General features: G+C 40.3%; 3 protein-coding genes, 2 long non-coding RNA genes and 1 pseudogene across 5 annotated transcripts in view; 1 reads left to right on the top strand and 5 right to left on the bottom strand.

Annotated features, from left to right (window-relative positions):
• Nucleotides 1-1,335, bottom strand: part of LOC116318359 (endoplasmic reticulum chaperone BiP-like) — a 6,110-nt gene extending 4,775 nt beyond the window's left edge. Inside the window, exon 1 of the mRNA XM_039609009.1 lies at nucleotides 1,324-1,335. Within this exon, the coding sequence (XP_039464943.1) occupies nucleotides 1,324-1,335 (12 nt within the window). The remainder of the gene's footprint in view (nucleotides 1-1,323) is intronic.
• A 5,824-nt stretch (nucleotides 1,336-7,159) lies between these two features.
• On the top strand, nucleotides 7,160-11,046 carry LOC116318358 (endoplasmic reticulum chaperone BiP-like). The gene is made up of 9 exons (XM_031737345.2): nucleotides 7,160-7,285; nucleotides 7,864-8,004; nucleotides 8,094-8,325; nucleotides 8,422-8,559; nucleotides 8,740-8,852; nucleotides 8,953-9,343; nucleotides 9,438-9,672; nucleotides 9,762-9,929; nucleotides 10,090-11,046. Exons 2-9 carry the CDS (start codon nucleotides 7,886-7,888, stop codon nucleotides 10,599-10,601), a joined length of 1,908 nt encoding a protein of 635 aa, XP_031593205.2. The 5' UTR covers nucleotides 7,160-7,285; nucleotides 7,864-7,885; the 3' UTR covers nucleotides 10,602-11,046.
• Nucleotides 11,047-13,322: 2,276 nt separating this feature from the next.
• On the bottom strand, nucleotides 13,323-20,497 carry LOC120434889 (annotated as a pseudogene).
• Nucleotides 20,498-41,631: 21,134 nt separating this feature from the next.
• LOC120438693 lies at nucleotides 41,632-42,743 on the bottom strand. Its single transcript, XR_005612050.1, has 2 exons — nucleotides 42,642-42,743; nucleotides 41,632-42,358 (listed from the first exon to the last, which is right to left on the bottom strand). It is a non-coding gene; the product is annotated as an uncharacterized LOC120438693 (long non-coding RNA).
• Nucleotides 42,744-46,529: 3,786 nt separating this feature from the next.
• On the bottom strand, nucleotides 46,530-47,313 carry LOC120438727. Its single transcript, XR_005612086.1, has 2 exons — nucleotides 47,074-47,313; nucleotides 46,530-46,918 (listed from the first exon to the last, which is right to left on the bottom strand). It is a non-coding gene; the product is annotated as an uncharacterized LOC120438727 (long non-coding RNA).
• Nucleotides 47,314-57,256: 9,943 nt separating this feature from the next.
• Nucleotides 57,257-64,412, bottom strand: LOC120438607 (E3 ubiquitin-protein ligase TRIM21-like). Its single transcript, XM_039609016.1, has 2 exons — nucleotides 64,270-64,412; nucleotides 57,257-60,120 (listed from the first exon to the last, which is right to left on the bottom strand). Exon 2 carries the CDS (start codon nucleotides 60,109-60,111, stop codon nucleotides 58,405-58,407), a length of 1,707 nt encoding a protein of 568 aa, XP_039464950.1. The 5' UTR covers nucleotides 60,112-60,120; nucleotides 64,270-64,412; the 3' UTR covers nucleotides 57,257-58,404.
• Nucleotides 64,413-72,089: the final 7,677 nt, after the last annotated feature.

Here is a 72,089-nt window from a genome sequence, read left to right as displayed (position 1 = left end):
GATTTTATGTTGTTGGTTGTAAAGATCTGAATTTAATTGCGTTCTTTATTTTTTTTTTATTCTCTTTTTCAGGTTATATTTTTCAAAACTTGGTGAGAGAGTTACTCCATAACACCTTACGAATGTGAGTTTAATTGAAGGCTTTGACCTCCGGAGTTTCCACCTTTCACGTGACTGAGAATTTTCCACTGACGGGAATCCTGCAGGGATGCATGCCAGGCAGATACGTCAGAGCAAGGCATACCTGAGGCGTTGTAGCAGGAAGTTCTGGGTAAGAGACAGACTGATCACAGTAATTAGTTTACCTGACTTCGGCTTTGAATTCTGTTTTAAAGATACACAGTTGAAAAAAAAGTAAAGACTGTTCCTTCAAACCATCACTTTAGCTGATATCTCAGCTAAAGCGATGGGTTTGTAAGACCAGCCTTTACTTTGAATCAGTACAGTAATTTAAGCTTCTTACTGTGGAGATTAACGTGGTATAAGGTACATGTCTGTGCCTCTTACAATTATCGGCTTGCAATTTTATCTGTGAATGGAGGGGTGAATGAAGACAGAGTGTTATCACATGAATTTATAATTTATAACCTGGTGTAGCTGCTAAAAAGATGACCCAATATGTTCTTTTGCCTGAACTGTCTGTATTTTGAGTGGTTGCAGGGCTCTGAGACAGAACCTGCCACTGTGTGCATGGATGAAGTTTTTATGTGTAATGGTTTAGTCTCTCACACCTTACCCTTTTCTCCACATTATAACAGTAGTGCAATTCCAAAAATATTGCTCAATAAACAAACAAAGGCTCTAAAGTCAGAACAGAAATATAAATATTAATGTCTGTTTTTTTATGATGTGTACTAAACTACCCTCTTTTTCTCTGTCTTGGTGTGTGTGTGTGTGTGTGTGTGTGTGTGTGTGTGTGTGTGTGTGTGTACCTTAGACAAAGGTCAAACTAGGAAGTTGCATTTCCTGTGAAAATGCAGTGTGAATGCCGTGTAATGGAATCTGCTAAAAAACAGATGAAGAAACAGGAATATCGGCTGAAAAGAGGTGTAGAAGCTGAAGTGTTTGCTTAAGACAGCTTTATTTGAAAGGGTACACTTAAGAGTAAAACTGGATTATAGATAGCAGATAGTTGGTTTCGTAAACCAACAACACTAACTGTCTGTCATCTATAATCCAGTTTTGAGATCCTTTCCGGACGCCTTGACGCCCACTCACATCCTGGGCCATCTGACCTTAGGAAATCACATGATAGGGTGGGGCCAGGTTTCACAATGAGCTCACCCAAAACCCTGGCTTATTGCGACCTACACCCATTTTCACACCTTGGCTCATGTGATGAGGTAGAGGATCATTAGGGGGTGTATTGTCCATCTCAGTGGGTTACTCCCACAGAGCTTAAATCTGGGACTCTCCACCATTTGATCTTTAGAACTGAAGAAGCTTCTCAGATGAGAGGTGAAACGTCTTCAAGCAACTTAAAGAAGTCCAGACCCTTTTCTTTCCAAGCTCTTTAGACTGTTGGATCTGTATGTGATGTGATTTAATATTGTGAAATGACTTGCAAAACAAAGTAAGGTACACTTATTTCATGTTCTTTCAATAATACATGAAAATCCACGGTAAAAAACGCTTCAGAAAGTCCTTCCTACTGTTCTCTACATATCTGGATGATGACTCTTGTCCCAAATTCTTTGATGTTGGGCTGAGAACAAACAACCAATACTCAGAGCAGGTCCAGTCAACAACAGTTATTTATTAAGCACATATATGTGGGAGATCCACACAACACCACCCAAAGCGCAGTTTTATATGTCAGGGTTCATGCCCCTTCATGTGTTGGCAGATACCAATGTTATTCTGTTCCCTCCCAGACCGTGCAATATTACCTAAGAGTACCTATCCATCATACGCTGCTACTCCCTTTATTCTATTGCACAATACTTTGTCACTTTCTAGAATCGCCTGCACTGATAGTTATTTATTCACCAGGATATAGTTATGTATATTACTTCGTTAGAGTTATCCGATACTATGTCTTGCACTATCCTACTGTATATTACTGTACACTACTATTCTTATTGTATATATTGTATATCTTACATCTTATTCATCTGCTCCTCTGTCTCTCCTGCTGCTTTGAGCATGTACATGACAAAAGAATTTCCATTGGGATAAATAAAGTTATTCTTATTCTTATTCTTATAACATAACATGCATCAGTTACAGTTAGTGACAACTAGATACGATTCCTTTTTTGGTGATCTTCTACAAGTGTAGCGGGTGTATTAAAAAATAATTTATATTTCACCAAAGATCCATCCTGCAGTGTTATTTTGGATTGTCAGTATTGGTTATGTATATGTGTTTATTTATATATATGTTTATTTTCTGTATTTATATTTTGGGAGCTTTTATTTTGTTTGTGTGACCTTTGACTTCCCACGAAGTCACTTCCTGTAGCTGCGCGCTATTTTCCTCAGTTGCCTAGAGGTCCCGCTGAGGAGAGGTGAGCGTACGCTAGTGTTCTCAGTTACACAGTGAATAAACACAGTTAAAGTAACTAAAAGTAATTCAAACGCTGCTTGTTCCCTTTGTACAGGGAGTGCAGAATTATTAGGCAAATGAGTATTTTGTCCACATCATCCTCTTCATGCATGTTGTCTTACTCCAAGCTGTATAGGCTCGAAAGCCTACTACCAATTAAGCATTTTAGGTGATGTGCATCTCTGTAATGAGAAGGGGTGTGGTCTATTGACATCAACACCCTATATCAGGTGTGCATAATTATTAGGCAACTTCCTTTCCTTTGGCAAAATGGGTCAAAAGAAGGACTTGACAGGCTCAGAAAAGTCAAAAATAGTGAGATATCTTGCAGAGGATGCAGCAGTCTTAAAATTGCAAAGCTTCTGAAGCGTGATCATCGAACAATCAAGCGTTTCATTCAAAATAGTCAACAGGGTCGCAAGAAGCGTGTGGAAAACCAAGGCGCAAAATAACTGCCCATGAACTGAGAAAAGTCAAGCGTGCAGCTGCCAAGATGCCACTTGCCACCAGTTTGGCCATATTTCAGAGCTGCAACATCACTGGAGTGCCCAAAAGCACAAGGTGTGCAATACTCAGAGACATGGCCAAGGTAAGAAAGGCTGAAAGACGACCTCCACTGAACAAGACACACAAGCTGAAACGTCAAGACTGGGCCAAGAAATATCTCAAGACTGATTTTTCTAAGGTTTTATGGACTGATGAAATGAGAGTGAGTCTTGATGGGCCAGATGGATGGGCCCGTGGCTGGATTGGTAAAGGGCAGAGAGCTCCAGTCCGACTCAGACGCCAGCAAGGTGGAGGTGGAGTACTGGTTTGGGCTGGTATCATCAAAGATGAGCTTGTGGGGCCTTTTTCGGGTTGAGGATGGAGTCAAGCTCAACTCCCAGTCCTACTGCCAGTTTCTGGAAGACACCTTCTTCAAGCAGTGGTACAGGAAGAAGTCTGCATCCTTCAAGAAAAACGTGATTTTCATGCAGGACAATGCTCCATCACACGCGTCCAAGTACTCCACAGCGTGGCTGGCAAGAAAGGGTATAAAAGAAGAAAAACTAATGACATGGCCTCCTTGTTCACCTGATCTGAACCCCATTGAGAACCTGTGGTCCATCATCAAATGTGAGATTTACAAGGAAGGAAAACAGTACACCTCTCTGAACAGTGTCTGGGAGGCTGTGGTTGCTGCTGCACGCAATGTTGATGGTGAACAGATCAAAACACTGACAGAATCCATGGATGGCAGGCTTTTGAGTGTCCTTGCAAAGAAAGGTGGCTATATTGGTCGCTGATTTGTTTTTGTTTTGTTTTTGAATGTCAGAAATGTATATTTGTGAATGTGGAGATGTTATATTGGTTTCACTGGTAAAAATAAATAATTGAAATGGGTATATATTTGTTTTTGTTACGTTGCCTAATAATTATGCACAGTAATAGTCACCTGCACACACAGATATCCCCCTAAAATAGCTAAAACTAAAACAAACTAAAACTACTTCCAAAAACATTCAGCTTTGATATTAATGAGTTTTTTGGGTTCATTGAGAACATGGTTGTTGTTCAATAATAAAATTATTCCTCAAAAATACAACTTGCCTAATAATTCTGCACTCCCTGTACATTTTGTCTCACAGTTTTGTTAGATGTTTCAGTGTGAATTATTGTTTATTGTAACATGCTAGTTAGCCATTTTCAGATGAGAGCATAGGAGCATGCAGGTGACTTCTCATGTGGTCCGCTATCCTTCTCTCTCCCTTGAAGGTGTTCATGCAGAAGTCCAGTAAAGTGAAGTCGCTGTACTGTTTTATTTTTATTTTAAACAGGTATGTGAGCTCCCTCTTTTATTTTTGTGTCATGTGTACTGTTTATATTTTTTGTTTGTGATTCATGTTCACTGTTTCAACTTACTGTTAGATATATGTAACTAAAAAAATATGTAAAATTGCCACTGGTAAATGAAGTCTCCCTAAACTATAATTTTGTTGTTGAGGTAATTGTCACTATATGGTCACGATGCAGTGCATTTTCATTTGTTATATATGATTATAAATACATTTTAGCAGTATTATTTGTTAATTAGAGTTTATTGTGATGTTGCACCTCAGTTGCCTAGAGGTCCCGCTGAGGAGAGGTGTTCATGCAGAAGTCCAGTAAAGTGAAGTCGCTGTACTGTTTTATTTTTATTTTAAACAGTTGCCTAGAGGTCCCGCTGAGGAGAGTTCTGGGAGAATAAATCTGCCCCAGCTGGCAAAGAGAGAGCTGAATCCTCTGGTTATTTACACAACACAACGCAGAGAACTAACGGCAAACAGAATTTAAGGCCAGACCGGCTACACAAGTACTTAGAAATCTATCTTAACTGCTTCTCGCCCCGCTGTTTCCTGTTAAGCAGCATAAAAATAGGCGACGTTCTCTCCAACTCTGCACAAAGCTTCCTGTTCTGCACAGTTTTCAGTCTTGCTAAACAATCTAATGACCTCTTGATGCATTCTCAATCATCCAGGAAAGTAAATCTCCAAAAGTTGAATCTGTTCATCTGGACGTAGCGTTTTGTGGGAGAAACGTTTCGTCACTCATCCAAGTGACTTCTTCAGTCTCAGCTGACTGCAGGTTTCCCCAAACCTTATAAACAGTACATTTGCATAATGACTGAAATCAGCCAAAAAATACGGTAAGCTGAACACAACTTCAACTGTCTGTTTGTTGAAAAATAGTAACGGACCGCATTTTCTTGTTAATAACTGTAACGGCGTTGTAATGATAGGAATAGTAATTAGTTCGATTACTCATTACTGAAAAAAGTAACGCTGTTAGTAACGCCGTTACTTGTAACGCCGTTATTCCCATCACTGTTTGTTACACAGGCTTTATTACACAGGGTGCCCATGTTTAACAAACCATCTGTTGGGGTTCATGGATTTGACACGTTAGCATTGTGAAAGCAGGGATACACACTCCTGTTTGAGCATAAGATTTCTGCTTTTAACTTCAAATTTCAGTTCTAAATGAAATTCAAAATTCTAAGGTACACACACACACACACACACACACCAAGACAGAGAAAAAGAGCATAGTTTACTACACATCATAAAAACACAATCATTATTGATCCTACTGTATCTTTCTTTTCTGACTTTAGAGTCTTTGTTTGTTTATTAAGCCGTACCTTGCAAAATAACACTACTGTGATAGTGCAAAAAACAAACTTCATCCATGCACAGAGTGCCAGGTTCTGTCTCAGAGCCCTGCAACCAGTCAAAAGAGAGATAAATAAGGCAAAAGAACATATTGAGTCATCTTTTTAGCAGCTAAAGCAGGTTATAAATTATAAATTCATGTGATAACAATCTCTCTTCATTCACCCCTCTGTTCACAGATGAAAATGCAAGCTGGTAATTGTAAGACATGTACCTTATACCATATTACTCTCTACAGTAAGAAGCTTAAATTACTAATTCATTTAAGTCAGCTAAAGCGACTGTTTGTGAGACCAGTCTATGTCTTTTTTTTCAACTGTGTTTTTTTTATTAAACAGAATTCAAAGCAGAAAGCAGGTAAAGTAACCACTGTGATCAATCTGTCTCTATACAGCCATTTGTGCTTTGACTGGAGATTCTGATGCATCATTGATCTGCTATATTACATAGAACTTCCTGCTAAAGGTCTCAGGTATGCCTTGCTCTGATGTACCGCCTGGCATGCATCCCTGCAGGATTCCCGTCAGTGGGAGAGTTTCAGTCACGTGACAGGTGGAAACTCCTGAGTTCAAAGCCTTCAGTCAAACTCACATTCTAAGTGACACAAGGTGTTACTCTCTCACCAAGTCTTGAAAAAGAAAAACCTGAAAAAGAGAATAAAGAGAATAAAATAAAATTCATATCTTTACAACCAACAGCATAAAATCTTAATTGCTATATCCACATTTGTTTATAATGGACTTCTCAAGATCAGCAAATTCCTCTTTCTTTTATGTAACGAAAGTGAAAGAACTTTACAAACATCGCTGTGATTACATCAGTATGTGAAATGAGGAACCTGCTGATCACAGAGTGGAAAGCTGGGTGGGGCGTGTCAGGTCTGACAGACACATGTCCTCCAGTCAGCTCTATGCAGCAGACAGGCTCACAGAGAGAAACACTTCTCTATCAGACTGAAACTGTTAGAAGAACACTGCCCTAGTCTCCCACTGACTATACAAATATAGATGTATTTCTTAGTTGTTAATTATTATTAGTCCTTTATTTATTCAGGTAAAAATCTCATTGAGATTTAAAATCTCATTTCCAAGAGAGACCTGGCATCATGGCAACAAAAGTCACATACCACATAGGTATATAACATTTAAAACAAATACAATATCCCATACCAACATGTGTAAAATATACAATAACAGATCAAATTAAGAGTACATTAAAAACAATCACACTGAGTAAAAGAGCTGTTCTCTCGTTCCTTTAAGACAGACTTAAACTCTCCCAAGGTAACCAATTCTGATAATTTCAGAATTGGTTACCTTATCTCACAAGTCACTGTGATTTTGACGACATAGATTTGCAGTTTCATTTTGCTTGGTCCTGCCTACTAACACACCTGACACTGGTTCTCTCCCGAGCGCTGGCACAAACAGAGAATGAAGAGAAAGAGCGAACAAGAAGTCGGGATTTCTTCTAGAGGTTATCGCTGCTTATACTATTTTATTTTCTAAAAGAAACACTTTCAAGACCTCAAGAACAAAGTTGATCAGGTGAGACTTGAACTGGCACCGGTGGTCTTAATTTGGGGTTTAGGTTGGTGAGTATTAACATAGTGAGCTAAACTGGCAAAGTCAGAAACAGTGTCACAGAGGTATATGAGGGTTAAAACATCTATCATCAGCATGATAATTATTTACATTTTCTACAACACTTTTTATCAGGAAGTAGTCGGTGTTTAAAGATGATATTTGAAAATGTTGAGTGACATTTAAATGTGACATTTAAGTGTTTTATCAGGGTTTTTTTTTTTTTTCAATTGCCATTGTGTATAAAACGTTTTCTTTTTAAGAGTAGCTGGCCAAGATGTTGGTAAAAATTGCAACAAATATTACATCACAGTTTCGTCAACATATTTTAAGTTGCCAAAAGAGAACTGGACTGATTATACTCAAGGTACAATAACACAGTCATAATAAATTTATAGTACTTATTCTCTAAGACCAACTTCAAGTCTGCTATGGTTTTGGGACTCACCAAATCACATCTGTACCATTAGCTGCTAGCTTCTTGAACTTGGGGAATTTATGTTGATTTACATTGTATTTCTTTTCTGCATTTCTCTTTGTAGATTGGAGAGCTAAAAAACTAAGATGAAGCTATTGTGGGATGTGATGCTGTTAGTCGGCACAATGTTTCGTGCTGCCGATGATAACAGGAAGGAGAACATTGGGACTGTGATTGGGATTGATCTGGGGACCACATACTCATGGTAAGTCACTACAGAATCTTTAAATAAGTACACGATACCACAGAGGAATAAAATGGGATTCAGACTGAATTCAGACTGTTTTCTTGCAGTGTTGGAGTGTTCAAGAATGGGCGTGTGGAGATTATTCCCAATGACCAGGGAAACCGAATCACCCCCTCCTACGTGGCCTTCACCAGTGAAGGTGAGCGTCTGATTGGTGATGCTGCCAAGAATCAGCTGACCTCTAACCCTGAGAACACCATTTTTGATGCCAAGAGGCTGATTGGTCGCACATGGGATGACTGGTCTGTGCAGCAGGACATCAAGTACCTGCCCTTCAAGGTGAGCTTGTAAACTGAAAGTAAAACTTGTTGGTTCTTTGGGTGACGCTTGAGTGAAAGTCTTGTTAAATTAATATTGATGTGTATGCCCATGAAGGTTACTGAGAAGAAGAGCAAGCCCCATATCCAGGTTGACATTGGTGGTGGCCAGGTTAAGACCTTTGCTCCTGAGGAGGTCTGTGCGATGGTGCTGACTAAGATGAAGGAGACAGCTGAGGCTTACCTGGGCAAGAAGGTACAAAAATTCTAATGGCCTGGTAAATGCCCTGTATTTGTATCGCGTTTTACTAGTCCCTAAGGACCCGAAAGCGCTTTACAAATTCAGTCATCCACCCATTCACACACTGGTGATGGCAAGCTACATTGTCAAATTTAATGGTGTATCATCAAATCTAACTTTATCCTTTTTCCTCAGGTCACACATGCTGTGGTCACTGTCCCAACCTACTTCAATGATGCCCAGCGTCAGGCCACTAAGGATGCTGGTACCATTGCTGGTCTGAATGTCATGCGAATCATCAATGAGGCGTAAGCATCCAGTCAAAAATGAATTTGATCATCTGCAATTTGAAACTGCAAAATGTCCCTGCCCTCCCTCTAAAAAATAAAGTCTCACTGTATTCTTTAGAACTGCTGCTGGTATTGCTTATGGCCTGGACAAGAAGGATAGAGTGAAGAACATTGTTGTCTTCGATCTGGGTGGTGGCAGCTTTGATGTTTCTATTCTGACCATTGACAATGGTGTGTTTGAAGTGGTGGCCACCAATGGTGACACTCATCTGGGAGGTGAGGACTTTGACCAGCGTATCATGGAGCACTTCATCGAGCTGTATAAGAAGAAGACTGGCAAAGATGTGAGCAAAAACCACCGTGCTGTGCAGAAGCTGCGTCGCGAGGCTGAGAAGGCCAAGAGAACGCTATCTACCCAATACCAAGCGCACGTTGAGATCGAGTCCTTCTTTAAGGGACAAGACTTCTCTGAGACCCTGACTCGTGCCAAGTTTGAGGAGCTGAACATGGTAAGATATTAATCTGATTAATTATTTGCATATCAAACCCAACAGGAAAAGCGGTTGAACAATCTTTCTAACTTGTGTATTCTTTAAAACCCAGGACCTGTTCCGGTCCACCCTGAAGCCTGTACAGAAAGTTTTGGAAGATGCTAAGTTAATGAAGTCTGAAATTGATGAGATTGTCCTGGTTGGAGGCTCCACTCGTATCCCCAAAATTCAGCAGTTGGTGAAGGAGTTCTTTAATGGCAAAGAGCCATGTAGAGGCATCAACCCTGATGAGGCTGTGGCATACGGAACTGCTGTGCAGGCTGGTGTGCTTTCTAGAGAGGACACTGGTGAGTCATGACTCTTAGAAATATTTTGTTTAATAGGGTTGAGTTTTCAAATGTGATGCTGTTTACTAAGCCTTTTCCTTCACTTGCAGGTGATGTGGTTCTTCTGGATGTGTGCCCCATGACCCTTGGTATTGAGACTGTTGGAGGAGTAATGAATAAGCTGATCCATAAGAACACCGTGGTGTCCACCAAAAAAGCCCAGATGTTTACTACAGCCTCTGATAACCAGCATACTGTCACCATCAAAGTCTATGAAGGTAAGAGTTTCGATGTTGTTCTTTAAAGTTGCCAAATAGTGTTTTATAAAAAGATCCCAATGACAAGAAACATATGACAGTGAATTAAATGTTCCACAAGTCTAATTATGACTGGGTTTTTTTTGTTTTCATTTTGTTTGTTTGTTTGGTTTTTTTTTAGGTGAGCATCCTTCGACCAAAGACAACCGTCTCCTGGCTACCTTTGACCTGACTGGCATCCCCCCTGCTCCTCATGGTGTACCGCGGATTGAAGTCACCTTTGAGATTGATGTCAATGGCATTTTGTGTGTCACTGCTGAGGACAAGGCCACAGGCAACAAGAACAAGATCACAACTGACCAGAAGTGGCTAACATCTGAGGACATCAAACGCATGGTGGATGACGCCAAGCACTTTGCTGAGAAAGACAAGAAGTTGAAGGAGAGGATCAATGCTCACAATGAGCTGGAGGGCTACGCATACTCCCTGAAAAACCAGATTGAATCCATTGAGAAGGCAGTTGAGGAGAAAATTGAGTGGTTGGAGTCCCACCAAGATGCTGACCTGGACAACTTACAGACCAAGAAGAAGGAGCTTGAGGAGGTGGTTCAGTCCATTATCATCAAGCTCTATGATAGTGCAGGTGGTCCACCACCCGAGGGCAGTGAGCAAAATGAGAAGGATGAGTTGTAGGCAGGTCTGACGTCTTAACACTCCTTGGCCCTCTGGCATGTTGGTGTACATATTGGACTGATGGGACTCAAATTGTGAGAGGAGTGGTGGCGAAGGGGCTGACAATAACAAGTGACCATACTAAATTTTCTGAGAGACTTTAAAATACGTTTCAGTGTGTGACTCTACTCAGGTGGTAGAGCAGGTCATCTACCAACCAGAAGGTTGGTGGTTCGATCGCAGTCTGCTCCAGTCTGCATGCCAAATATATTTGGGCAAGATACTAACCCCATGCTGGTGATGATGCATCTATGTGTAAACGCTAGATAGTAAGAGCTAGAGATGGACCAATCGGATAATACATATCGGTATCGGTCCGATACTGACCTAAATTACTGGATCGGATATCGACGAGAAATAAAAAATGTAATCCGATCCATTAAATATAAAAAAAAACTTCACAAAACTTGCGACAGGCGTAACTCGGCTCATAACCGTAGCACGTCGGAGCAGTGTGCGTCACGTGATAGAGCAGCTGTGTAGACCAGCATTTCATCTCCGAGAAAGTTATCCCAGAGAGAAGTAAAGCAAGCGTGTAAGTTCATCTCTGAATGTTTGTAAAGCGTTCCCACGTTAAGCTTAACAACCGATATATGGAGCGACTGCTTCTTCTCTCTCCCTCTCCTGCTGCTACTTTGATCATGAAACTGCTTAATGATCAGCTGATCGGCTTTTCTGTCGCGAGTCCGTCTCTCTTGTTTGTTTTTGGCCCACTTTGCACCAGAAAGAGGAAACCAGCGGCGGAACAACAGCAGCACGTTTAAGCTTGATAAGCTGTTGTTAGAATTTATTTAATATTACTTTCTACACCAGGATCCTTTTCTACGTACCTGATGGCTGGTAACTGTGCAGGGGTGGATCTAGCAAAGTGTAGCCAGGGGGGCTGATAGGGCATGAACAGGGAAAATGGGGCACAAAGACATACTTTTCTTTCTTATTCTCATTTCAAATGTCTAGCTTTTAATAAATAATTATCTGAATCTTACACCCAAAGTTTTAATCTGATGGAAAATGTATAGAAGTCCATTACTGTATATAGTAACTCTTAAGTCTAATATACCCTAGTAAGCTATAGTACTTTTTCCTTTGGGAAGATAAGATAAGATAAGATAAGATAAGATAAGATGGCCTTTATTAGTCCCACAGGTGGGAAATTTGTTTTGTTACAGCAAAAGTGCAAAGTTATGTAGCAGAAATTAGAAAACACTGGAATGCAATAAAATACAATAAAATAAAATAAAATAATATATACAATAGAATAAAATAGAATAGAATAATATATACAATAGAATAAAATAGAATAGAATAATATATACAATAGAATAAAATAGAAATACAAATACTATATACAACTGAGTAGGAAAATACAAACACAACTTCGTCAGAAGAAGAATTGCACATATAGCAGTCTTATTGCACATGTGTGGGTTTGTGTGTTTGATCAGCTGCAAAAGTCTTTATTGTAGAGTCTGACAGCAGTGGGGAGGAAAGACCTGCGAAATCTCTCCGTCCCACACCGTGAAAATACCATCTGTGAATTCTGCAATTCTGTTGAAGAAAGATGTTGAATCTATTTAATTATTCTTGAAAAATAATTTATTTCTGTGCATTTTTTTTTCACCCTGCATCAAATTAAAGTTGATTACGTCGATTAAGCATCATGAGGTGAAGGGTGGGGGGTGGTCCCCTATTTTTTTTTTGCTGGGAGTTTGCAACCCTATTAGTTAGGTTGCTTAATATTTCTGCTAAGTACTCTTTAAAATACCAGAATAGGGAGGATGGAGTAGGTTTAAGTTTATTAGATTGATCAGTGTTGCTGAACTATGAAATAGTTTGGGCTCAGTGTATTTTTTACATACAGGTATAACAGAATAGCTTTAGTGTTGTTGTTTATTTAAACTTGAGTATGAACTTATACAAAATGCAGCAAGATATTAAAAAAACAGTTTTATTGATTAAAAAACACTATATCGGATTCATATCGGTATCGGCAGATATCCAAATTTATGATATCGGTATCGGACATAAAAAAGTGGTATCGTGCCATCTCTAGTAAGAACTTAGATACAGCTTAGAAAGAAACTGCTTGGATAAAAGTACAAGTTGTGCAAAGTGCTTTGAGTGCTCACATATATACAAGCGCTCAATAAGAACCAGTCCATTTACCAATACAAATAACAGGTTTGTTGCCTTAGAGGGTGTCGGTCTGTTGGCTTTCTCCTCCTCTGGATTTCCCTCATCACACACTGTCCAGACAAATATGCACATAGATGTTTTGGTTTTGGCTGCTTTGAATTCCAGAAAACAGAAAATATTAAAAAAAAAAAAAATCATACTAAGATGTATGTAAAGAACTAAAATACTACATTTATATAGGGTTCACAAAACATAAATAATGACTGGCTTAAAATCAGCGTATCTGTACATTTGTTCCATCTGCTGTCATCCCTCCAAACATGTAAATGTTCTTACCCAGCACGACGACTGAGTGGGCAGCTACTCCTGGTGGAATATCTGCTTTAGCCTGCACTGTCTGTAATTGAGATTTTCAAAATGAAAATATATATTCTTATATGTTTCTTTCATGTTAGACTATTGACACATGCTATGGAAAGTTTATATGCTTATATAACAATCATTTTTTCAATCAATCACTTCCGTGTAAATCTGTTGCAGTGTCTTCTACTTGGTCACAACCTGAAACACAATCACATTATTTTAGCAGCGGATTCAAAGATCTACATTCATGGGAGCATGGCTGGAGACAGATTCCACAATGATATGTACTCTCTTGATTCAAGTAACATTCTCAACATCTGTGACTCAGAGATTAAACACTTTCAACACTTATGCTGCATGTGTGTTGAAATACAGAGTATCACTGCTTTGTACTGGGATGATATAAAAATATCTGTTAAATTATCTTTAAAGGGAGCGTGAAGTGGGAGGTGTCTAACAGTGAATGAATTATGAGTGCATACACAAACTTAATTGTTTGTGGGTAACATAGATAAGTAATGTCTGTTATGTGTGTTTTTTGACAGTGTATAATGTCAATATTGAAGTTCTGTCATATGAACATCTAAAACTCCACAAGTGATGGAAACCAAAGAATTATTATTATAAATTACAAAGACATTTTTGAAGCAGTACCAGGTTTTCCATTATTTACTCACATGATTCAGTGAAAATGAAATTTGACCTAAAAGCCATCCCTGGCTGTGTTATTTGACCATATGGAGTCAAGTCTAAGTTACAGCTAATTAAATAGGCCTCCAGTCAAAATGTTACAAAAATAAACTCAAACTTTAGTAAACGTTAGTCACTAAATTCGAAAAAATTACACTTACAATTGTTTGGTGGCTCTAGCGTTACTGAACCTCTACTGCATCAAACGTTTTAACTGAAAATAACTAACATACATACTGGAATTATTCTCACGTGGCCAATGTTTTGAATCCATTCTGGTGGAACTGGGCTGAATGAGAAATGCATCATTTATGAAAGTCAACAATCAAAGTTCAAATGTAATGATATTATCTCTGTTTGATCTTGTGACTTTCACTCTGATTTCACATTTGATCTTGCTAGAGTAGAATTTTTTTTTTCTGCCTGTCCCATTTGGTTCTTTAGCCGTCAGAATTGTTGTCTGAAGACCAACAAGGATACCCAATGGATTTACTTTGCCAAATAGATCATCACGGCCTTGCCGTATTGGTACTTTTGATCAACCTTTGTTGTTATTAGTCATTTTATTTTATTTTCAGTTGTTACAGACGGGACAGACATGACTGAGGGATAGGAAAGGGAGAAAAAAAGATGAAGGAAAAGAAAAACAGAAGGGAAGAGGGACAGTGAGAAAGGGCACTTACAAAGAGAAAAAAAAATCTCTTGGATCACCTGTTGAGAGAAAAAGAAGAGAAAACAAGCAAAAAAACAAAAAAACAAAAAACAGAGCAACATACCAAACGCAACACCATCACGTTAATCTAGCTAAGTGTAAACAGCAGTAACACATATACAAATACTCAGCACTCACCCAACGTAAGGATAGACATACATGGACACAATCACACTCCCCAAACAAACTCTATACCCCAGGTCCAGGTACCCTCGCCCCTGGAGGGGGAAACGGCACCTAGACCCAGGAGATGTTACCCTTTCCCCCGGGGTGGAGGCAAGCAGACCGCCCCAGGCTCCGCAGCAGCAGGGAGGCCCTGCATCCCAGATCCCAATCGGATGGCCAACACCTCCTCCCAGCCCCCTCGCCCCGATGGCCGGCAGAGAGCAGGGGTGTGTGAAGACCCCAAACCTCCCTCCTCTCGCTCATGTGTAGTGTTGCTGCGTGTTGTTCTAAGGTGCATTTAAAACACGGGAGGGCATGGTGCTGCTGCCAGAGAGCAGCAGGTGTTAGCACGGCCCCTCCCGAGAGCCCTCAATGTCTACATGGATTTAAAATTGAGAGGTGGGCACCGGCGCCAGAGGTAGGGTTGAATACACAGACCGTCCACTGGACGCCGTTAACGTGCCCACCCTCAAGGCCCTATATGTATGTGTAATGAGAGTGTGAGTAATGTGGATGTCTAAGTTGTGGAATAAAATTGAGGCACAGGTGGCCAGAAGGGGACGGGGGGGCTCCCCTGCACCCTGGTGACACACCCACACCCCAAGGCCCTACCTGTGTGGGTGGGTGTGGTGGAGCGGGAAGAGGGAGGCAGCCGGGGATGGGGAGGAAAAGAAGGGAGGAGCAAGATGCCCCTCCCTGGGGCCAGCTCCCCCGCTGACCCCAGTAGGCACCCTCGTCCTTCGGCACCCACTAAGGCAAGGGAGCCCAGGGATAACGTCCCTAGCGATCCTCCAGATGCCCTAAGCCTGTCCCTACCTCCACATCAACCACGGGACCAAACCACGACCCCCCACCCCCGCTAGGTGATGGAGCCGATCAAAGGAGCCCAGAGGGATTGATCTAATGTGGTGGCAGAGGCTATATCGAGACTAATGTGATCTATTAGATGGTTTCTGTATTGGCTAGAATTAAGATTATTTTTATTTTTCCAGTTCATGAGGACCGTTTTCTTGGCGATGCATAGGGCAGTAAAAACCATGTGGACTGTATTAGTTTCTGTAGTGACATCATCCAATTTGCCCAACAAGCACACTAAAGGGGAGGTTGGAATTTTACATTTCAGACACTTTGATAAGTCTTCACATGTAATGCTGTAAATTAAACATAAAAATTTTTGAAGCATATGAAAAAAAATCCCACGTTATTTTTAAATGTCTTTTACATATTAATTATTTTACACGTTATTTTAAACCGCTGTTGAATACAAACTTTGCATTTAATTTATTGGTGCCCTACAATGTTAAATTATATAACAGTTGCGGAGAGATCCGCAGATTGATATGTAGCCTAATGATGAAAGCAATTAATCTACATGTGCTAATATTCTTGGTGTTTTATTTTATTTTCACTTGCTACATATGGGACAGATATGACTGGGGGAAAGAAAAGGGAGAAAAAAAGAGAGGCAGGGAAATAAAAACAGTGGGGAAGAGGAACGGTGATAAAGGGCAAACAACAAAAACCAACGAAACAAACCAACAAATAATACATATACCAGGCACCTGGATCACCTGTTGAGAAAGAAAAAAAGAGAAAACAAGCAAAAAAAGAGAGCAATATAATAAACAACATCATTGCCATAATCTATGTGAATAGGGGAGACCGGGGATAGTTGTAACATTTTTGACATTTCTGTCTGTAAATTGGAGCTCTTTTAAGGTAGTGGAATCAAACTGTAATGCAAAGTATTTACATGTCTCTGCTATTAAATAGTGCAGCTATTTTCTCTGCAGCACAATTACCCATTGCATGGTATGGTCTCAAACACAAAGAGTGAAATGTTACAATTAACCCCATAGCCTGGGTTAGTTGTAACATATCCTGGGGTGAAATGTAACACAATGAAATAAGGGTACTGACAAAACATTAACATGTAATCTTTGTTTATTCAACACATGAATGCACTTAGAGCCATTTATGTAGCTATGTGTGTGTGACAGAATGCAGAAATCTACCTTTTGAACATATTCCAACCCCCCAAAAAAGACAAATGATGGAATTTTCTGCAACTGAATATTTCATTAATTTTGGTTGGTCTTCCTTGAGTTTAGCCTCATTGGCTCAGTGGGCATTATAACCTACAACTCTTGCACCAACTTTTGAACATAACAATGAAGCTGAAAAAAATGTAGTTGTTCACCAGCATCGCAATTCCATTACTTTTTATCATGGCTTACCTTGGTGTGGTTTGCAAAGTGCTTCAGAAAGATGAGGAAATCTGTTTCTTGCACCCATCCTGATTTATTTCCACTACCAATACTTCCTACTGGTCCATCTCTGACACAGTGGTCTGCATAATGTATGTGTGGGAACACACACAGTGGACGAATTGTGTTGTGTAGGATTGTAGAAATTATTTTACTGTTACTGTTCATAACCATCATCTTTATCGTTGCATTAATTATCATTTCATCAAAGCATTTATTGAAGCTGCTGGCATTATGTTATAATTTGTATTACAGGGGTTATCATAATCAAATATTAACATGTTTATTACAGGTGCAGTTATAACCACTTTAAATCATTGAGTTAAATCTATAATCTTAAAAGCTTATATGCTGAGTATATTGTTACAGTAAAATAGTAGCTGAGCAAAGGCCTGAGTGTATTCAGCAACAGGTTGCACTAGAGTTTACTTGACAACAGGTGACAGAAGGAGGACAAGTCCATGGGGACCTCAAAGGCCTGAGATCTTCACCATATTTGGAAGAGGATGCCAGAAAGGGGAACTTCTGTGTCTGCATTTATCTCTTAAGATTGATCATTGTCTGTAAAAGAGGCAAATACTGTTCTTAAGGTGCCAATTATGTGCTTGTAAACGCAAGAGGGGGTGTCATAATACCCTGATGTTATAAAAGCAATCTGAAGTGTATTTTTGGGCGGAGATTTACAACTGATGTTTTGCAGTGTACATCTCCCCACGCTGCGTGTATTCATTAAAATCAATTGTTTGATCAAGCTCTTCTGGACCACCGTTGTTTTACTCTCGTCCTCAATTTCGGACCCTTAACATTTGGTGCATTGGCCGGTGGTTGAGGGGGGAGAGTTGGAGGTTAAGACCGAGAGGGTCCGAGGCGCTCGAACAGGCAGACACGAGTCAGTGGTCGAAGTGAGTGGACATAAGCCGGCTTATTCAAAGGTAAGGCACTACCTGTTGAATTATTCCAAATTGTGCCAAATTGGACATTGAAAATTTAAGTTTACTCACTGAAATTACTGGTAAATGTCTGTTTTGATTTTGGTGAAAACCTCATGAGAATTGAAGTTGAAGTAATGATAATGGAAGTTATAAGTGACAGTAATGAGTAAAGACAAAGCAGTTGGACTGCTAACAGAATTTAGTATAATAGGTAATTGGTCATGTTTAAGGGATAGAGTCCCGATTGGCAAGACGGTTGGACCGGCTTCGGTCATATACTTCATGTGAAGTTGTGATGGTTGTTTTAAATTAAGGTAAATTTTTGTAGAACGGCAGTTGGACTGCTTAGAAGTGCATTGTCTACAGTAGGGCTTACTTCCTGTCCGTTTTTTAACCAGCTCACGCTGATCTCTTTGGGGTAAAAGTTATAGACGCTGCAGGCCAATATGGCAGGACGAAGATCAACAGGGGGTATGGAGTGAAGTCTGACTGATGGTTTCACTGGAACATGAAAATGACTTTTTTTGGTCAATTTTGTAATAATTTAAAGCAGGACTCCACAAACCACAGACACTCCAGTGTGACGTCAAATAGGCCAAAGCTTTAATGTTGAGCAGAACTCCAGAGATCATGTAGCTTTAATGAATGTGTCACACTAAACCTTCAGCAGTGTAACTGTAAACTGTGCAGAGAGTCCAGTCAGGAGTTGTGTTGATGATGACATCAGTGTGATGATGTTTATATGATGATCCGATGATGTCACAGAAACACTGACTCACCTGCTTTTGTCAGAACACTTCGGTACCAGAGGTCAACATTTTGTTGGCAGTACGTCTCCTTCTGAGCTCTAATTTCAGCAACGTATGCCTGATCCTTGATTGGTCTGCCTCCTTCACACCGTACTCAGTGTATCCAACAAACTTCCCCACACTGCTGTCAAACCTGACATACTCTATCTTGTTGTAATAGTAAGATCTGATGTAGTCTATGTCCCGCAGCTCAGAGGAGTTAAACAGGCAGCGGGATGAAGTGTAATACTCGTATCCATCTGAAACACAAAGAGCAGAGAATCACTCAGGCTGAACTGCTCCTCCCACACACACATCACACATCTCTACTGTCAGGAGTTACACACAGCTACTGTTGGAGCACCATAACAGTAACATCATCACCATCCAGTCCTAACTGGTCCCTCGAGACTTTCCAAGTAATATCTTCCCCTGAAACCTGCAGTCTGGGCTTGTAAAACCATCCCAGGTTAATAAGTGCCACGATCTAGTTGGGCTGTTATAACAGGTGTGACTGATGGGAACTGACCTAAAAGACCACTCAGATTTTTTTCATATCTTTCTCTAAAAAGAAACATTAATGTGTTGGGGGAGTAATTACTGAAGTTAACTCAGAAAGATGTTTTTAGAAAATATTTTCTGTTTCTTCACGTGACTTGGAGATTTTTCCACAATCAGTTCTGACATGTTCATGTTTTTTTTAAAGAAGTCACTAAAACTCACAGCATTTACTAACTCAACAAATTAGTGATGAAAACATTTCTGCCTGGATAAACATCAGCTCATTTGAAAATGAACACCTGAGAAACCAGAGCAGCTCCGTGACTTTGGAAGAATGAGCCAACATTAAACAAACAGGGTTGGATTAGATCCTGAAAACCAAACAGCTCCTCTGTGAATTGAATGTCCTGCAGTAGTTTGACTAAATGTTTAATTCACTACTCCTCACTGATCTAACCTGTCAGCCTGGATCTCCATGATTCATCTGCCATAAAGCTTTTTTTTTTAAAATCTCTATGAGTGAAATGTTTCCAGTATTTACTCCCACACTGTGTGTGTATTTCTGTTCTTTACATGTGGACTGTGTGGTTGATGATTTGTGTTTACCGCATTGTTTGGGGAAGTCCTTCATAGCCATACGAGCCATCTTCAGGTTTTGTCTGCAGATCTGTTGATTGGCCACAGCTTCTTCATACTTTCCTTCAAAGCTTGGATGATCTGCAAAGGCTGGCAGAGAATCGACTCCTTTCTGTTTGTTGAAGTCTGTGTACCAGACCACCTCATCATCCAGGATCAGCACATCCTCTCCATCAGTGTCTGAACAGCCGCTGACGGAGTTCATCTCATACAGACCTGAAGAGATCAGAGGGTTGATTCAGTGTCTGTTATTCAGTCCTGACTCTCAGCAAATGTGAGTCACACAGGAACCATCAGCCTGATGCTTTAATCCTTAAATATAGAGTTCATTAAAATCTCTCTTTTTTAACTATTAGTCAAACAAAATAGATATTTTATATATGTGTTTAATATTTGTGTTTTCTCTGATTTTTTGTCAGACTGGGGAAGACTGTTTGTGCTGTGGACAAGCTCATATTTAGACAAACAGTGTCCCAGTAATCAGCTGGTGAAGTTTAACGATCACTCGTGTTCATGCTCCTCTCTTCTGTTTCTGACTTCTGACAGAGTTTATTTGCTCACTAGTATTTTTAACAGGTTAATTAAAATACAAGAGTTAATTAGAGTGATTTAGAGACTCACCATCAGCAGAGACACAGAGGATGAGGAGCAGCACCCGCACCTTCATCTTCATCAGCAGGAGCTCTGTGAGTCTTCACACTCTCTGGATGTCTGCCAAACATCAGTGAGTCCACGAGGAGTTTTGGGGGGATGAAGGTGGGGTTCCTCCTGTGAAGGGTGGGGCAGCTGTGATGGCTTCATCCTTCTGCTGTGACCTTGTTCGGACCATCATCAGACTCTGAGAGGCTGAACCAGCTTTAGTCTTGCTCTGTCTCCAAACTACAAACTACTGAACCCTGAGAGGACTTTCAAAAAAACCCTCCCTCTGCCATATAAGAAAAATAAGTAAATAATGTCACACTGCAGGCCTGCTTACACCCTCCACACATCCTTCATCATGGTGCAGAGGCCAGTAAGTCACTGCATTGATGTCTGACAGGCTTCAGTGACAGTTTCTTGTAGGAACAACAAGCAGATTAAGCTCAGATTCAGCTCTCTAACAGACTTTGATGAGGTTCTTTAAACCTACGTTCAGGTGCAGTGATGTGAAACAGTGTTTGTCCCTGATTTTCCCTTCTTTGTATGTTTGTCACATTTAAAAGTTTCACATCATCAAACTAATTAAAAAATGAGACCAAGGTAACACAAAGTGCAGCTTCTAAATGAAGGTGGCTATTATCAAGGGGAAAAAATAGCACCTCAGTTATTGTCAGTGTTCATGACTCCACTGTAAGAAAGAGTAGCAGCATGGCCGGGATGGCAGAATTCCAAGATTAAACTAAAGGCTCATCTCAGATGTGCCAAAAACATCTTGATGATCCCAGAGACTTTGGGGAAAAGCTGAGATTGAATTAATGTTGATTTTTCATCCAGCTCATCATTAAATTTCAAGAAGATTTCAGTAAGTATTAAACATGTATGATGCAACATTATTTTGTAATTTTTCACACATTTGGGTTTAATATATATGTAATGACTTTATTGTTAATTGCCTCACTTTTTTGCAAAGTAACCTTGGTTCCTACCTCGTGTTTACGGAGGGAGTGTTTATGGTGTGACGGCCCCTGACCATATGCATTGAGGAGTCAACAAAGTAAAAGTTGAGTGCACACTGTCCTGTAATGTTGGTGTTTATTATGGAAAAGCATTTTTAAGATAAAATGTAGTCTGAAGTACAGCCACAGCCAAAAGAAACCGGGTAAGACCACAACAACCAGAAACCAAGGTTACATACTTATAGTTGACCAGGCGACATCAAACATGTTCAAAAGTCATGGATTTATAGCTGACGTTGAAAATAAACCCATCATCGGTTGGGCTGTTCTATAACAGCTGTCTGAAAGTGGTACATCCGGACTGTCCACCATTGAAAGTCTGTGATCTGGTTGACTGGGAACTTCTAGTGAAATGAGGTGACCCAGAAATTCAGCTATAAAACTGTTTATTTAAATTTGGAAAAATAGGATTGCTATTTGAGTGGAGAAAAAGAGAAAACCACCGCTCAGCAAAAACAACACAATGGCTCATCTCACATCTGCCAAAAACATCTGGATGATTCTCCTCAGAAACTCTTCTGTGGATTGAAGACAAAAGATGAACTTTATGGAAGGTTTGAGTCCTGTTACATCAGACATCAGACTAACAGCATTTGATAAAAAGAACATCACAGCAGCAGTCAGATGTGGTGTGATGGTCTGGGCTGCTCTGCTGCTTCAGGATGACATGAATTCTGCTCTCAGAAATCCTGAAGGAGGATGTCCAAACATCAGCTTATGTCCTGAAACTCAAGAGCACTGAGGTTACTCAGGGAGACCAGCAAGTCCAACTGTGAATGGTTCAAATAAACAAAATGAAGGTTTTGGATACAACGGTGTGATACAAAGATTTACAGCACATGAAGCAGAAACATTCAAACCATCACCATATCTGAAGTAAATCAAAACAAATATCCTGCTACAGTTTAATAATGAACCAATCCAGCAACAATGAAGGAAGAAACCAAGATGTTCCTGACTCTGGTAAAGGAGAGGAAATGAAACACAGACTGCTCTCTGCACATATCTAACCTGCAGGTAATAATCTGTTGGTCATTTTTCTCCCATTTCAAACCCAGAGGCTGTAAACACTGAGCAGAAACACAGAGTTCACCCCAGAAAATCTGCATGTGCAGCTAAGAAGTGACTTTAGGTTTAAACTTTAGTGTTTTAAACAAATAAAATTAAATGTCTCATTTTCCCTCTGACTGACCCACTCGTGCTGCCCTCCTGTGGTCATGGCTGCAGACATGTCACAGTCTTCAGTCCTTCCCCCTGAAGCCCACCTCTCATAGCACACTACATAATCAGTGACCCAAAGCCACAAACGTGCAGCGCAGCCGTAGCGCAGTCCCAGCCACACAAAAGGAGTCGAGGCGTTTTTGGCTCTTTCCTGGACCCATCCCTGCTCCTCAGGGTTGCTGATTGAAACCAGGTCATTGTGTTTCTGTCTGCAGTAATTCAAGGCTTCCTCCCAGGTTTTGTTTTCTCTGATCAGAATCAGTTTATCTGCCATAAAAATCAGAGAAAACATTAAATCAGTTAAATCTGGACTTCAAGTCTCTGGATGTTTGGTCCAGTTTCACTGGAAGAACCAAAGAAAACATTTCAGTGATTCTTCAGACGAATCAGTCGCTCTACAGAGAAATCTCTGTTCCAACCATCAGCTAAACATCTTCACCTCTGACAGAAGTTCAACATACATGCAGAAATAAATCCTCTCAGTGATTCCAGCAGTTCATCTGTTGGACAAACAGCTGAGATAAATCTGTGTAAACTCACCATCATAGCAGAAGAAAGGCTTTCTTTGGTTACATCCAGCAGAGCTCCATCTTCCTGATCTCTCTAACAGAGTCGTAGCACATGTCCTGTTGTTTACTCCATCATTAAATACGTCCATGTCCCAGTATCTGAAAGAGAAGTTACTCCCATCTGACCACCTCCAGCTGTCTCTGAACAGGCCGATCCACAAGTATTTAGAGGTCTGGAGCTTCTTAAACTCTTCACTGTATATCTGATCGAGTCCACTGGCCAGGTCGGTGTGATGCTGTCTGCAGTAGTTCTGAGCCTGAGTCCAGGTCACAGACGTCTCAATCAAATGAAAGGTTTTATTGACTTTCATTGTTTCTGTCGAATCAACAGAAAAACACAAAAACATCTTTATCAACTAATTTGTCTCATTCTTCAAAATGTCTCTTTCAGGAACTAATTATATAACACAGATTATAACATTATTAAATATTGTATCATCATATTACTGTCCACATATTCTCACTGTCATAACAGATGAACTGAGATTTGTGAATACATGGGTAATCAGCCCATTTGTCTTCTATCATCACACAGTTCTCAGGGGTGCCATGATAATCATTTGGCTGTCCAGCTCCCCAACAGGTCTTATTTTCAGTGTATTCCTCCCCCGGCAGAGACCAGTGCCACCTCCTGTTGTCTCCTCCTGGCTCGCTGTACAGTCCAATCCAGGCTTCTGTTTGATTCTGTGCAGAGTCTTGAAGTCTTCTCATGTCTGTCAGGTCAAACACTTTGGCCAGGTCTGTGTAGTTCTCTCTGCAGTATGCCCGTGCTTCATCCCAGCTCATCTGTTCTTGAATAAAGTGGTACTCATACAGGTGACATGTGATGAAGACACACTGACCTAAAACAGAAGAAATACTGTTGAATATCTGCTGATACAAGCAGGAAACTCATGTTCCCATCAAACTGTCCAGTTTACAGGTGAATCCTTGATTTTCTCAGTCAGAGTTCATTTGTTTAATGAGTCCTGATCAAACTAAAGGATTTTAGGTGGAAACAATCAGGAGCCCTGGTAAAATGATCACTCACCCATCAGAAGAAGCAGAAACAGACTCCACTGCATCGTCGCTCTGTCACATGAAAATGACTTTTCTTTCATTTGGAGGAAACAATGAATCCAGCAGCTCTTCAGTGTTTGATGGACACGCAGCACTTTATATTAAACACAGATATCTAGTTTATCACACACTGCTGTAAGAAATATATGATTATTATTAATAAATGATCATCTGTTTAAAATTGTCCATGAAGACAAAGCAACAGTTCAAATGTGGTCCACACAGCACCTCTGTACACAGACATGAAATGAGCCTGCAGGTTTGAATCTGGTTCTTCTCTGGTGTTCATGCAGACAGCTCTGCAGTGAATAACCATCTGTACTAACACACACACTGTACTCAGTATTTGAATATGAACAAATAGTCTTTACCACTGACTCAAAGACACACTGTTAATATGAGTTATATACAGACTCATTTACATTTTGCTATGGAAAGAAGAAAGAAGAAACACTGGACTGTCCAACAAGCAAAAAGAGGAAGTTTCATTCTAATATCCAAACATGACAGCAGAGGTACACATGGACAAGCCTCCACTCTGTGACAGAAACATGAACATGAGTCTGTTGATTTTTGAAAATATAAACATAACACTGCCTGTACTGATCAATATCGCTGGATCGCTCTGACGCTGACAGGAACTTATAAACCTGTCAAAGACTTTTGTGTGCACTGATGCAGCAGTCACATGTCTTCAAGCTCACCCTCCAAATTCACTCATCATCAGGTTGTCATCCATCGTTGAGTTTGTAGAGCTCGACGATGGATGACTGTCAGTGCTGATTATTTAAACTGTGCTTAAAACGTCACTCAGTCGTTGTCAAAAATATGTGGATATGCAATTGTTTTTAATATGGCATCTTTTATATTTCACAAACTGCAGATGATGAAATCCACTTTATTTTGCTCATAATTACTGAGCTACATCTTTAATATGTCAGTAAACTATTTGAACAAGAACACTATTGTAGATGTAAAGATGCATCTTAATGGAAGCAAAGGCAAAAGTCTGGAAAAAATTTGATGTGACTGTTCATATAAAATACAACAAAGTGTGTGTTTGTGTGTGTGTCTAACCCAGTCATAAATTACATATTGTTATAATTACACAAAATGTGTTCTTCATACCTGACTATAGGACCTTCAAGCCTGTAGTTATGTTCATTATCAGAGGCCCTCCTCATTGTTCTTCTTCTTTGGTGCAACGCTATAATAACAGTGTACCCCTTTGGCCTCTTCCCTTTTCTATAATTCCCCTGTGGGAGAGGTTGGTGTCATTTCTTTCCAGACACTGTACAACACACATATAATGTATATTTAGCCACCCTGATATTTCTGAGTCTTTAGTTCAGTTATTGTCATCATTGTGCCAGTTTTTGTTATATGCTATAAATGTGTAGTATGTGTGTGCCACAAATGTGTTTTAGGCGCCGTTAATGCTAGCATGAATATATAATTCTGGCTAGCTTGGGAGTTGTGGTGGGTTGAGCTAACCCTCTCCGCCACTGTTTGTATTTGGTTGTAGGAGCTGGAGTGAGCAAGTTATTTACTTGGAGGTCTTTCATACTTTTACCTTTCTTTGTCAGACACAACGCAGAAACACACTGGTTACACGTGTGTGTGTGTGCGTGTGTGTGTGTGTGTGCATGCATGCTCGCAGAAGGACTGTCTCGACAGGAGCCTTTTTAAATGCATCCAATCAACTTTTTTTTTTAACAAGAGGTGTAGATCATACATTGTAATAAAAGTCTTCTTTTTCATATTTTATAAATATGAAGCTCACAAGATTTTGAGTCCATGCTCATTGTGAAAGAATATAAATCTGTCACAATGAGTTCTATAAAAACATGTTGTTTATGGGGACAATATTAGAAATCTTTCATGGTCCCTATGAATGATCTATGGTAATAGAAGAGAAAGAAGAGGAAGCTTGAACCCAGATTCTGTCCATATTCATAACAAGTGACCGCACAGACATCTGTTAATGAGAGAACATGTTTTTCATCATGAAGACTGTGATGTGAAGCATCAGCAGTACGTTAAAGTGTTCAACAGTCTGAACCCTGAGACATAATAAAAACAGACTTGCCAAAGTAAAAGCAGAGCCCCCTGTGTGCTCTTTTAACAGCTGGTAGTACAAAACACAGTGACAACGTGTGTATTATATACCCTCAGTCCAAAAGCAGAAAACATAAAAAGCAGAATTCACAAGAATGTCATCCTAAATAAATGGCATCCTGGGGGTTGTTATAGGGAAATACAAAAAGAAAAAGCTGCAAAATATATATCAGAAAGTGTTGAATTTAGAAAAACAAAGGAGTACAGGGGTCAACAGTGAGTATTCTTTGAATATGGATGTTGCTGTTTTGAAAAGAGTCATCAAGAATCTGCTGTCCACTATACGTAGAGCCAAAGCAACTGCACATGTATGAAAAGAAGTTCTTTGCATGGACTTTGAATATATCAATACTATAACGCTCATTTTCTTTGCAAAAGAACAGCACACAGTGGCAGGTTTTGCAACCCGTCAAAATACAGACAGTTGAGGCAAAATAAGATAAGATAAGATAAGATAACCTTTATTAGTCCCACATGTGGGAAATTTGTTTTGTCACAGCAGGAAGTGGACAGTGCAAAAGTTATGAAGCAAAAATTAGAATACAATAAGAATAAATACAGTATACAACTGTACAAAATAGAATAAAATAAAATACTATATACAGTAGAATAAAATAGAATAAAATATACAATAAGATAAAAATAGAATACAAATGCTATATACAACTGAGTAAAAATACAACGATGCCAGAAAAGATTATTGCACTTAGTGTTATTGCACATGTGTGGATGTGTGTGTTTGATCAGTTAAAGTCTTTGTTGTAGAGTCTGACAGCAGTGGGGAGGAAAGACCTGCCAAATCTCTCCGTCCCACACCGTGGGTGCCGCAGCCTGCCACTGAAGGAGCTGCTTAGTGCTGTCACAGTCTCTTGCATGGGGTGGGAGATGTTGTCCAACAGTGATGACAGCTTAGCCACCATTCTCCTGTCACTCACCACCTCCACTGGGTCCAGAGGGCGTCCTAGAACAGAGCTGGCCCTTCGGATCAGCCTGTTCAGTCTCTTCCTGTCCCCGGCGGAGATGCTGCCACCCCAGCAGACCACACCATAGAAGATGGCTGAGGCCACCACAGAGTCATAGAAGGTCTTCAGGAGTGGGCCCTCCACTCCAAACGACCTGAGTCTCCGCAGCAGGTTCAGCCTGCCCTGCCCTTTCCTGTAGAGGGCGTCTGAATTATGAGTCCAGTCCAGTTTGTTGTTCAGATGAACACCAAGGTACCTGTAGCTGTCCACAGCCTCGATGTCCATACCTTGGATGTTCAGTGGTTGCAGTGGAGGATGCTTGTGCCTGCGGAAGTCTACCACCAGCTCCTTTGTTTTACTGGCATTGATCTGGAGGTAGTTCAGCTGGCACCAGTCCACAAAGTCTTGGGTCAGTTCTCTGTACTCCTTGTCATCCCCATCAATGATGAGGCCGACTATTGCAGAGTCATCAGAGAACTTCTGCAGGAAGCACTGGGTGGAGTTGTGGGAGAAGTCTGCAGTGTAGATGGTGAAGAGGAACGGAGCCAGAACCGTTCCCTGTGGGGCCCCCGTACTGCAGACGACCCTGTCCGACACACAGCCCTGAGTCCTCACATACTGTGGTCGGTCGGTGAGGTAGTCCAGAATCCAGGTAGTGAGGTGATGGTCCACTCCAGAGTTCTCCAGCTTGTCCTTCAGAACCGAGGGAAGAATAGTGTTGAAGGCACTGGAGAAATCAAAGAACATGATTCTCACAGTGCTCCCAGCGGTCTCCAGGTGAGCGAGGGAACGATGTAGGAGGTGGATGACGGCATCATCCGCTCCAATGCCAGGCTGGTAGGCAAACTGAAGTGGGTCCAGTGATGAGCTCACAAGGCGCCGAAGCTGAGCCAGGACCAACCGCTCCAGGGTCTTCATCAGGTGGGATGTCAGAGCCACCGGCCTGTAGCTGTTGAGGTCCTTGGGGCGTGAAGTCTTTGGCACTGGTACAACACAGGAGGTTTTCCAGAGCTGTGGGACTCTTCCCAGCCTCAGGCTCAGGTTGAAGAGGTGCTCCATCACCCCACACAGTTGGTCCGCGCAGGACCTGACGACCCTCGAGCTGATGCCATCTGGGCCCGCTGCCTTCTTGCCATTAATCCTCCTCAGTTCCCTCCTAACCTGGGTGGTTGAGAGAGACAGGCTGGAGCCTTGTGTTGAGTGTGTATTGCATGTTGTTGGGGGTGGGGAGGAGTGAGCAGGGTGAATAGAGGAGGTGTGAAGTGTCTGAGGTGTCAGAGGTGGAACAGCAGCAGTGGGGGTGGGTGAGTCTGCAGCCGATGTTGGAGACTGCCTCATGGCTGAATCAAATCTGTTGAAGAAATGATTCAGTTCATTTGCCCACCTCACATCCCTCCCAGGCAGACAGTTCTGATGTTTGTGGCCTGAGATCGTTCTGAGGCCTCTCCAGACTTCACCAACATTGTTTTGCTGAAGCTGGTTCTCCATCTTCTGCCTGTAGCTGTCCTTCCCATTCCTTATCAGTCCCCTCAGCTCTCTCTGCACCCTTTTCAACTCCTCTTTGTCTCTGGATTTGAAGGCCCTCCTCTTCTGCTTGAGGACAGCTTTAATTTCTGAAGTAATCCAGGGTTTGTTGTTGGAGAAACACCGTACAGTCCTGGTAGGTACGGTGTTATCCACACAGAAATTAATATAGTCAGTAATGCATGTAGTAAGGCTGTCGATGTCCTCTCCGTGGTCGTCACAGATCACCTCCCACACAGTGGACTCAAAACAATCCTTAAGAGCCTCCTCGCTCTCCTCCGACCATCTCTGTACTGTGCGGGTGGCTGGTGGCTCCCTGCGCACTAAGGGCTCATACACAGGGACAAGGTGCACAAGGTTGTGATCAGATCTGCCCAGGGGAGGGAGAGGTGATGAACTGTATGCCTCTTCAGCATTGGCATACAGTAAGTCCAGTGTTTTATTGTCTCTGGTTGGGCAGGTCACATACTGGGTGAAGGTGGGCAGTGTGGAGTCCAGTGAGGCATGATTAAAGTCCCCTGATATTATGAGAAGGGCTCTCAGAGATTGTGTTTCCAGTCTGCTGACCACTGAGTGGAGAGAGTCACAGGCTGCATCCGCATTGGCTGAGGGGGGGACATACGCTGTTATCGCGATAACATGCGAGAATTCCCGGGGCAGGTAGTACGGACGCATGCTAACGGCTAACAGCTCAATGTCTCTGCTGCAGAGTTGTTCTTTTACAGTGATGTGTCCAGGGTTACACCATCTGTCATTCACAAACACTGCCAGTCCCCCTCCTTTCCTCTTACCGCTCTCTCTCGTCCTGTCCGCTCGCAGCATCTGGAATCCCGGTAGTGTCACGCTCGTGTCCGGAGTTAGCGATGTTAGCCACGACTCCGTTAGCATCATGATGCTACATTGCCGGTACTCCCTCTGTGACCAGGTTAGCGACGTGAGCTCATCCATCTTGTTGGGCAAAGATCTTACGTTTCCAATAATTACAGAAGGAAGAGATGGTCGATAACGTCTCCTTCTCGGGCGACGGCGCTCCTTCCCAGCACGACACCCCCGTCTTTTCTTCCTCAGCTCGCTGGGAATGTCGAGTCTATCCGCCGGCAGTACCGCTGCGGGACGCAGCGCTAACAGCTGATCCTTACTGTAAACAAAGGATCCCTGCTCTGGATCCCCAGACACGGGTGAAAAAAGTAGAAAAAAACTAAGAAAAACGACCAGAACTAACACAAAACGGTAGAACGTGGTTGCAGAGTCTAATTACTAATACGTTAGTTATAAAAATTACGAGAAGAAAAAAGATAAGAAAGAAAGAAACTCAGAATGAGCAGAGCTGCTGTAACAGGCTGCCGCACACGGGGGGCGCTGGAAGTAGTAAAGATATGATATATAAAAAATGATATAATATATAATATATTATATATAATATAATATAATCAATCGTCCATTATGTCCCTAAACTTGAAAGAAGCAGTCCTTTTAAAAGATTTTTCTGATTAATTACTTTCTCTTTCTGTGAATTAACAAAACGACATGCTGACAATATCTACTTTATCCTTTCTAAGTGTGGGATAAATGTTCAAAAAGGTTTGGCTATGTGTCTTTGTAAAAGGGTAGGCTAATAAACTGGATTTATCTAATTTATCTCTTTGAGGTTATGATTAATAACCAATAAAATGGGCTTCAAAGAGTACAAGTAGCTCTGGGCTACTAAAAAGAAAGCACACATATGTTTGACAGGTTTTAGATCCCAAAGCTTTCAAGCATTTGAGTCTCTACTTTTAGGTTTTTAATTGTTTTTTAAATGTTCTTGCTTTCATACTTTTGCTTATTAATTCATTTAGTTATTACATTAATAAAGTATCAACAGTGTACATGGTATCTTTTCTTGACTTGGCTTCTATTATATCTGTAACACTACAAACTGAGTCAGAGAATTCATTCAAATTCATTGTAACTGAAAGAAAGCAAATATAGGCATATTAAAATGTTTCTTTAATACTCTTACTGTATTTATCCTGATCTATTCTAAACTGTTTAGAAAGTTTGTCCAACGGTATGTGAGGAATAACAACAATTTTTGTTCCTTTTCATGATGTTCCCCCTGAATCCAGGCAACATTCAAGCAACCAAAGAGCAATGGCACAACCTACTGAGCAAATGATGAAATGCACTCTCGATATTTTGCTCTTTATGAACAAACTAGAAGTAAAATCACTGATGGAAAAAGAAGAATTTTTTTTTTAAAAGTGAAATATTACCATATTTAAAATACACCCATTTTATCTGAATTATTTGCTTAATTCAGATAATGTAATATAAATTCACAGGCCAGTTCATAAGGTACACCTAGCTAGTGTAGACCTACCTTAATTCTTCATATCTCTTTCTAGATTCAACACATTGCGGAAATATTCACACATGCTGATCCGAACTGACATAACTTCATCACACAGTTGCTGCAGATTTGTTAGCTGCACGTCCATAAGGCAAATCTCCCATTCCACCACATGCAAAAGGTACTTTATTGGAGTAACATCTGGTGACTGTGGAGGCCATTTGAGTGCAACAACTTCATTATCACGCTCAAGGAACCAGTTTGAAATCATCTGAGCTTTGTGGCGCATCACATTAACCTGTGCTTAAAACTCACAATGAGAACCATATAAAAATAAACACTGGGACTTGTCAGTCTAAGGAGCTTGGAAAGAAAAGCATCTGGAGCAGGGGCGGATCTAGAGAAATTTTCTTAGGGTGGTGTGAGGGTGGCAAAGAAATCAAATAGGGTGGCAAAATCAAAGCCTTTTATTTTTCCAAAGACATATGCAGGTGGTTACATATGGTTAAAATGATTCAAATGCAGTAAGTACACACGCTTTTCATATAAATATAGTCTGTAACTTAATTATTGTCTGTAGCCCACATAATTACACACTTTAGTTACATAAAACATGAGTTTTGATGTTATGTACTGTAGCCTGTATAATAAATAAATATGTAGCCCAATAAGTATAAAATCCAGAAAGCTACATGGGGCGGTTCGTTTACAAACACAAAGTCTAACATAAGTTTCACTGTTTTTGTTAGAAAACAATCACATTGTTACATTTTTAAATTACACAAAATGTCAGAAATCTGCACTGTCATGAACAAAAATTTAAACCTAATTTTTCATGATTTGTTGGATTAACCCACTGAGGTCTGAAATACAACCGCCATTTTTGACTCCTTTTGAGTTTACGTTTGTATTTCACCCTCAGATTGTTTCATTTTATTTTTTCCCCTTGCCTTGTTTGGTATCATTCTTTTTAGCTCAACTGAATTTAGTTGTTTTTTTCACTGACATACTGGATTAGTATTACTGATCTGAAATCACACAAAGAACTTAAAATCCTAGAATTAATTTTTTTTTACAGTAAAAAAACCCCCACAGGCATGTTGAGTAAATGTTTATAACTTGAAATGCAAATATAAAATGTACATTTTGTAAACATATTCAACTATTAATTAATGATGCGCGAATCATGAACGAATCGTTCAATACTCGAGAATCACTTTACTGACTCATGAATCATGATTCACAAGTCCAACTGACTCACTGACTCATCCCTGTTGCTGTTAGCAGCAATATATCTAGCTTATAATTACAATTGTGGAGAAAAACACAACATCCAGTATCTTAAAAACATTTCTGCTCTGAACTGGAAGAAAAAACCCTGAGTAGAAGCTCACATCAATACAATAGCTCCTCGGTTCACAGTAGCATCGCTCTGCTAACATGCTAACAGCACATTTGAGCTACTCACCCCCTCCTTTCCTATGCTGAATCATAGGGTTAGCAAATCACTCAGGACTCGCTCACCCCCTCCCTCCTGTGCTGAATCGTAGGGTTAGCAAATCACTCAGGACTCACTAACCCCCTCCCTCCTGTGCTGAATCATAGAGCGAACGAATCACTCACTCACTCACCCCCTCCCTCCTGGCTCACAGCTTCTTCTTCTTCTTGGTTGGCAACCAATGTTATATGATTACCGCCCCTGGCTCACAGCTCATTGGACATTTAGATGAGAAAACATATATTTGACACATTTAAGGAAAATACTAATAAAATAAAAATAAACAAAACAAATGTTCCCTTTAGAAATTTTTTTGCTCTTTTTTGCTCTATAAAATAATTGTTTTCTTTTAGAATCACTCATCTTAGCAGTAGGATATACATGAAAAGAGAAAAGAAATTAAGTTTGATTGAAAATGTACATTTTTTGCACTCTCTGGTCAACTGACTCAGTGAATCAAATGACTCAAAAAACCCGATTCACTTTGGTGAGTGACTCATTAAAACTCGATTCAGTAAAAATAATCAAATTTACCATCACTACTATTTATCTAAAAATGCAGCCAATACACCGGGGCTGTTTTTTTCATTTTGTACAACCATTTAAAAATATTACTAAAACTAAAATTAGAGAACAATCAGGTGTCGCAATAAGATGCCCCACAAATGATTTGTGCCGCCCGTAAAAAAAAGTTTGTGGATGATTGAGCATGCATCAAGACATTTGTGGCTCTAATTGCTGAAATGTAACATCTCCAATGTTGAATACAGACTTTAATTGGCTAGTTGTGCATGTGGGAGAGGTGATTGCAGGAGAATTGTGTTTGAATCCCCCACAACCTCTGAGACAGATTCTGTTGGGTTTATATTTTATTATTGTCATTTGTATTCAGAAACATGTAATCATTTGTGTTTAGAAGTATATAGTTGATGGCATATTGAAAGAATGTCTCATCCTAGGAGGTCTGTAACAACTCTGTGTAGCATGAAGAGGGGAGTGTGTTCACTCCTCTTCAGAGTGTTCTTGCATAGATCACACACCTCCTAGGAGAGGTCGTATCTTCTCTTGCTGATATATGGTATAACAAACACACGTATATCTGGTTAAGTATAAGAGCCTTTTGTTTAGATGGACCGCTAGACTCCTGGCACCAGCTTCGGGGAGTCTTCACGGGGTCACATCTTGACCCCACACGTATACACACACACACACACACACACACACACACACACACACACACACATGTCTGGTTTGCTATCCTTGTGGGGACATCCCATTGACATAATGGTTTCCCTAGCCCCTTACCCTAACCCTAACCATTAAAAATGAATGCCTAACCCTAACCCTTACCCTAAACCTAACCATAACCTAATTGTAACCCTGACACTAAAACCACATTTTCAGTGTGAAAATTGCTTTCAACCCCGAGGGGACCTGGATTTTGGTCCCCACGGTGCAGAAAGTCCCCACCAGTATAGTAAATGTCAGATTTTGGTCCCCACCAGGATAGTACGAACCCGTACACACACACACACACACACACACAGGGTATTCTTTGTTCACATGTATACCTATGTAAGATGTTATATGTTAATGAACCTATGCATATTCATGTAACCACAATAAAAGGAGTGCTATGGGGAACCTGGCTGAGAGTCTGACGGAGGTCAAGTGGGTGGAACGACACTTGGCTCCAGGCAGGTCTCCCTCATGCATGAGTACTACAAAGAACGTTGCCTACTTGTTTCTTGTTTTTGCTGTGTAGCAAATTGTCCTGAACGTTCCAGCGAATAGGTTTATGCTATAAACCTATCAGATTCACATCTTGAGATTCAAAGACAGTAAAATCGTCAAACACAAAAATAGATCAACACCCACATGAAGATAAAACAGGCAGTGGCATCAGGAATCAGGAAGAGGTTTTACTTCACGACTTTTGCTATGACTGACAGCATTAGTCGATTAATGCCAGTAAACAGAGTTGATCTTCTGATCCTTGTTCATACTCATGTCCAAATAACACTGAGCTTTTCTGAAACTGGGTTGTGAGACAGGCACAGAGTGGTACAGTCTGGAGGGGCTGCTTTGCATCCTCAGGACTTCCTGTTTGGGATATGCTCCAGTTTGCACATATCTGACTTATTGACTTTATTCTAAAGACAATACTATACTATTCTACAGAGATAAACATTCAACAGACCCATGATTCTGTCTTTCAGCAGCACATTTAGCAAGTGCTTTGCAGTAGATATAATCACCCACTAGATGGCGACAAAATGTGACACACAGTGAGCTGAGGCTTCCACACACAAACACATATATGTAAACAGAGCACTCATTTTATAACTTAAGATTATCCTTAATAATAATGATTTACTGGATATCCAACACACAGTAACTGTGCACCCTTTAAACAGAGTAGTTTAGAGTGCAAAAACCTGCTGATGTCTCAATTCTGTGTTTGTGGAGTTGACTAAACGTATAACGCTGTCGGTATATTATGTGAGAAAGAAAGAAATTACTTAATCCTTAGGTTTAAAAAGTGATACTATGACTCCCAAAATGCCTAGACTGTGTAGAAAGTGAGCCGGAACTTTTATGTTCCAGGCAGATAAAATATTCTGTTATCCTGAGAATAGAAACGAGAAAGAGCTATCAATCTGTCAATCCTTTTCCTGTCCGGGCTGGGTGAGGTTTCCCGTGTTGAGTCAAATGGGTTAGAAATGGGTTAGGGCCACATTACTATGTCAAATATACCATTCAACATTTTATGCTTTTACGGGTGTTTAAGAGGGAAAATGCTCCTACATTTTTTAACGCAGAGCCTTATTCTGGTTGGTAGTGAAGTATTTACATTAACCTCTTAAAATATTTTATCTTGTCCCTTATGTCTTACTTCTCTCTATCACCTTTTCTATCTCTTTGAAGAAATGAGGCTCCATAAATGTTAAAGAGGTAAGTAATATTTTTCAGTTGCAGTGAATAGAAGAAGCAATAACAATACAACATAAACCAGTGACACACTCCGGGGGCCTGATCCACCCTGGAGGGGCCGAAACACCTGATGAATCCATGGTCGATGGACGATGTGTCCCAAATTTTATTTTGATAATCCTGATCAAATCTCTAATCCCTAAACCTAACCAAGGAAAAATGGCAGCTTGGGTAAAAGACTGAAAGTTGAGGCACACAATGATGTGTGCTGCTGGTAATGTTTCTGGGCTGCCCTTCCTCAAAACAGCCATTTCTCAAGATTTTCTCCCTTTAAACCAATGCATTATCAGGGATTGTAACATCTAGTCCTTTTACTGAATGTTTTTCTTTAACTTTAATACTATAATTCAAGTATGTGGGATAGAAAGTGGGACCAAGGAGGAATTATGTGAAATACATGTAAAGCCATCATAGTGTCCTCTTACCACCCAGAAGGACAGGTTGGCAGAGAGGAACTTCTTCTCCTGCTCAAAATGTGGACTGACAGCACTCATTGTGTTTCCAACACAGTTACTTACAAGAACTGCTTCGCTAAGTGTTTCACACTATATAAAGGGATCTGTTTGTATACATTCTGGCAACATTTCGTAAGGAAATGTAGGTATGTGTGGTTTTTCGGAGATACTCATAGTACAGTCAGTGTTAGTCATTAATTTCTGACCATAGCTCATAGTGCATACATCATAGAGGCCACTAGTGCTGTTTTTACAGTTTCAATTAATTGTTTTTCACTATTAATTTTTTTTTTTCAGTTTCATTACAAGATTTTTTAGTACATTTATTTCAGGTACAATATTTTTTTCGGTTTCAATATTTTTTCATTTCAAGGTGGCATCGTTCTGATCCCATACCCCCAGAGCCTTTGGGTGTTTGGGGGTGACAGCAGACTGGAAATCACAACTGTATCCAAAATGTACCTTTAAAGTATGCATGCATGGTACTGAATTTAAATCAATCACACAGTCTGTCACGGTCGCAGTGGCTGACCGTATGGAGAGTGAGTGGAGGACTCAGGCGGAGACACAGGCGAAGACATGAAACTTTGAATGAAATGCGAGCCTTTATTTTGGCTGAAGACATGGGGTTCAAACAAGGCAGAATCACAGTGATGAGAACTAAACTTTAACTAAACTGGGGAACTAATACTATTATAAATTATGAAGACACGGAAAGCTATGGCTAAGAATACAAAAGACTGGGCGTGAAAACATAGAGGGTGGAAACACAGACGACGCGACACAGACTGCATGAAACACAGAGGCTGTATCCCAATTCAGGGTCTGCAGCCTTAAAGGCCGCATTTTAAGGCCGATTACGTCACAGCGACGCGACGAAGGCTGTCCCAATTCAAAGGCTGCTCAAGATGCGGTCTTCAAATGCGTCCTTCATTTCCCTGAATTTTAAGGCTGTGGCGGTGTAGACTTCATGGCCCAACATATCCCAGACTTCATAGCGCGGCGGTGGGTGTGGATAATTTTGCTGAAAAAAATGTTGGAAGCAGAGCGGCCAAAGAGTAAACTCTTAAAAGTAAGTACTGAATATTATGTAACTTATTTATGTGCAAATGTTTAATAATGAAAAACATAAAAATATTACTGTTGGCCACATGTCGGCAAAGTTATGTGACAGCAGTGACGACGATCGTGGCTCAAGAGTTGGCAGTTCATCTTGTATTTGGAAGGTTGCCGGTTCGAGCCCCGGCTCGGACAGTCTCGGTCATTGTGTCCCTGGGCAAGACTCTTCACCTACCACCTACTCGTGATGGCCAGAGGGGGTCGACGGTGCGATATGGCAGCCTCGTTTCTGTCAGTCTGTCCCAGGGCAGCTGTGGCTACAACTGTAGCTGCCTCCACCAGTGTGTGAATGAATAGTGGAATTGTAAAGCGCTTTGAGGGTCTCGAAAAGTGTGTTATAAATGCAATCCATTATTATAAATGTTTGTACTAACTTGGTTTTAAAGCCTTTACTTTAAAATAAACGCCGTTCAATAATTGACCTTAATCTTACAGAGAATGTGATGATTTTATGGATAATTAAAGTCAGTCATATATCCACAAACACAACAAGCTGAAAGTCAGTGATGCTGCTCGGTTTGCAGTCCTGAATATGACGGCACAAGCAGGATTCACTGCACTGTTAATGTTAGCTATGTTATATTGCTGCCTCTGTTCGGTGGTGTCGAGCCAAACGGACTTTAACGTGTGTTTGAACGAGCTGACGGTTCACTCGTTAAGCTGAAAGAAAGATGCTTTAATCACAGGAGTCACACATGTGTCCACTGGACCATCTGGGAACTCTTCTTGTTTAGCACTCGTAATAACACAAACACTAAATCTATGGCATTATTTTTGTGCCACTATTCTGAGCGAAAAACAAAAACCATTTGCAGGTGCAAGTGTTGCATTTTGAGGAGAAATTTCTTTTGAGCGAAGAAAAGCTAAATTTGAGTGAACAAAATTCATTGCTGCGTGCAAAAATGTATTTCAGTGTTTGCTGTTATCCATACATACACACAATAGCAGCCCCTCTCACTCAGTTTTTGCATTTACGCTTGCTCGCAATGTGTTGCTCACGCTCTCAACATTTCTGCCCGTGCGTGCTCAGCTCTTTCCGTTCACCATCATATTTGCGCCACAAAACCAGCCAATCAGAGACTTGGATTCAAAAAAATTTGATTGGTTGTTTTGGTCTCCAATCAGCTCGAAATGACGGAATGCAATATCCCAGAATCCATTTTGTCCAAAACTCAAACGAGGCAGTGGCGGAGGAGCACAGAGTGGCGGAGTATATAATATAATAAATATTAAACACACAAACCCACACATGTGCAATAAGACTGCTATATGTGCAATTCTTGTGCAATTCTTCTTCTGACGAAGTTGTGTTTTTGTATTTTCCTACTCAGTTGTATATAGTATTTGTATTTGTATTTTATTCTATTGTATATATTATTTTATTTTACTTTATTGTATTTTATTGCCTTCCAGTGTTTTCTAATTTCTGCTACATAACTTTGCACTTTTGCTGTAACAAAACAAATTTCCCACCTGTGGGACTAATAAAGGTCATCTTATCTTATTACTCTTTCTGGGTCACAAAATAAACTTTTAAGATATTTTCATGCGAGAATGGTGCTGTGGAAACTTCAAATATCTGCTCGATTTATCAAGACATCACATATTTGGATAAGTGCTTTAATGTTTTTGGACATCACTTTTCAACCTCACACTGGATACGAATGAAATTCCTTCAGTATGGAAATCAGCTTTTGTTGTCCCTCTATTAAAAGGGGGCGACCCAGCAGTGTTAACTAATTACAGACCAATATCTAATCTATCTGTGCTGGCCAAAGTTCTTGAAGCTCTTTTGTTTGAGCAGTTAAAGGAGTTTTAGAGACCGATGCCATTTTATCTGAATATCAATCAGGCTTTAGGAAGAATCACAGTACTATCACAGCTGCTGGTGGTAAATGACATTACTATTGCACTTGATAAAAAAGGAAACACTGTGCATCCCTTTTTATTGATTTGTCAAACACATTCTACACTGTTGATCATTGTATTTTAAGAAGTAGACTCCACCAGCCATGACTCTCTGAGAGAGCAGTGGCATGGTTCTCAAACTACCTCAGTAGCAGGTCTCCGTGCATACAATCTGACGGTTTATGTTCTAACTTTGTTACAGTGCATAACCATAGGGTTCTGTATTAGGTCCACTTCTATTTATCATTTACATAAACAATCGTGGTCTAAATGTGCCAGATGCAAACTTGCACGTCTATGCTGATGATGCAGTTATTTACAGCTGTGCTTTAACTCTTTTCCAAACCATTGTCTCCTTGAAGAAAGCCTTTATTGCTGTCCAGCACTCATTACTTCAGCTTAAATTTGTTTTCAACACAGTCAAAACGAAGCTCACGTTGTTTTTTAAATCAAGGAAATGGGCCCAAACAATCCCATCAGTAACCACTCTTGAAGGTAAATATCTGGTAATCTTAATTGATGACTCGCTCACCTTCAAATCACATGTAGAGAATCTTGTGAAAAAGCTGAAGTTAAAACTGAGATTTTATTTTCAAAATAAGTTGTGTTTCTCTTTTAATACAAAAAAGCAGCTTGTTGCTGCAACATTCTTGCCTGTGCTGGATTATGGTGATATTCTATATATGAATGCTTCTGCTCAATGTCTTCGAATGGTTGATTCTGTGTATCATGCCTCTCTGAGGTTCATCACTAACCGTAAATCACCACTGTGAGTTATACTCTCAGGTAGGATGGCCTGCTTTAGAAAGTCGAAGAAACTCCCATTTATACAGTTTTATATATAAGGCGATATTTGGGTTGCTGCCTTCTTATATATGTTCCCTGCTTGCAATGAAACATGCTGGTCCGTATTCTCTTTGTCCGCCTGGTTACTTGTTGCTTTCTGTTCCATCCCGAACTGAACTTGGTAAAAGAGCTCTTTGTCCATTTATCACCCTCGGCTTGGAACAAACTGCAGAATGAATAGAAAATGACTGAATTCATTTCATTAAGTGCTTTTAAATCTAAACTATGAATCCTTGATGATGGTCAATCGTGGGGAAGTGAGGAAGGAGGACCCAGGCGTGGAGCTCTGTGTATAAGCAGTGCGTTTATTCACAGTGAATGGAAAAACATGACAATAAATCCCTGTGATCTCCCGACTCCCGTGACATGACCTCTTCCCAGTGCTAGTGTTCCTGTCTCCGCTTCTCCGTGATGAGCACCACGTTCAAAACTTTTTGATTGTCATTTTAACTGATTTTTTATTTTTATTTGAACTTTTTACTGAATTTTACTGAAATATATATTGAATTTTATTTTATTGTATTTTTATTTTTCATTTATTTTTGCATATGTTTTGTTGCTGCCTGTGTTTAATTGAATAATTTCTGTAACTGTGAGACACTTGCTGCTGCCTATCTTGGCCAGGTCTCCCTTGAAAAGAGGTTTCTCTAATCTTCCTGGTTAAATAAAGGTTAATAAAATAATAAATAAAATAAATATATTGACTTTGAAAAGTCATGGATTTATAATTGACTGTGAACTTTAAGCTATTATCAGTTAGACTGTTTCTATTAAATCCAGTCTGTCCACCACTGAAAAGTCTGTGATCTATGGTTGACTGGGAAATTACAGTGAAATGAGGTTAACCCAGAAATTTGGCTAAAAAGCCATTTGTTTACAGTTGGAAAATTAGGATTTATCTTTGAGTGGAGAAAAGGAGAAAACCACTGCTCAGCAAAAACAACACAAAAGCTCATCTCACATCTGCCAAGAACATCTGGATGATCCTTGCGGGAAACTCTTCTTTCAATTGAAGAGAGTAAAGTTGAAATATAAGGAAGGCTTGAGATCCGTTACATGAGACATCAAACTGCTCTCTGAAATCCTGAAGGAAACATCAGTTTATGTCCTGAAACTACAGAGCTCTCAGGTTATGCAGAGAGACCAGCAAGTCCAACTCTGAATGGCTCAAACAAACAAAATCAAGGTTTTGGAGTGTCCAAGTCAAAGTCTAAATCAGACTGAATCAGATCAAGTTTATTTGGGATGAACTTGAAAAACCTCCAATGTGGCTGAATTCAACAATTCTGCAAAATAGACCACCAACAACTCTTCCACTGTAATGTGAAATACTCCTTTCCACTTTTTGCATATCTACATTGTGGAAATGTCACGGAGCTACATGTTAGTTTGATGTTAACTGGTTTTACCTTTAGATGGCGCTGTTTGCATTTGTTCCTGTGAAAGCTGTAACAGTGACAGACTTGGTTAAATGAAGGTTTATTTGTTTTCATGAACACATGATCAGATTATAGAGCTTATATGGAATCATGACACAAACATGGTTTTACCTGCTTTTAGTGACAGGCTTTGTAATTCAAGCTGAGGATACAATGATGTGATACAAAGATTTACAGCACATGAAGCAGAAACATTCAAACCATCACCATATCTGAACTAAATCAAAACAAATATCCTGCTACAGTTTAATAATGAACCAATCCAGCAACAATGAAGGAAGAAACCAAAATGTTCCTGACTCTGGTAAAGGAGAGGAAATGAAACACAGACTGCTCTCTGCACATATCTAACCTGCAGGTAATAATCTGTTGGTCATTTTTCTCCCATTTCAAACCCAGAGACTGTAAACACTGAGCAGAAACACAGAGTTCACCCCAGAAAATCTACATGTGCAGCTAAGAAGTGACTTTAGGTTTAAACCTCAGTGTTTTATACAAATAAAATTAAATGTCTCATTTTTCTTCTGACTGACCCACTCGTGCTGCCCTCCTGTGGTCATGGCTGCAGACATGTCACAGTCTTCATTCCTTCCCCCTGAAGCCCACCTCTCATAGCACACTCTGTTGTCATTGATCCAGAACCACAAATCCAGAGTGCAGGAGTAGCGCAGTCCCAGCCACACGAAAGGAGTGGAGGCGTTTTTGGCTCTTTCCTGGACCCATCGCTGCTCCTCAGGGTTGCTGATTGAAACCAGGTCATGGTGTTTCTCTCTGCAGTAATTCAAGGCTTCCTCCCAGGTTTTGTTTTCCCTGATCAGAATCAGTTTATCTGCCATAAAATCAGAGAAAACATGAAATCAGTTAAATCTGGATGTTTGGTCCAGTTTCACTGGAAGAACAAAAGAAAACATTTCAGTGATTCTTCAGATGAATCAGTCGCTCTACAGAGAAATCTCTGTTCCAACCATCAGCTAAACATCTTCACCTCTGACAGAAGTTCAACGTACATGCAGAAATAAGTGGCTGAAGAAACATACTGACCTAAATCCTCTCAGTGATTCCAGCCGTTCATCTATTGGACAAACAGCTGAGATAAATCTGTGTAAACTCACCATCATAGCAGAAGAAAGGCTTTCTTTGGTCACATCCAGCAGAGCTCCATCTTCCTGATCTCTCTAACAGAGTCGTAGCACATGTCCTGTTGTTTAGTCCATCATTAACCCTCATAATGTCCTCCCGATTTCCATACAGCTGTTGTCCTCAGGGGTCAAAAATGTCCCCACTTCATTTGAGTGTTTTTTAAAGTATAAAGTATAAATTGTCAATCAATTCAGTGTTACATCTTAGTTTTACTTAAGACCAACACATTAACACAAAATTTACCCAACATTACACATTTTAGGGCCACCAGACCTTGTTTACAAAAACTACACCCTGTTTTTAAGCGGAAATAAAACAAGAAAATAAAATATTTAATTGTTTAGATAATTTTGACTATCTGACTAACTACAGAGTGCTGTATGTTGAACTTTAGTGAAAAATTTGTTTTTGAACCATTTAACATTTTAAATGGCAGCACATAATCACACCTGTGGTCCTCAGGGGTCAAAAATGTCCCCACTTCATTTGACTGTTTTTAAAATATAAATTATAAATTGTCAATCAATTCAGTGTTACACCTTAGTTTTACTTAAGACCAACACATTAACACAAAATTTACCCAACATTTTACATTTTAGGGCCACCAGACCTTGTTTACATAAAGTACACTGTGTTTTTGAGCAAAAATAAAATGAGACAATGTAATATTTAATTTTTAGATAATTTTGACTATCTGACTAACTACAGAGTGCTGTATGTTGAACTTTAGTGAGAAAGTTTTTTTTGAAGTGTTTATAATTTTAAATGGCAGCACATAATCACACCTGTGGTCCTCAGGGGTCAAAAATGTCCCCACTTCATTTGAGTGTTTTTAAAGTATAAATTATAAATTGTCAATCAATTCAGTGTTACACCTTAGTTTTACTTAAGACCAACACATTAACACAAAATTTACCCAACATTACACATTTAAGGGCCACCAGACCTTGTTTACATAAAGTACACTGTGTTTTGAGCGAAAATAAAATCAGACAATGAAATATTTAATTGTTTAGATAATTTTGACTATCTGACTAACTAAAGAATGCTGTATGTTGAACTTTAGTGAAAAAATTTTTTTGAACCATTTACATTTTTTAATGGCAGCATAATCACACCTGTGGTCCTCAGGGGTCAAAAATGTCCCCACTTCATTTGACTGTTTTAAAATATAAAGTATACTTTGTCAATCAATTCAATGTTATGTCTTAGTTTTACTTAAGACCAACACATTAACACAAAATTTACCCAACATTTTACATTTTAGGGCCACCAGACCTTGTTTACATAAAATACACTGTGTTTTCGAGTGGAAACAAAACAAGAAAATAAAATATTTAAAAGTTCAGATAATTTTGACTATCTGACTAACTACAGAGTGCTCTATGTTGAACTTTAGTGAAAAAGTTTTTTTGAACCATTTATAATTTTTAAATGGCAGCACATAATCACACCTGTGGTCCTCAGGGGTCAAAAATGTCCCCATCTGGTTTGATTGATACTTAATTACTATGAAGTGGATTTTTCCCCACTTTTAATTAAAACTTAATTCAAACATTCTGACACATTTTTTTTTTATTCCATTTCAAATTTAAGTCTGTTAAAACCTCATAAAATGAATTTTTCTTTGTTTTCGGGTAAAAAATAAATCAAATCATCAGTTATTGTGATTATCGTTTCACAACCAGAGTCAGTTGCTTTAGCAGATGATCACAGACGGTATATGTCAAAGTTAATTTAGAAAGCTGTTTTTAAACTACAAGTTTTTACTGGCAGCAAATAATCACATCTGTTGTCCTCTGCGCTCAAAAATGACCCTGTTTGCTTTGACTGTTTATAAAGCCATAAGTATAAAATATCATCCATCTCTGTGTTTCAAGGTTTTATTCAACTTTATTCCAACTCATTACCTGACAGTTTTCTATATTTTGGCATGGTAGGACACCAGGGCATGGGTCTGAGTGAAGGCAAACTTTCATGTCCATATTTGACACAAGTGCAGGAGGAAGCTCAGGTTTATTCCTCTGCACTGGTCCCATCATGGACAGCTTTCTTTTCTGCAGTTGCAGGCAAGGGTCATATACAGTAAACAAGTTGTTACAGATGATTGTTTTCTTTTGAAACCTGCAATGTTAGGGACAACTCGCGTGTCCTGACTGCAGGCCAGACGTTGCCATCGGTACACTAGCATGTTCCATGTACAGCTGGACCTGGCATGACATACTGCCATGTTTTTATCTCATAGGTTTACTTGGGATGTTCTGTTGGAATGGACAGAGTCCTCTGAACGGGACTTTGTGCTCATACAGTCACATCAGTATCAGGATCTTACATCACAGCAGGAGAAACACCCACTTGTTCCATACACCTCAAATGGGAGCGCGTTTGTGTCATGAACGACAGGGCTCGCAAAAATCGCTAGCCCAACGTCGCGGAGCTAGTGATATCTCCAGTCGGGCGATCATATAGCCCGGCGGGCGGGCCCTGCACGATGATCATCTATTGTGTCTTTATCAAGAAATTATATCCTTTTTGCGCTTCTATGATTAATCTTGTGTCACCTTTAAAACTGCTCTACCAGACTCAGGATGTCATAAACTGTCCGTAGCGACTCCACGGATGTAGAATCAACATACCCACATAAGACTACAGCTGCATTCGATCCATTTTTTTCCCCTCTTGTTGTCCCTCCTTGTTCGTCATAGAGTTAGCTGTAGAGCAGCTCATCTGCTAATTGGATGGTTGTTGGTTCAGTCTCTGTGTGCTCTAGTCTGGAGTTCTTACCAAGGTGTCCTTGGGCAAGTTACTGAACCCCAACTTGGTCTCTGATGCATCCATTGGCATGTGAACGTTAAAAAGCAGAATACAAGCAGAACACTGTGTATAATGCGTTCAGTGCTCGAGTAGAAAAGCCAATGAAGGAGTATGGGACCTGGCATATGTGCTTGGACTGTGATAGATTATCTTTCTCTGTGGCACATGAGAGAGTCATGCATCGTCTGTCATTGGGATGTTAGAAGACCAGATCAATGTTTCCTCACATTACTGCAAATATTCCTCCGTCTCAGCTGACTCCTCTTTCCTGCTTGATTCTTTGTCTTCATCATAATTGAAATGGATGATGTGCAGTCCTCTGACACATCTTCTATTCCAGTTTCACATTCTGAAAACTCAAGAAACTTCAAGAAGCCCAGTCACTTTCTTTCCAAGTTCCTCAGACTACAATGCCCTGGATGCCCAAGAACCTACTTGAACATAGTGCAGATTCTTCATCACTTTTCTTCACTTCATAGCCTTCTTCCACTTCTGCAGGTGGGTGATGTGCTTTTTCAGAGAAAGGGTAGCATGTGCTCTAAATATTGACAATATTTTCTATATCTTCTAACCCTGGATCTTCCTGAACATTGATTCTTCCTCCTCATTATACTAGAGGACAATATGTGCTTTGTCCTACTGGTCATTGCTTTGCACAACATGGTAAAAAAAAAGTATGCTCATCAAAGTATGCAAATCTCTAGTGCAATGGAGGCTTGTGAGCATACTTTCTGTGTATGTATTATTGTAGGGTCGACCTTACAATACGAAGCACTTTGATGCGACTGTTGTTTTGATTTGGCGCAGTATAAATAACATTTTATTGAATATAGAGCACCTGCCTCCTCATTGTGTTGCCTGTTGTTGTTGTTGTTGTGGTTGTTATGACCAGTGCTTGACCCCAAACATCAGTGATCCAAGATCAAAGATGTTTGATAGCAGTATGTTGTGAAAATACGGCCTTTGCAACACTTTGTACTTTGGGGTCATTTTTGTCCACGAGGACAACAGGTGTTATAAAATCGAATAAAAACCCCATAAATAAATCAAATTACTTAAAACTTATTCCAATCATGCATAGTATAGTAATGAATAACTTCTGTTATTTTCAGACCATTTGATGAATAAAAAACATATTTTTGATAGCAAAAGATTTCTGTAGAGGACAAAAATGACCCGTGGACAACACAAGGGTTAAATGAGTCCATGTCCCAGTATCTGAAAGAGAAGTTACTCCCATCTGACCACCTCCAGCTGTCTCTGAACAGGCCGATCCACAAAGCTGTGGAGTTCTGCAGCTTCTTAAACTCTTCACTGTATATCTGATCGAGTCCACTGGCCAGGTCGGTGTGATGCTGTCTGCAGTAGCTCTGAGCCTGAGTCCAGGTCACAGACTTATCATTCAAATGAAAGGTTTTGTTGTTTTTCATTGTTTCTGTCGAGTCAACAGAAAAACACAAAAACATCTTTATCAACTAATTTGTTTCATTCTTCAAACTGTCTCTTTCAGGAACATATCATATAACACAGATAAAAAAACCCCATTATAATATTATTAAATATTGTATCATCATGTCCACATATTCTCACCGTTATAGCAGATGAACTGATTCGTGTTAGTACATGGAACATCTACACACTTGTCTTTTGTCATCACACAGTTCTCAGGGATGCCACCATAATCATTTGGTTCTCCATCTTCCCAACAACTCTTATTTTCAGTGTATTCCTCCCCCGGCAGAGACCAGTGCCACCTCCTGTTGGCTCCTCCTGTGATGTTGTACAGTCCAATCCAGGCTTCTGTTTGATTCTGTGCAGAGTCTTGAAGTCTTCTCATGTCTTTCAGGTCAAACACTTTGGCCAGGTCTGTGTAGTTCTCTCTGCAGTATGCCCGTGCTTCATCCCAGCTCATCTGTTCTTTAATAAAGTGGTACTCATACAGCTGACATGTGATGAAATCACACTGACCTAAAACAGAAGAAATACTGTTGAATATCTGCTGATACAAGCAGGAAACTCATGTTCCCATCAAACTGTCCAGTTTACAGGTGAATCCTTGATTTTCTCAGTCAGAGTTCATTTGTTTAATGAGTCCTGATCAAACTAAAGGATTTTAGGTGGAAACAATCAGGAGCCCTGGTAAAATGATGACTCACCCATCAGAAGAAGCAGAAACAGACTCCACTGCATCGTCGCTCTGTCACATGAAAATGACTTTTCTTTCATTTGGAGGAAACAATGAATCCAGCAGCTCTTCACTGTTTGATGGACACGCAGCACTTTATATTAAACACAGATATCTAGTTTATCACACACTGCTGTAAGAAATATATGATTATTCTTAATAAATGATCATCTGTTTAAAATTGTCCATGAAGACAAAGCAACAGTTCAAATGTGGTCCACACAGCACCTCTGTACACAGACATGAAATGAGCCTGCAGGTTTGAATCTGGTTCTTCTCTGGTGTTCATGCAGACAGCTCTGCAGTAAATAACCATCTGTACTAACACACACTCTGTACTCAGCAGTTGAATATGAACATACAGAGTTTTTCCCCCTGACTCAAAGACACAGTGTACATATCAGTTACATAGGGACTCATTTACATTAAGTTATGGAAAGAAGAAACATTGGACTGTCCAACAAGCAGAAAGAGGAAGTTTAATTCTAATATCCAAATATGACAGCAGAGGTGCACATGGACAAGCCTCCACTCTGTGATAGAAACATGAATATGAGTCTGTTGATTTTTGAGAATATAAACACAACGCTGCCTGTACCGATCAATATCGCTGGATCGCTCCGACGCTGACATGATCTTACAAACTGTCAGGGGAAAATTTCCCAAATAGAAGGCTGCCAAAGTAAAACAGAGACACAGTGAGACAATATAATCAATCACATGTACATGGGGTGAGCGTCTCAAGAGACAGTCACCCCAGTACTCTTCTTTATTGCAGTTTATATAGGCATGTAGGTTACACAGCAGACGGAGGCAGTCTCCGCCTGTTCTCAGAATATAGATTGCTTAACTGACAAATGCATATCTTACTAAACATTCTGTCCGTACTATACTAAACGTCTGCTTAAGTGGTATTTTCCGTTGCTCTTTGCACAGGAACTTGTCTTCACAGGCATTTGATAAGCATAGGCAAGGCTTCATGTTTATCAGGGTGAATCATCATTCAGAGTTTACACAGTTACAAGCAAAGCATATTTGAATAATAAACAAAATCTTTTCACATTTCCCTCCTGTTGTTTAACTTTCACACTAGTTAAAACACCATTGGTTTATTATCTGTGCATGATTTCTTGCAGCGCATTTTTAATCAGCACGTCATACATTGGTGTATCACAGCATTTCAGTGTCAGAGGGATTATCATCATCTTCGTCCATGGGCAGTGTCAGGTATGCCTGCACATGAACTGCAACAACTTTATTAATCATTGATTGTACACATGGCAAAATACAAGAAGTAAAACAACAGAGTAGGAGTAGAAGAACTCCTACAAAACCAGTCCTTTATTAAAAGAGATTTCCAGGAACCACTCAACAGCCAGGTAAGCCAATCTCCAGTGTTCGTGACATAGTCCTGTTGCTGAGCGTCCCTGAGTTGTTTCAGCGTGCGTAAGGCGTCGGTCATGTTGGAAGAGTGAACATTATCTGGAATGTACGTACAGCATGTGTTGTTAAGGAGTATACAGAGTCCTCCTTTCTCAGCCAGAATCATGTCCAGTGCGACTCGGTGTTGCATCACAGTTATGCGCAGGGCATCAATCTCTTCATTTTGTTGATTGTTGATTTTGCATGAGGCATTCAGGAACAGTCCAAAGCGGTAGTCCAAAGTTTCAATCCTTAACATGTTCTTTCCAGTGCCCACCCATGGAAACAGTGAGTGGAGGACCTTTTGTCCGGTGGTCCAAAGCTTAAATTCCTCTGGCACATCACTGCCATAGATGGGGTCATGTGGTTGTAGTGTGGAGACGTCTCGTCGTTGTCTTGTAGTCTGAGAGCTATTTACAGCTGACATCCTGAAGGTGTGGTCTGAAATGAAGATTGGGGCACAGGTGCCCGTCCATCCGGTGGCAGTATGAAGTAGGCACGTTGTCCACACAGCCAGGCCATTCCCTGCACCCAGTAGGTGCCGTTGCTGGGCGCGGACGTGTTTACAGGTGCGCCCTCTCCGTTGGCTGTGGTTTGGTTACAGTTGGTGGTGTCGCCTAGGGGTCTGTTACCGTTGTCTTGTCGGTAGCACATGGAGTGGTTCTTCTCTGGGGTTTGGTCCAAGAACACTGGGAAGTGAACGGACGTGTTCGATTCGTCACGTTGAAGTTGATCCAGAAGAGCTGGTCACACGTTCCGTTGTCAAATCCAGCGTTTTCGACGGTGATTACCTCGTATTGGGGTGGTCCCTGAAACATACTAAAGAAGGTTAAGCGAATAGATGACAGAGCTTGTCTCATCAATGATGATTTTCTTATGTTGATAGCCAATGCCCGTGAAGCTGGCAGCGCGCCTTGGCTTGTGTTTTATTCATGTAGTTTCCATAAAAATGGGATGTGTTGAAGTGCATGGCATGTGGGAGCAGACGTAACATGCAGTGTTATTAGGCTCTCCTTAGTCCTGTCATTTACGTAGCGGTACCATGCGTTATTCATCCATGGGTGAATGTGGTCTTGTGTCATGTCACGGAGGTGTGAATTGTCATGCGTCCATCTCGTCCGTAGATGGTGCTGTTCGTCTTCTGTACCATCCTCTAGAAACATGAGGAGTCCTGCTGAGAGTAGGAGGACAGCCACGAGGACAACAGGAGTCTTCATGGCGACCAAACACACCTAGGTCCTCAGGTGAGTAGACTACTGGCAAGAAGCAGAGGGCGGGATATACCCGATCAGCCCTCCCTTCACCAGTCAGATCACCTGAAGGTAGGGGTGCCGGCGCCTATGAGTCTGGGCTGTCACTCACTTTCTTGCAGTGGCTTTGGTGAATCCAAGATGGTCTCTCTGCTATCTTACAGGCAGTTGGTGTGGTGATAAGCACTTGGTATGGGCCTTCCCAACGGGGCGAGCTCCAATTCTTTCTATGGAGAACTCGAATCAGGACCCAATCACCTGGCTTCAACCTGCAAGATACTGGAGAAGATTCGGAAGGCAATTTATTGTTTAGAACAATATCTTTGTTTTCCAGCAGTTTTGACATCCACTCTGCTAGTGTAGTTTCTCTGATTGATTTATCTAAAGGTTCACTTGTGATTGGCAGTGGAAATGGTCTGCCATGAATGATTTCAAAAGGTGTAAGTTTTTGTGAACCTTGTGTTAATCTCATCCACATTTTTACTAGGCCTATGCACTCTGGCCACGGCCTTCCTGTTTCTTCCATACATTTTCTAAGCCTCTGTTTTATTGTGCCGTTTGTCCTTTCTACTAGGCCGGCACTTTGAGGATGATAAGCACAGTGATATTTGATGCTGAATCCTAGTGCTTCAGAGACTTTGCTGATTACCTCATTGACAAAGTGTGTCCCATTATCTGATCTTATCAGAGTGGGGATGCCATATGTTGGAATAAAATGGTTACATAAGCATTTTGCTACTGAAATGGCATCTGCTTTCTTTACTGGATAGATTTCTGGCCATTTTGAGAATACGTCTATGATCACTAGAGCGTATTTTGAGCCTTGGCATTCATTTAGTTCAATAAAATCCATGTGGATTGTGTGGAAAGGATGAGGTGGTGTGGGAAAATGACCTCTTTTTGGTCTAAGATTCCCTTGTACATTGTGTTTTTGACAAATCATGCATGTTCGGACAAATTCTTTTGCTGAAGTTTCGAAATTTAGAGTGTAAAAGTGTTTTGGAGATTATATCTCCTATCCCTCCTGTTGACGCATGGAGAGTAACTCCATGTGTCACTAAGGCTGTTGTTTTGTGTAGAGATTTTGGAAGTATTGGTTTTCCTTCACAAATCATCAAGTCATCTCTTAGTTGCGCTCCACATTTCAGCCATTTCCTTTGCTCAGCTGTGGGAGCTGCTTTTTGTTCATCCTTTGTCAGTAAAATTGTTTCCCTTTGTAATTTCATAGTCATTCTTCTGATGTGCTGCACACTTGCAAACTGCTAAATGTCGCATCACATGAGGAGTTTCCTCCCATGTAAATTACTTGTGTTGCATCAATCAAGCAGAAAGCATCTCACAATTTATTGTATTACCAACTAAATTTATTGTCTGGTCACTGCTTGGTCATACCAGACTCTCTCTGTGTCTTTATTTTTCCTTCTCTGTTTTCATAAACATTTCACCTATTGTCCTGCAAGCTGGAGAGTTAAATGTCAGTAGTGGGTAAATTCAGCAGTTGATAACAAAACTATTAAGTTTTTCCTGTTTTAACACCAATGTGAGATATAGAGGCGCATATATAGTGTGTGCTGTAGTGTAAGCTGCTCTTCATTGCATGTAAGCTTGCATGCAGGGCCTCTGGGCCTGTCTCACCCAAAAGGGCATTTTCTTAACAGTTGCCTTTCACTCGCGTGTGTTAAGAAAGGCAAATGTGCTTGTAGCAGTTGTGAGATTATTATGCTGTCATATATTACATTATACCTGTAATCAAAATGAGTGAATCATGATACTGCTGTAGGCCACATCATACTTCTTGTATAATCATGATGTAGTTTTAGTTTGCATCATACTTCTTAGTTAAAAGAATTTGAAAATCATTAGATTTATTAGATAGGTTTGTATTATCCTATACTGCTGATTCACTGCTGATTTACTGTGAGTGAGTTACACTGTTTCATGACATTTCATACTGCCGAGTTATGAAGAGAATATTGTATTCAGAGAGCAGGGGCCTCTCTTTTTTTTCTTTGTGATAGTAAAGAGAACAGAGCACATGCCACGGGAGCGTCACCCCCACCCTTGGTGGAAGCAGAAAAACAGGGAGCCAAGGTCATAACTCAGGCTCACAAAGAGTCAGAAAGAATGTGAATACTTAGTTTTGTGGCTGTGGCGCATTTTGTATGGCTTCTTTTCTTTGTTTAGTAGCTTTCTGCCTTCACCTGAGGGTGTGCCCTAAGCATGTGACTTCAGGTCTCCATAATTGGAGTTTATTTAAAGATAAACAAGATGATTTCATATATTGCTCGCAGATCATGCACTAGACGGTATGTTGCAGTATTAGCCTGCTTCAACACTTAAAAAAAACATCACTCTTTGTTTTATTATTATTATTATCCTGTCTCAAAACAGAAAACAAAATTGTAGTTGTTCTTGGCTGAGAAACACAAAACCTCTTTTTTTTTTTTTTTTTTTTTTCAAAACAAGAACCTAAGTTTTAATCTCTCAGCCTTGTCACATAAAACAAAACAGATAACCCAGCTCTCAGCTGGCTCTGGACTTATCATCATCAAGGACACATGGTGAGAGCTACTTCAGAAGTTACAGTACTCATCACTCAAGCAACATTTCAAAAAACAAAAGAACAAAAAACAAAACTCAGCACACTGCACAGAGAACAACAACAAGACATAACTGAAGATGTTGTTCTTGTTTGTTCTCCTTGAATTTTAGAATAAAGTTATTACATCTGCATTAGTAAATCATATGCCTAATCATTATGTGCCACTGTGATCCACAAGTATGATCACAGATTTATTCATTTTTTAAACCAACAAAACAAAAAACAAAGACAAAAAAAACAAATTGCCAATGGCATGAAGGCTTTACACACATGAGTCAGGACACAAAAAGAAAAGAAAAAGAAAAAGCTGCTGCCAGAAGCAGAGCAGAAGTGTGAGGGAAAAAAACTGAGCTCACAAACAGCTGCATGTGTGACCTTTAATATGCAGCTTCTGCTCTAAAAAACAAATAAAAATGTGTAACTTGCTCATCAGCTTGGTAGTGTCCACATATTTAATTCATTTTATTCAGCTTCTCAAACCTGTAGCTTTAGCTGTTGTATACAGGGTTTGGCTTATTAGTTGTTAGTATAGGTTTGCTCTTCATCTTAACAAAGTCTCATCTAAGATGACAGGTTTACAAGCAGGTCAGGTGTCTCTATGCACTTGATTAGTGTAGTTATTTCCTTATTTTCTTCATCTCATATATCATTGTACTGACTTTGAGCAAACCTTAAGCTTGAATCAAACTACTTTTAACAATCTTCCACCTCGCATCATAACTGACTGAGGTGCCTCTTCCTATTAATATTATGTCATTATTAATGTTATCATTGTATTGTTTTTCCTTTTTTATAACAGCAATAGTATATCACAATACACTACTTTACTACTAATATACAATAGTATATTAGTTTATATTTTATTATGTATCCATCACGGGTCTGTGTGAACCTGCAGCTTCACACCTTCCCAAGCTGGAGACATTTTCCTTGGCTGAACAATGACACAGCCTTAATATACCTTATGCATCTCTCTTTTTATTTGATATATTTTGTGTGAATTATCTGGTTTCACGCATTCTATTCATTCAGCTTGGTTGTCTTCCCAATTTTGTTTCATTGCTTTAATTTAAGTTAACCTTAATTTAACCTTTTGTTTATTCCACTTCATTCCTCTTTCCATGCTTTAAAATATTACAACTCTTGTGTATGCTTTGATTTCTTTTTAGCTTCCTTTTCAGTATTTATTTCTGCTTGGAGGGTTTCTTATAATTTAGTTAATGCATTTTCCCTCCCACGTGGGACATTTAGTTTTCTTTGGATTTCTCCATCTAGATGCACTAATTTGTCCGGCGCCTGGACATTTCTTTTCTAGCCACTGCTCGTCAGCAGTGAGTTTTGTTGCTTTATTTCCCATTTTCTTATTTGTTTTATATGTTTATTTCTACTTATTTTATTTATTTCTTTATGTATTTAGCGCTTAGTAATACACACACACCTGCGGCGCTTTCACTGGCACGAGAACAGAGAGAGGTGGCTGACACGCCCTTCTACTTTCAAGCTATTCTTGAAAGCGGTGTCACCTTTACGTGATAAAACACGACCTTCCTCTCAGCTCACCAGTACTTCAGCGACCAACAGTAAACAAATTAGTGGAATAGTTCAGCCTCCTTATTGTGCTGTAGAAATCAACTTATTCCACCAAAAAAGACAATAAAAGACAGACAGTTTTAACGCGCGTTCACGCTACCAGCCTCTTAAGGCGAGCGTACTGCTTCCAGCAACTGTGGGCGAGCTAGGCCTATTTTACCCTTTCGGGGAGCTACCAATCACTTATGACGAGCTCAATCTTTATTTTACTGCTTCCAACCCTCTGCGGGCGAGCTGACTACCAGTCCTCAAGACGAGCTTAATGCTTCCAGTCTCTCTTGGACGAGTCTATTTTCTTTTAAGTTTCGTTTTCGTTTTTGCGCAAACCTTTATTATCTCAAAGTAGTCTGTCTTACCTTGGCGCTGGTTTCTTCAGATGCACCTGATCAGCCCCCGACGGTGCGGACCGCTTGTAAAACGTTGACCAAGACCCGACCACGCTCTTGGGTTTTATCACACACCTAGTATGTGAGCTGCCGGCAGACTTCAACGTGGGCTTCTCGCACCGACGGGACCTGGTGAGGCGCCTTCTGTGAGAGCTGCTTTAAAAAGGCTGTCTCATCCGGCTCGAAGGACCAAGAAATGTTGGAGGAAATCTCCCAAATAGAAGGCTGCCAAAGTAAAACAGAGACACAGTGAGACAATATAATCAATCACATGTACATGGGGTGAGCGTCTCAAGAGACAGTCACCCCAGTACTCTTCTTTATTGCAGGTTATATAGGCATGTAGGTTACACAGCAGACGGAGGCAGTCTCCGCCTGTTCTCAGAATATAGATTGCTTAACTGACAAATGCATATCTTACTAAACATTCTGTCCGTACTATACTAAACGTCTGCTTAAGTGGTATTTTCCGTTGCTCTTTGCACAGGAACTTGTCTTCACAGGCATTTGATAAGCATAGGCAAGGTTTCATGTTTTATCAGGGTGAATCATCATTCAGAGTTTACACAGTTACAAGCAAAGCATATTTGAATAATAAACAAAATCTTTTCACACAAACCTATCAATGACTTTGTGTGCACTGACGCAGCAGTCACACGTCTTCAAGCTCCCCTTCCAAATTCACATATTACCAGGTTGTCATCCATCGTTGAGTTTGTAGAGCTTGTATAAATGTCTGTCAGTGCTGATTATTTAAACAGTGTTAAAAACAGCTCAAAATTCTCATGAGTTGTCTGTAAAAGAAAAATCACCATCATAATGCAGCTACCCCTTTGGCGCCAGCTGTGGGCTCAAGGCTGGAGCTGAACAAAACACCCTGATAACGACTGTGTTGAGTCTGTTACTCCCCATCCTATGCAAGGCCACCTGGGTTGGCTGGAAGACTGTTTACTTAGCCTGGCAGGGAAAAGGTGAAGGACACTGTCTCAGCTGAACTATGGACACACATACACATACACTGATAAGCACTCACTGTCCCCCCTCCCTTTCCAAACGCCTTCGATGCTTGACTCCTCTTGCGGAACACGAGGCGGGTCTGGGCCTGCGCTGGAGAGTTGGCACAGTGGCAGGATGGCTGCTGTGTTGCCCAGGATTACTCCTCACCCCCTACCCAACCCTGTTGCTGGTCACGTGCCCCATATTGTTGTACTGTGGACATTTATGTGCTTTTCTGTGCAGAGGAGTTTGTTTGTTTCCTGTTCTCATGCTGTCCTCTTATAGCCCAGCATGAGTAGAGGTCTCTTTTTTTCCTCTTGTACTTTCCCATTGTAGTGTACATTTCAGTGGTTTTCTGTAATGCAACCGTTCTCTGACTTGTATCCCCATGTGATGTCTGTGTTGTGTGTATGGTCGGGGGCGGGTTCAATTCCACTGCAGGGAAACTTGCCATTGCATGTGGCGAATAAAATTTGAACTTGAACTTGAACTTAAAACGTGACTCTTTCCTCTGGATATGCAATTGTTTTTAATATGGCACCAGTTTGCACAAACTGCAGATGATGAAATCCACTTTATTTTGTTCAAAATAACATCTTTAATATGTCATTAAACTATTTGAACAAGAACACTATCGTAGATGTAAAGATGCATCTTAATTGAAGCAAAGGCAAAAATCTGGAATAAATTCGATGTGACTGTTCATATAAAATACAACAAAGTGTGTGTGTGTGTGTGTGTGTGTGTGTGTGTGTGTGTGTGTGTGTGTGTGTGTGTGTGTGCAGCTGTTCTTTGTGTTGTTGCTGGATCGTTGCCTCAGGGGGAAAGTTGTGTGTGTGTTGAACATGCAGACTAACAGAGACTGCAGCTGTCAGCAGCCACACACACTTTATATTCTTCAAATCAAATCACAGTGAAACATGTTCACTGACAGCTCAGCTTCAGCATCTTATTCATGCTGTGACTGCAGCCGTTCAACTCTGTTTCTCTTTAACCCAAATCACCACAACATGGAAATATAATCATCAAAATGATGTGACTGGAAGGATGCAGCAGTCTGTGCTCCACCTTTCTCCTCCACACCTGCAGGTGGAGAACATGGATGCATGAATCTCTACAGAGTTCTTTGAATATTATCCGTCTCATCAGTTTTCAGTGAACAAAAATCCTCACAGAGCCAAAATAAGCAGTTTGTATCCAACATAACTCAGCTGGACTCTGATGCTCCGTATAACAGCCACACATGAGTCTGGATTCACTCAAAGCGTTGTTAGGATTCAGAAATTGAGAGGGATGATGGAGGAGAATAACCACACCGGGTCAGGAACTTAAGTCAAGCGATTTATTGATACACACGTGTGGAAAGATGAACCTGGACGCAGACAGCATCAATCTCTACCCCAACAACGACACAACCATAGATTTATTTGTCAAGGTATATTTACTGACGCCCTCTCTACATCAAATCAAAACCACAATGACTTTTAACATAGTTTAAAAGAATACTCGCTGCCATCCTCCCGCAGGTGCAGTCCCTCGACCACAGCTCAAGCATAGCTTCTGGAACATCTTGCACCTGCTTCATCAAACAGTCACGTACACACAGACATAAAAATGCAGATCTAGCAAAACATGCTTAAACTTTCACCTACAAAATGAACTCACTAGCTGTATGTGTATGTATGGGTGTGTGTGGGTGTATGTGTGTATGTGTGTTAACCTTGCTTGAACTGTCTTTGACCTCTGGCATATGCAACCAGACCGAGGCCTGTCATGTGTGTAATAATCTTGACTCATATGTGAAATGTGTTAAACAAATGTTTCAATCAAATGCCACTACTTAAAACTTAATAAAAGGTATACATGAATAAAAGATAACAAAGAATAACCTGGTTATTCAAATAACATCATCCAAACAGCTCCTCAAAATAACTTGCACTCAGACTCTGCTTTTGGTTACCCTTCTGCAAAAAGCATGCCCTGCAAACATGTAATTTCCTGTCTTATTTTGGCACAGAGTATACTCAGCGTTAGGCCTTTCTTTTACAATGCAGTCTGCATATAAACATTTTAAGATTATAAAAGCATTCAAAAGCATTTAAGATTATAGATTCAACTCAACAGTTAAAGTGGTTCTTACTGGACCTGTAACAAAGGCTAATATGATACCAGTATGTTTGAATATCTGAATGCAATATCAATATTAATTATTAATGCAATAGTAATATGGACAATAGTAGTAAAATTATTTTCTCTAACCCTACAGCGTTTAACAAACTTTATTGTAAATGAAGCTTTTGGACATTTATTCTCTGATATTTGCTCTTCAGCTCGAGTCTCCATCAGTGGGAACATTTCCTGATTCAACTTTTCTTCTGTTCAAATCAAACTCCATGAGAATCAAAGTGTGAATCAGAGTCCTGATGATCAGATTCTATAGAAACATGGAGACTGTAGAGGATTTACACTCAGTATGTTCATTTGGTCCCTTTAATCAGAATCAAAATGTAATTCAAATTCTTCCCATTCAAGTCCTTCCAATGAAATCAGGGATAGATTAATGTTATTGACAGGACAGATGATCAGAGGTGCAGAGTTTTTACCACCATAATTAGGACAGGGACTGAAGAATGGGTGGAGTTTGTGAGTGAAGGAGCAGCCAGTAAAGGAGTAGATCAGAGCTGCAGCACCTACATCATAAAAGGAGACCAGACCCTCCTCATAATCCACAAACACCCCCACCTTCTCAGGACCAGGACGAAGACAGAGATGGACTGAAGAGGAAGCACCAGCTTTGTACTTATTTCCATTTCTCAGCCTCACAGTCCAGAAACCATCCTGAGGACTCAGTGTGATTTTTCCCTTCCTGTTGATCGACTCTGTGGCCACTCCTAAAGTCCACTCAGTCTTTCCTTTAACCTGAACCTCAAAGTAAAATCTGCCTGAAGAGAAACTCTGCTCTCCTAAAACATTAACACAGTAAGAAAATCTCTCTGGGTTGTCTGGAAGATTCTTCTTCACATCACTATGATACACTTGTTTTCCATCATCAGACAGGATGAGATAAGGATGAGCTGTATCAGGATCCAGAGTCACATCCACCTCATGCTGCTGCACCCTCTGCAGCTCAGCCTCAAACAGCTTCTTCTTCATGGGTTTCCAGACTGTCTCCTCCAGCTGAGCCACAGCTCTCCCCACGGTCTCCTCATATGATGGTGGATGAACTCTGACCTCTGTCCAGTCCTTGCTGGGTGGAGCAGCTTTCAGGGAGGAGAAGCTTTGGAGGAGGTGGAGGTGGTCTTCAGAGCGTGAGAGCTGCTCCACCTCAGAGCTTCTCTCCATCAGCTCAGAGATTTCCTGTTCCAGATCTTTGATGAGACCTTCAGCCTGTTTCTCTGTAGCTTCCTGTTTGTCTTCGATCTCCTTCATGAGCTCCTTCAGGTGTCTCTCAGACTCCATCAGAGCAGTGAAGACCTGAACACCTTCTGCTTTCTGTCTGTCTGCAGCATCTTTATTCATCTTCACCGACTCTGTGATCTCCTGAATCTTCAGTCGTCTCTTCTGGATCATCTGCTGAATCTCAGCCTCTGTCTTCTCCAGCTCTGCCTTCTTTCCTTCATATTCTTCTCTCAGAGGAACAAACTCGTGGTTCTTGTGGTCTAAAACAGAGCAGAGCACGCAGACACATGTCTGGTCGGTCTTACAGAACAGCTGCAGAAGTTTATCGTGCTTCGTGCACATCCAGCCTTCCAGGTTCTCCACAGCATCAATCAGCTGATGTCTTTTCAGACGTTTCACTGTCAGATGAGGCTCCAGGTGAGTCTGACAGTAGGAGGTCTGACACACCAGGCAGGACTTCAGGGCCTTCAGTCTGGTTCCAGTGCAGACGTCACAGGGAACTTCTCCTGGTTTGGCAGCTTGTTGCTCTGAGCTGCTGCTGCTGGCTTTCTGCTGAGCTTCACGTCTGAACTGAGCAACTACCTCAGAGAACAAAGTGTTGATGTCTAGTTCAGGTCGTCTCTTGAACACTCTGTTACACATAGGACACTTCTGTCTGCCATTAGTGACCCAGTGCTGACTGATGCAGGTTTTGCAGAAGTTGTGTCCACATGGTGTAGTGACTGGATCAGTGAACACATCCAGACAGATGGAGCACAGAAACTGATCTTCAGATCGCAGATTGCTGGCAGCAGACATGTCTGCACTCTGAGGGAGAAAGAAAAGAAACATTTGATTCAAAATTCACTTTAAATTTCATTTTTAAAAAGAGAGAAACAAGCGTCAGTAGTCTGAGCAGCTTGGAAAGAAAAGCGTCTGGACTTCTTTAAGTTTCTTGAAGACGTTTCATCAGAGAAGCTTCTTCAGTTCTCAGAGTAACTGGTGGAGACCCAGCAACACACTCAGACACAAACTGGTTCATCCCAAACACAAACTTAACATCGTAATGTCTGCTGTACAGTGCAGCGTCCAGATGAACAGAATAACTTTGGGGATGAAGATAAATACAGTTGTTAAAAAGATGTGAAATTGTTTCTCTGACTGTTTTACAGAAGGTCCAAGATTCATCCAGATCATTTGTATACTTGAATAAATCAGTTTGTTGGATATTTTCCATCAATTACTGTGAAGTAAACTTCGACGTTGGTGGTGACTAAATACTTCTTATTGTAAGTCCAGATCAATGAGCCATTAATATTAAACAGTGACTGTTCCAATAGAAGTGACAGTGAGGAGGACAATGAATCATAAACCTCAGAAATGTGTTATTAACTGTTGATCCAGTATATTAATGGCATTTATGAGAACATGTTTATTCAGTGGTGTCTGTATATTTGGTCCATTTGTGCGTCATTAAAAACTGTCCTGTTTTCTCTCACAGATACTGGAACATCACAGCTCCTCACAAACTCAGGATATGGAAGAAGATGAACTTTTCCAGTCACTCGCTGGGATACATCATTCAATTATTCTGGATCCTCAGAAAACATTGATTTATTTTTGTATTTCATATATTTGTTTGTCCAAATCATAAAAATATCTGTTTGTTTATGCCATTCTAGCTAGCTAACACGTTAGTGCAAGAATATAGCACAATGTCATGCTAGCACAAGCATGATAGCCTAATATGAAAGACTTAGCTACTACAAATATAGATTTTGTTTATACGTAACTTAACCTCTGCACATAAGCTAGGTTGGCTCTACCACAGGGACTGTTGTGATAAATTTACATTTTATGTGTGGGTTGTTGAAATTTGTCGTTTTTTTGTTGCAACTGATGGACAGTGGTTTATTTAACAATTGATGTGTTTTTAGTACACTGAGGAGGAAAGACAAAACATGAACAGATATGTTTTCCTGTTTTGTTTTTTTTTAGTTATTCGGCAAACCTTATGAAGATATATGCCAAGAAGGGTGGAGTGCAAGGGAGAAAAATTAAGACCCTCATGATCACCCAGGTATGACAAGATATATTTTTACAAGCTCAACTAAAGTAAGTTTGGATAATGTGTAAAGTGTAACTAAAACCAGAATGCAGTGAATTTGCATTTCAAAACCACATTTTACTTACAAATGAACATAGAAATTTAGTGAGTTAGAAAAATGTTTTTGTACTTGATTCTAATCTGCTGCTGAGTTGTTTTTACTCTGCTTGAACTGCAGCTTCTAGAACACAGTTTAGAAAACTAATCAGTTAAATTTGTAGTTAACCTAAAATATCATACATCATCATCATCATCATCATATCATCATCATACATTTTACTCCAAGTACTAATTCAACCTCTTTAACCCCCCAGATTTCCTTCTTTTGTCGCATTTTCCACTTATCACGTGCCAAATGTTATCAGGTGGTGAAATGTCTGGAGAATGTCTGGCCAGTTCATCAAATTCAAGATGAGCTAATATTTTTCTTAAAAATTATCACATTCCCATGTTAAAAATTTAATATATTCATTTGTAAGTGACATATAGTTTTGAGACCAAGAAAACATTGCATTCTGATTTTATGTACACATCATCTAAACTTTCTTGAATTGGGGGTATGGCATGATTAAATTAATACACAAAGTAAAAAAAAAAATTAAAATGACAGATTTCTCAAATGCATAAAGACTATTTGAAAAGATTAAGACTGTAAAACAATAGCCTCTGTATTTCTCACAAATTCCTGTTAATTCAACTAAAAGTTCTTTAATCCCACTGCTAGGTAGTGTTAATTTGCCTGTATCGTTAACTAAGGATATGATCAAAGATAAGCTTGAACTACATACAAAAAGTTTCAGGGGGTTGGAGTTTTCCTGTAAATTACCGGTGGCTGTAAAACATACCTTTTAAAATAGGAAAAGTAAAGTTTTATTTTTCTCACTGGATACTACACGCAACATTCTTGAGTGTTTTATGATATCATTATAATAACCTCATTCATACACACATTTTCATTTTCATTTCATTTTTATTTTTTTATTTTTTATTTCATTTACACTTCAATGGATGTATCAGGAGCAACTTGGGGTTCAGAATTTTACCCATTGATAGTTTTAGTGTCAGATTGGAGAAGCCAGGGATTAACCCTTAGATGCACACGTGGGGTCAAAAATGACCCCACAGGTTGTTGTTTTTTTTTCAAAATCTTTAAAATGCAAAGTTGTAATATATTCATATTCCAGGTATTCCTTATAAAATATGTTTGTGACATGACGCCATTTGCATTTTTATTTATTTTTTCATTAATTTAAAAAAAATGCAGTTTTTGTATGACTACCCCACTCTTCCACAAGTGGGGTCAAAAATGACCCAAAGCAGTTCCTCTGGAATCTTCTATGAAACTTTCATTCTTAGCAAGTTCACCAGGGAAGACCCAAAGGACAACTGTTTGCCTTTCCTGGACTGCACCGTGCACATTGAAGACAATGGCAACCTCAACATCGAGGTTTACCGGAAGCCCACACACACGGACCAGTACCTCCTCTTTGACTCCCATCACCCTCTGGAACACAAACTTGGAGTAATTAGGACCCTACACCACCGAGCAGAACATGTTCCCTCTAAGCCTGAAGGGAAAAAGAAGGAACACACACATGTAAAGGAAGCACTCAAAACATGTGGTTATCCTAATTGGGCATTTATAAAGTCAGCAAAGAGGCACAGAAAAGAAGATCAGACACCAGCGAGGGAGGATAAGAAAGACAGACGCAACAACATTGTCATCCCCTATGTAGCCGGTGTATCAGAGAAGCTCAGGAGAGTTTTCTCCAAGCACGACATCCCAGTGTACTTCAGACCCAGCAACACACTCAGACACAAACTGGTTCACCCGAAAGACAAAACTCCTAAACACAAACTTGACAACGTGGTGTATGCTGTACAGTGCAGTGAGGAATGCCCGGACCTCTACACTGGAGAGACCAAACAGCCACTTCACAAGTGCATGGCACAACATAGAAGAGCCACCTCCACAGGACAAGACTCAGCAGTCCACCTGCATCTTAAGGATAAAGGACACTCTTTCGAGGATGCCAATGTTCACATTTTGGACAGAGAGGACAGATGGTTTGAAAGAGGAGTGAAAGAGGCCATCTATGTCCACTGTGAGCGACCATCTTTGAACAGAGGCGGTGGTTTACGACACCAACTGTCTGCCATCTATAATCCAGTTTTGAGATCCCTTCCCAGACGCCTTAACGCCCACTCACATTCTGGGCCATCTGACCTCGGCAAATCACATGATAGGGTGGGGCCAGGTTTCACAATGAGCTCACCCGAAACCCTGGCTGATTAGGACCCACACCCGCTTTCACACCTTGGCTCATGTGATTAGAGGATCACCAGGGGGTCCTTTGTCCCTCTTTGGGGACAATTTAAACATATTTAAAGCCTCGATTATCAGGATGATTTAAACACATCTGTTTAAATAATTAGATTTATGTTTCCACACAAAGTTATAAAGTGCAGCATCGACTGTTTTCTGAATGATTCAGGAACATCTGTGACTCTTACAGGATACACTAAGTCAGATAATCTCTCTTTGTAAAATGTCTGAATGACTTTTTGAAGTACTGACCAAAATCTGCTGGTTTACAGTATCAAAGGCTTTATATCAATAAAGAATAAACAGGTGTTTTCACGTCTGTAATCCTTATGATCAATCAGATCCAGAAGTCCAGAGCACAGACTGAGTCCACAGTCCTGAGCAGAGCCACAGTGAGACTGAAGCAGCAGCTCGATGTTCCTACAGTGGATCTGTGGTTATATGAGCAGATTTCTATGGATCCAGTGTGACTGTGATGAGTCAGCATGAAGTGAACAGAGTGAAGATTTGTGTAGAAACAGGAAGTGTGATCAGCTGCACTCACCACTGTTGCTGAGAGAAACCTGATGGACTCCAGTGAATCTTCTTTTAGAGACAAACAGGACTCGACTGCAGCTCTGCTGCTGCTCTCTCACACGTTCAATTCTGCAAAATGACGTTGAACTTCTTGTTTTTCAGGTGTTGCTCCGCCTCTTCCTGCCTCTCCCTTTACAGGGATCAGCCGGTCTGTACTCAGTGACTGTGTGCAGCGGGTGGGAGGAGTGAGGAGTGGTGTGTGGGTTCACACAGTAATGACGGCCTCAGGTGATCAGGAGAAACTCACCTGGATTTCCTTTTTCCACAGCAGACTGAGAGCTTCAGGTGGACCCTGAAGGAGGTCTCAGACACAGGTGGTAAAAGTACACACAGTGTGTACTGAAGTAGAAGTACTACTGTTAAAAATACTCCAAGTACTAATTCAACTTCTTTACTCAAGTAAAAGTAAAAAAGTACTGGCTATGAAATATAAGAGAGTAAAAAGAGCTGATTGAAGAACATTTCTAACACATGTTTATACAAAGCTACAGAACCATGTGCTGCATCAACGTAATAATAAAATAATATTATTCACTTTATTTCTGTCTAACTTTGAATTACATTAAATATTCCCAGCTTGAATCAGACAAGTAGAACATGAGCAGAGAAAAAGGAGGAAAATCCAAATATTCCTGTGTTCAGTTTTCTCCATTGTACAGACTGACTGTGCCTCTAAACAGGAACATGAGCAGGAAGAGGCTGAAGTGGATTCAGCAGGTGGAGGATGCCCAACATCAGCTGGAAAGATTTACTGTGACGTTTGTTTGCTGTTTTCGCCTCATGCACGAGAACATCACCAAATAAACTCGAGACAGTTTTTAATGCTGGTTTGTCGGCAGCGGCTCCCTAAAGCAAGTCTGTCACACATCTGTTTGACCGTCTCCAGTTAATCTGAGACACCGGCAGCTGATCTCTGGCGTGTAGCTGCTGTGCTGTGGTCAGATTCCTCAATGACAGTAACAGCAGAACAAGAAGTCTCTAGACCCACATATTTGAAAAAAAGGCTAACCAAACAGATGAACACACTCAGTAAAGGACAAAGAAAAAAGTGTAAAAGAAAGTTAGAGTAAAGAGTAAAAGCAGGAGCAACTGAAACAGGCTGCATGCTAGCTGACGCATGAGCACTAGAACTGTTAAACTTAATTGTTATGATTTTAGCAGCGAGTTACATGAAATACTGCATTAAAAAGAACAACACAGCGATCACAGACATGTTTATGCCAACAAACAAACATGAACCCAGAAAAGCCTTTAACAACCTGCTGTGGTTTGGAGTAGAGATTCCTGAATTTACCAGGTGCACCTAAAGGCAGCACAATTTAAACCGTAAATAATGATGTAAGTGCGCAAATCCTTTTCAAGCGTCACAGCATCAAATGAGCCGACTTACATTTTTTGCACTTCTACACTAAGTTTTACGCCAGCGTTTCTTTGTTGCTAATTTTTGTTCCACAAACCAAAAGAAAAAAAGAATCAACCTTTAATATATTTTCATGTGTGTTTCAAGCACTATGACATATCACACACACATCTGGATGCTGAGTGTGTCACTGATAAAGCTGTGACACAGCAGCTCACTCAGTCCAGTCCAGGTAACAGACTCACCTGTTTGCAGCACGTCTGAGAGCCTCCATCCTCAAAGACCCCACACCCCCCAACACGGACTGTTCACAGTTCTACCCTCAGGACGAAGGTTCAGAAGTTCAAATCCAGAACATCCAGATTCAACAACTCCTTCTTCCCCACTGCCATCAGACTCTTGAACAGCTGACCTAACATAACACTAATTGTTGCACATCATCTTTCATATCAAGCTCATAGCTCCTTTGCACATACATCTACCTCACACTTAAATTTAGTCTCCATTCATTTATTTATAGTATTTGTATTTTATCTTGTTCTATTTGTATATATTAGCTGGGCATCAGTGTGTGGTGTCGTGAAATCGATCAATGTAGAGCAGTGAAACAAACCACGGAGACCCCGGAGAAGTGCAATCAAACAAGAGTTTATTACACAGGAGAAGAGACATCAGCAAATGACTTCTTCTGACAAAATACATATGGAGAACACTTTTAAACAGTGGGGTACATGCCCCCCCCACATCCCCCATGGCGTCAGTTACAGATTAAAATAGGTTAAAGACGTGAGTTACAGTCAATGGTACATCTTGTACATCTTTAATGGCTATAAACAGACATAGAACTTCTCCTTTTGATAACACCTTCCATACATGGTAATAATCTAAAGCATTCAACGTCTCTAAGGTCTATTTATTAACTCTATTCATCTGTTACCAAGGAGAACAAAAGTACAGTGAGACACGAAAAGAGTTAAGGCCTCAGAGGCCTGGCACATTCCTAGATTATATGTGTATTGTAAGTGTGCATGCAGTCAACCTTCTACGTCTTCATCTTCCCTCAACATGTATCACCTGGACAGTCACACCAGTGAAGCTTAAAACCCTTTTAGATGGAACATCAACTCTAAATAAGCACAAATGCAATGTGTATAAAATACTTCTGGCTGTACCTGTAATAAAAGTTAACATAATGGAAGGATCCTTAACTAAGCATCCTTAATAAACAACTTTAATGCAATATCAATACTGAAAGAAATATTATTATATGGAATAATGCTGTAAAGATTGTTATTAATGCAATTATTATGATACAGGTTATATTGGCAACAATAAAAGAATTACTAGATCTCCACAGTGCACAGCAAAGAAAGAGTTTCATTGCACAGAGAAATGCTTTTCTTTGTATATATGACAATAAACGCTTTGAAACCTTGAAATGTTTATCTGATTATTCATGACACTGATTACATCTGAAAGCATCAACAGTCACATGTAGATCTGCTTCATCTTCAGCTCTGTGTTTCATTTTTGTCTGATCTTCTCTGAAGCTTCCTGACAGTCAGCAGCTTTGACCTTTGACCCACATGAAGCTAACATGTGACACAGAGTCAGGACGCTCCGTGGAGATCCATCAGAACAGCAGAAACATGCTCGGGGTCATCATCATTATAAACTTCTAATGTTAGAGAAACAGCTGCAGAACATCTGGCTGAGGTTAGTTAGCTGTTAGCTGTTAGCAGAGGAAGGCCAAAGCAAAGCTGCACCTTCATCTTCCTCAGGGCTCAATACACACTAAATACTTTATCCGGTATATACACACAGGCTGCTCTTCATCACCAGCTCCTCCTCCTCCTGGTGACCTCACAGGTAAACACACATACCTCAGCTCCCCTTTGACCTCTGCATTTGGTGCCCTCCTCCTCCTGAGACGTGCCAGCATGTCTGCCATGGCTAATATTAAGGTTGCTGCAGAGGAGAAAACAGGAGCGAGTCTCAGAGCTCATCAACTTATTTCTACATCAGAAACAAACCAGGTGACCATGTGCAAGACTCTCAGCTGTGGTTTAGTTTGAATAGTGGGAATAATAGAATCACCAGTGGACCATCTGACAGTGACCCTCCAAGCCTGCATGACTTTGGCAGAGCTGAGCACCGACTCTGGTCAGGTCTCCAAATTCAGACTGTTAGATTTATAAAACTGTACAAGTCAATCTTAATGAGGAAGATTGAGTGAATCTGATTTCTCTGATCTGTGGATGGAAATCTGGGTTCCCAGCCTCTTCCTCACAGTGAGGAATACAGATCATTCACTCAGCACTGGGATGGGAACCTGGAAGAGCTGAACGGGACCATCAGAAGCTCTTTGAGTAAATGCAGCAGATCCTCTTCAGTCCAGATCCTGTGGATCCTACAGTCTAAGATCCAGAACTGTCACTAGGATGGTTCAGTCATTTCTCATCAGCTACAATTAGAACACAGAGCTGAGCAAATATAATCAATCACATGCTGTAGAAACTTAGATGTTTAGTAGTAGTAGTAAGTTAGTAGTACATCCTCACAGCGGCTCACAGGACAAGGCCACACTCCTGTCCTGCCAGAAGAGAAGCTTCAGAGTGTCCGTGCAGTTCAACCACACCTGTCATATTCAGTATGGTGTTCATGCAGTTTGCTACCCAACAGTCACAGCATGTAGTGATACAGTCCCACTGCCTGTTCAGCATATGCAAACATATGATGAGTTCAAGCGTGTGATGACAAAGGCCTCCCACTGTGGTCATTTCATCATGTTTAGGATCATCCAGCCAGACATCTGGACAATGGAGTATTAGTAAAACAGAAAACTAAAGAAGACATGTGGAACTTTCGTCTTTATTTATTTTATACATTTTTCATTGTTAGACATTAGGTTCAATAAAATCATTACAAACAGTTTTGTCAGATTTCTTTCCCTCTTCCATGTGACTGTGTCAGCTTGTCAGCATCTATTTGGGACGAGAATGCAACAGGAAGTAAATGAAAAGTACCATTAAAAGCAGGAGAGGTTCTTATATTACAGAAGAAGGGATTATTTTAAAAAACTATCTCAGTGCCATAAATTATTATGGCACTGAGATAGTTATTATATTATTCATATTTATATATATATTAATATTTACATTATTATTATATATATAAAGCACCTTGAGGCGACTTTTGTTGTGATTTGGCGCTATATAAATAAAATTGAATTTAATTGAATTGAATTAAAAATAATTTAGGAACCTGAGAGCGGGCTTGGTAAAATAAGACGTTCTTATAACTTCACCCTGTGATGGGCCAAGCTGCGACTATCAGGGATGGTGATGTAGGTACTAGAGATGGACCGATCCGATATTACGTATCGGTATCGGTCCGATACTGACGTAAATTACTGGATCGGATATCGGAGAGAAATAAAAAATGTAATCGATCCATTAAATATCAAAAAAGCATCTCACAAAACTTGCGACACGGTGTAACTTGCCTCATAACCGTTGCACGTCGTAGCAGTGTGCTCAGGTGATAGAGCGGCTGTGTGTATTTGTATCCTCGCTAGCAATCCAGCATTTCCTCTCCGAGGAAGTTATCCCAGAGAGAAGTAAAGCAAGTGTGTAAGTTCATCTCTGAATGTTTGTAAAGCGTACCTACGTTAAGCTTAAAAACCGATATATGGAGCGACTGCCTCTCTCTCTCTCTCCTGCTGCTACTTCAATGTGAAACTGCTTAATGATCAGCTGATCGGCTTTTCTGTTGCGAGTCCGTCTCTCTTCTTTGTTTTTGGCCCACTTTGCACCAGAAAGAGGAAACCAGCGGCTGAACAACAGCAGCACGTTTAACCTTGATAAGCTGTCGTTAGAATTTATTTAATATTACTTTCTAGACCAGGATCCTTTTCTACATAGCTGACGGCTGGTAACTGTGCAGGGGCGGATCTAGCAAAGTTTAGCCAGGGGGGCAGATAGGGCATTAACAGGGAAAAGGGGGCACAAAGACATACTTTTTCTTTCTTATTCTCATTTAAAATGTCTAGCGTTTAATAAATAATTATCTGAATCTTACACCCAAAGTTTTAATCTGATGTAAAATGTATAGAAGTCCATTACTGTATATAGTAACTGTTAAGTCTAATATACCCTAGTAAGCTATAGTACTTTTTCCTTTGGGAAGGTACCATCTGTGCAGTCTGCAATTCTGTAGAAGAAAGATGTTGAATCTATTTAATTATTCTAGAAAAAATAATTTATTTCTGTGCATTTTTTTCACCCTGCATCCCCTTGCAACCCTATTAGTTAGGTTGCTTAATATTTCTGCTAAGTACTCTTTAAAATAACAGAATAGGAAGGATGGAGCAGGTTTAAGTTTATTAGATTGATCAGTATTGCTGAACTATGAAATATTTTGGGTGCAGTGTATTTTTTACATACAGGTATAACAGAATAGCTTTTAGTGTTGTTGATATTTAAACATGAGTATGAACTTATACAAAATGCAGCAAGATATAAAAAAAAACAGTTTTATTGATTAAAAAACACACTATATCGGATTAATATCAGTATCGGCAGATATCCAAATTTATGATATCGGTATCGGTATCGGACATAAAAAAGTGGTATCATGCCATCTCTAGTAGGTACAGAGCATGTGAGAGTGTGGTCCAGTAGAAACTAGATGAAGGCACAAGGGGATCAATGTCAAGGCGTAGAGATTCGATATCTTTAGTGTCATGGTTCGTATTTTGAGGAAGAGACAAACGACTGCAAAGTCCCAGTAGATGTCAAAATAGTGATTTTATTGAACACATATATATGTGGGGAAGATGAGCATTATCACACTTCCAAAGCTGACCTTCCCCGAACAATAAATGAGGAGTGGTATATATAACAGTTGATGACGAATAATATGCGTCAAATCAGTTGGATTTACTGGAAATCTAAGTATCAATTCTCGTAATCCAAGAACATTCCAGTACATCGGACCCTTAACACCCTTCACTCCCTTCACTCCCTACTACAGATGTTTCTTGTTATTGCTAAACAGTCACGTACACCGGACAGGTCACGTAGCAGTTTTGAGCAAAACAAGTTAAGATACTGTGTGTGTATGTGTGCAGGCCCTATTATGTGTCTTGTGTGTCTTGGCCTCAATGAACCTCTTCCGAGTCACCTGTTGCCGGGCAGATTCCCCTGCAGAAAGCAGTGCTGGGCCCACAGGCCTCCATCCTGTGATTTTATTATCTGTGATGTGTTGTATTGTAAGCAGATATGGAGTCATCTTAACTTTAGCTTAACTTTCTCACTTCCCCACAACTTCAACCCCACAATTAGCAACTCTCTAATAAACAATATGAATAACATGAATACAGTTAAACCTGCAATGAAAGATCATCATGTGATTATGACAACACCTGAAATACAGACTTTAATGTAACATAAACAGCTTCAAAAAATGTGTCGATGTAATGATAACTAATGCAACATGAATAGTAACAGCAAAATAATTTTATAATCTGTACACTCCTCCTCTTTGGCCTTTGAAAAAGGCCAACACTCCTCTCATTGTCTCACTCCTCCGGCAACTCAGCCACCTCCTCTTTGAGTGAAGTGATGCTCTGCGATCCTCCGCTTCTTACTTCAACTTCCCAGGTAGACTACTGGTTAGTCGGTGCACGGGTGAGAGCATGTATTCTGCCTCTATTTCTTTTTGGTACCTGTGTTATTCACATTAGCTTGTCTCCACCACGCTCTCATCCACTACTGCACATTGAGACCAATGGAACCAGTTCTCGCCTTTCCCCTTCAACTGGACCACTGTTGTGGTACGAGCCGTCACTCTTGGAGCTTGGCACGCTCCCTTCATCCCTCAGGTTCTCATGTCCCAACGCTGCTGAAGGTTTAAGCCAGAGTGTACACCTCACTTGTCCTCCTCAATGTCAACGATGAATCTCTCATTTTATTTAAAATTTTGCTTTGGGAAGTCTCCTCTCGATCTCCTGGAAGCTCAGTCGCACAGCTCCCTGTGCTATGTCTGCTGTTCCTCAAAATCATCACTGATCCTCCTCAAGCCTCTATCCTGGCCTCAGCTTCCATCCTGTAGGTGCTCCTCCTCACTCACTTCTCGTCATGGCACCTGCAGATTGAAAATCGACCCTCCTCTTGTACCACACGGTTCTCACCATGTGTCAACTCCTCACTGAGACATGTACAAGAATGTTGCACATTCTCTCTAAAACAACCTCCAGGGTTTCCCACTTGGAGCAGCCATACTCCAACCTGTAACCCTGTGTAAAGACATCAGTCAGCAGCTACATGTTGAGCCTGTTTAACTCCCAGCTCTACCTCGAACCTGTATCCTGGAAGACAAATCTGTTAAATCAAACTTCTTATTTACAACCAACTATAAATCATAAG

The sequence above is a fragment of the Oreochromis aureus genome, linkage group 3 (genome assembly GCF_013358895.1).
Source record: "Oreochromis aureus strain Israel breed Guangdong linkage group 3, ZZ_aureus, whole genome shotgun sequence".
NCBI classification, from domain to species: Eukaryota; Metazoa; Chordata; class Actinopteri; order Cichliformes; family Cichlidae; genus Oreochromis; species Oreochromis aureus.
Note: the sequence above shows the minus strand (reverse complement) of the source record. Positions and strands in the feature narration are given on the sequence as shown.

Bases quoted from the DNA above. Each gene is read 5' to 3' on its own strand.
- LOC120438607 (XM_039609016.1), bottom strand. From the start codon at position 60,111: ATGTCTGCTGCCAGCAATCTGCGATCTGAAGATCAGTTTCTGTGCTCC.
- LOC116318358 (XM_031737345.2), top strand. From the start codon at position 7,886: ATGAAGCTATTGTGGGATGTGATGCTGTTAGTCGGCACAATGTTTCGT. The intron at 8,853-8,952 runs GTAAGCATCCAG...TGTATTCTTTAG, and splicing joins ATGCGAATCATCAATGAGGC to AACTGCTGCTGGTATTGCTT. The intron at 9,673-9,761 runs GTGAGTCATGAC...CTTCACTTGCAG, and splicing joins GCTTTCTAGAGAGGACACTG to GTGATGTGGTTCTTCTGGAT.